The sequence below is a fragment of the Equus asinus genome, chromosome 2 (genome assembly GCF_041296235.1).
Source record: "Equus asinus isolate D_3611 breed Donkey chromosome 2, EquAss-T2T_v2, whole genome shotgun sequence".
Lineage (NCBI taxonomy): Eukaryota > Metazoa > Chordata > Mammalia > Perissodactyla > Equidae > Equus > Equus asinus.
Genome location: NC_091791.1, coordinates 95,228,547 through 95,299,498, shown reverse-complemented (window position 1 = coordinate 95,299,498; position 70,952 = coordinate 95,228,547). Strand labels below are relative to the sequence as shown.

Here is a 70,952-nt window from a genome sequence, read left to right as displayed (position 1 = left end):
AGCCGCCTTCGAGCCGTCTCCTGTGTCCCCAACCATTTTATTTTTCAGCATCTTCTTACTTTCTGGGACAACAAAATGTTCCAGGCTTATTGGACTTTTCCTGCCCCAACCTTGGAAGTAGCCACGTCTCCAGGGAGCCCTGATTCCTCTTGAGTAGGGAAGGCTGCTGGAAGCGAGTTCTCTGTGCGCCGGGTGCCCCTTGCCCCTCAGGTGTTTTTGCTCTTGGAACTTTGCGGTGGAAAGAGCTGGGAAGTTTTTTTTTCTGTATTCGCATCTATCTGTCTTTTCTCCCTTAAACTGAAAACTGCATCCAGAAAATGCTAAGACTAGATCTGAGCCTTTATTATTCACTTTATTATTAGCTCTTTTGAAGTTAAAACATGTCAACTTTGGGAATGTGGAGTTGTTCAGGAACAGTCTGGTGCTGGGCCATCTGACATCACAATCTTCCACTGCCTTCGCGAATATTTATTTTTTTTTAAGATTTAAGACTTTTTTTTCCTTTTTCTCCCCAAAACCCCCCAGTACATAGTTGTGTGTTCTTAGTTGTGGGTCTTTCTTGTTGTGGCATGTGGGATGCTGCCTCAGCGTGGCTTGATGGGCAGTGCCATGTTCCCGCCCAGGATTCGAACCAACGAAACGCTGGGCTACCTGCAGCGGAGCACGTGAGCTTAACCACTCGGCCATGGGGTCAGCCCCAAGCCTTGGCTAATATTTATTAAACACTTACTCGGTGGCAGGCTGAGTGCTTTACATGTGTTTATCATCTTTTTTAATCTTCATGGTTATGAGATACATACTTTTGTTGCTCTGTTCCGCAGATGAGAAAACCGAGGCTCAGAGAAACTGAGTGACTTGCTGAAGATCACACAGCTAGTAGATGGCAGACCCAGACCCGGAACTTGGTCTGTCTGATCCTGGGGTCTACGTGCACAATGCTGCCCCCACTGCCTCTCCTTTCTTACGGTCCAGCTGGGGCTGTGTTGCCTCCAGCTCTTAAAATCTGATTAACGGTAAATCCAGGCACGTGGACCCAACCTAAAGTAGTTTCTTGCTTAAGCCATAGAGAGGAGAACGTGGTAGCGGTACCAGCAGAGCCCCAGCCGGCAGCAGCCGCAGTGGCACCATTTCCCTCCCTCCCCTCCCCAGGCCTCCCAGCCGTCCCCTGTGAAACGCAGAGGACTGCCTCATCTATGTCATAGGCGACTGGGGTTCCACCCTCACAATGGCACAGCTCACAGCTTGCTAGGTGCTCAGAGCCCCTCTCGGGACCTCCTGCCTGCTGGTATTTCCACCCTCCTCTAGGGTAGAAGTGTGTGGGTAGGTGGAGGCCTCAGCCACCCTTTACCACCAATGTTTCAAGCTGTTCTGAGGCCTGATGACCCCCAGGACCTGTCGTCTCACCTAGTACAGCTGAAGAGCTTCAGAAAAAAGTCTGTTTAAACATACGAGCTATTCGCAGGTATGTGTTTATTGGTTCTTTTGGGAAGGGTGGGATCCAGAAGCATCTCATATTTATCCTGAAATGAATCTGAGTTGGTTAGAACCTGTCTATTTTTTAAATCAGGTTAAGTTTGTAAAACAGCGTGACTGTGTTTTGATGTCCCCCAGGCCCACAAGGATGGAAACCAACTACCTGAAGAGGTGCCTCGGAGACTGCCTGGCCCAGGCACTTGCCGAGGTGGCAAAGGTTCGGCCCAGCGACCCCATAGAGTACCTGGCACACTGGCTTTATCATTACAGGAAAACCGCTAAGGCCAGAGAAGAGGTGTGTCTGTGCGCCGGTCAGCCTAGGGAGCGCTTTCCAGCTTTCCCAGAGTGACTTGAAATCCAAGGCGGGATTCCAGAGCCGGCCCGTAGAGTTTCCTGGTTTATTCCACTTGTGAGGCTTGCTTAGGTCCAGATATCCCAGAGGGCCGGGAGGCTGGGGGCTGAAGAGGGCATCCCACTGAGAGGAATTGTGGACTTGGTGGGTTTGGAGCTCCAGTAGGCTGACGCTAGTTACAGGAGCGAAGTCAGGAGGTGGAAGGGCCCAGGCCCTGAGGTCTGTCCCAGTGAGGGATGAGCTTCCCAGGGGCTCACCTGATTCCACTGGGTCCCATCACCCCAGGAGAGGCAGGAGGAGATCCAGCTAAAGGCAGAATGTGGTAATAGCCTCGGAGAAACAGAAGTAACGGAAATGCTAACGCAAGAAGAGTGTCAGATTCCACAGAGGGGTGAAAAGTATATGAGGTAGGGAAGGAACTCAGCCCTGGGCACACGCGCGTGATGGGCCCTAGGACATGCCTGAGTCAGCCGGCTGCAGAGTGGAGTGCAGGGGGCTCTGGTGGCCTACTTTTTCCTCCATGTTTATGTGTTTGTGTGTAAACTGATCTTATTCACAGTCCTTGTCAATGAAAAAAGAAAATGTTTAAAGGCCATTCCATTTTAGATTTTAGGAAATACCATAGATGCTAATGATTAACAAAATCCAATTTTTTTAAAATCTAATATGTCACTTGGATCAAATATATTTTCATAGATGATCCTTTGAGCTCTTTTCAAAATTATTCAATATTTTTCAGAAACCGAATATGGTTATCAATATATACTTCAGGTATATTATTTTATTTGTTGTATATTATGTAAGTATTTTATTTATTATATACTATTTATGTATGTATCAAGCCACAGAGGCCTGCTGTGTGGTACTGTGATAGTGGTCGTGAATTATTCAATTGGAAAGAACTGTGTATTCATTAGTGTGACAAACATATCTTTTATCTCCCGCAATTTTTGCTACAATCTTCTGAAAAACGTCTCATGTCTCATTTTGTGCTTTCTATGAAGTACGTGCTACCCGGATAGGGAATTCACTTGTTGGGCTTGTTGTCTGACATCTTTTTGACTATCACTATACCCCGTGCATTAAGATTTTTAATGCAGCCTTGCCCAATTCACCAGCTTTTGCTAGTTTCCACAGCCAACTTTGGTGAAGACATGAAAATATTAAGCTTATGTACATATATACTAATATCCTCAGCTTTCTTCATAATTAATAGATTTGTCTTTTGAGTCTGGATGTTTTATAAGTAAATCTAAAGAAAGAGAGTTTCATACCGCTGTTTGACAATAATCTAAAGGAACTCCCCTCAGGAATAATTCATTCTTTGCACAGTTGTTGGAGATGGTAGAGGCGAGCTCATTAAGCAGAAGTTGTCATAGCTCGCTACCCACTCGTCCTTTTCTAACACCTGCTTCACTGTTAGTGGAAATTAAATATATAAGGCAGGGAGAGACTCCCAAACCTCCACCCTGATTTATGGTGCCTTTATTAAAGAAAGTTCTGCTCACATCGGTGTTTTGAATTGTCCTTTTGTACTGCACTCAGGTTTTACCCCCGGCAGCAGTATTCCTTAGCAGGACTCAGACGGGTAGAAGGCGTGCTGTTCTTCTTCCCAGTGTGAGACAAAGGCAGTTGTAAGGGAAGATGGGAAACCGGAGCCAGCATGATACCTGGACCCTGTGCAAGTTCTCAGTTTTAGGAAAGAGTTCACATGCACGTTGTGGTGATGGAAATTGATTCCCTTTGTTATAAGGAAATAAAGAGAACCCAACAGTGACCTAAAACAAAGCTGAATTTGTTGCTGACCTGCCAGGGGAGAGCCGCGTCATTCAAGAGCACGCTGCTCTCCTAGCACAGATTGAAAGGGCTGGGTGAGGGCAAAGAGGTGGGGGTACATCCAATAAGACGCAGTCCTAAGTTCCGATTTCTTGTCGGCTACAGGTGAATTGCAGACTAGCCCTTGCTATTGGTCACTGCCAGACTCGTTCCACTAGTGCTGTAAACCCTGCTCTCGAATGGGGTTGCATAAGATCTCACCAAGGCTGCTGATTCAGCTGATGGGCTCGCATGCGCAATCCCAGAGCTTTGCAAGATTTTCTGTAATATTTTAAAGCCATCCTTGCTTGCTTAAACCTTAGAAAGTCTTTGAATGCACCCAGATTGAATACTACTGGTCCAGTGGATGTGTCAAAAGAGGAGTAGAAAGAGAGCACTGTGTGTGGCAGAGAGCATATCCAGTTATAGGAAGCAAAAGAGATTCACGGAGCAGGTGGCGGTTGAGTCAGACCCAGAAGAAAGCTAACAAAAGGTGCCCTGGTGTTGGTTTCTCGTCGTTGAGCAGAGGCAGCTTTGACTAAGGAAACCATAGTTCAGTTTCTAAGTCTGAAAGCAATCCCTTTGTTTACAAAGATCAGAGCCGTACAGAAATGCATTTTTACAGAATCGAAACATAGATCTGCTGCATAGACTCGAAACACTTTGAAGGTAGAAGGGTCTTGGAGACCGTGTGGACATGTACGTCACAGGGTGCTCTCAGTGCCCCACAGGGTCCACTGTAGAATGGACTTTGGGACTTGAGGGCAAAGATGGCAGTAGAGGTGACCAGCAGAGCTTAAGCACCAAAGATTCCAACCTCCACTGGGACTGCGATTCCACAGATATCAGACTGCTTGGTATCATCTCATAGGTCCCTGAGGCTGTCTTCATTTTTTGTCTTTTTTCCTCTGTGCTTCAGTCTGGGTAATTTCTATCACTCTGTCGTCAAGTTTACTGACCCTGTCTCCTGCACTGTCCAATGTCTTATTTAGGGATTCAGTTTATTTTTTCATTTCAAATATTGTACCTTTCAATTCTACAATTTCTATCTGGTTCCTTTCTGTAATTTCCATTATTCTCTGCTGATCTGCCCTATCTTTTCACTCACTATGTCCATTTTTCTTCTTTAAACTGTTAAAAATATTTATAATAGCTATTTTAAGTCCTCGTCTGCCAATTTCATCATCTTTGTCATTTTGGGGTCTCTTTGTATTAAATACTTTTCTCCAGATTATGGTTTACATTTTCCTACTTCTTCATGTCTGGTAATTACTATTTATATGCTGAACATTATAGATGATGCTTCGTAAGAATCTAGGTTCTGTTGTTTTTCTAAGGCGTTGAGTTTTGTTTTGGCAGACAGTTACGTTCTTGGCGCATCATCTCCATCCTATCAGGTTTTTGTTTTATGCTTTACTAGATCGGATCTGTTTCAGTTCTGTTCTTAGTCTTGGGCGTGAAAATGGCAATATCGTGTCCTTCTCGAGTGTGTTTTAGTCTCTGCTAATGACTTTTTCTGTTTAGTCCCTGATTTCTGTGGCTAGTCCCACAAAGAAGACCGTCTTCCTGCAGGAGAGCACAAAGCCCCTTGCGAAGGAGGCTTTGAAGCAGGCATCCCTGCCGGGCGCTTCCAGGGTGGTTCCGGGAGAGCCTCAGCAGACTTCAGAGCCATCTGGCTAGACTGACTGGAACGTCCAAACTCCACAAGAGACAAATTACGAGGCTTTTGAGGATGAAGTTGCTCCCTAATGTATTCTGGCTCCAAGTCTCCCTCGTATGTTATCGAAAGATGGATGATTCTAATAATGCTTCTCTCAAAGCCGCAAACTGAGATGCAGCCGCTAGAAGGGTTCCCACCTGGAGATGGTAACTGTGTGGATTACAGCAAGATTTGAGAGGAAAGAGGTTTCTGCAGGGGCTCACCGGCCCAAGTTCAGCTGATAGAGGCATGAAGACTCCCTAATCATGTGAAGATTTGGACTAGTTATACGATAAGATAAACTAATAATAAGGATTTAAAATAAGTAACCAAATGGATGAGACTTTTTCCTCTTGTTTTATCATTTTTTTTGGAGACCAGACCATGAAAACATGTCCAGCTCATGTGTTCACGTCTTGACTTTAGCTAAACTTTGCACTCAGACCCTCCACAGTGTTCACACACGTCCTGGCGTGGACCTGTGTCACTGACAACAGCTGTTTTCAAACAGCTCCAGTGACAGTAAAACTCAAAGGTTTGAATTTTTTTTTCAATTATTCTCTATCTATATTCATTTAGATATCATCTGTATGCTGATGGCTTCAGATTTATATCTTTAATCAAGATTCCCTTGAGTGAGGGAGGGGCAAAATGGTTGAAGGGGGTCAAAAGGTACAAACTTCCAGTTATAAAATAAATAAATCACTATCGTTAATGATACCGTATTGCATATTTGAAAGTTGCTAAGAGTAAATCTTAAAAGTTCTCATCAGAAGAAAAAAAATTCTGTATGTATGGTGACAGATGTTAACTAGACTTATTGTGGTGATCATTTCGCAATATATACAAATATCAAATCATGATGTTGTACAACTGAAACTATGTCAATTATACCTCAATAAAAAAGATTCCCTTGAACTTGACTGTCTGATTGACATCTGTATTTGGTTGACCAATGGATATCTCAAACTTAGTTTATCCAAATGGAATCCCTGATCTTCCCTCCATTCTGCTATTTGCTCAGGTCAAAACTCTTGGTGTCATCCTCAACTCCACTTTCTTTCTGGTCACCCTCCATCTGGTCTGTTGGGTTTCTATTTAAAATAAAGCCAGAATTCAACCACTTGGATGCCCAAGCCACACTCATATTTTGCCTAGATTGTTACGCTAGCCTGTTGACTGGTCTCCCTTTGTCTACCCTTGGCCATCTTGAGTCTGTCCTCAACACGAAAGCCAGGATGATCTTGGTGAAACGTAAGTCAGATCATGTCTAATGAGCAGCCTCCTGTCCCAGTCACAGAAACGTTCAAGGCCCTTGCTATGACCTACCAGATCTGTAAGACCTGATTCCCCATCGCCTTTCTACTCTCTGTTTGTTCTCTCCATTCCAGCCACACTGACCCCTTTTGTTCTTCAAACATGCCAGGCATGGTCCCACCTCAGAACTTTTGCTTTCTCTTCTCTCTGCTTGGAATTCTTCCGTCTCCCCACACCCCTTGATTTCTGCAGATTCTCTCTTCCCTCAGGTCTTTGCTCAAAAGTTGCCTTTTCAGTGAACCCTTTTCTGGCCATCCTATCTATACTTCCTATATCTATATATGTCTATATATCTATATATATACATCCTATGTGTATGCCACCCACATTTCATACTTTCTTCCATCAGTGTCCCTCAGTAGAATGTGAGCTCCCTGAAGGCAGAGATTTTATCTGTTTACTTTGGTACCTTGGTTTAGTTTCGCACCTAAAATGGTGCCCAGCACACAAGAAGTATGCAATAAATATTTGCCAAATAAGTGAATGAATGAATTGAACTCTTACAAGGGCTGGCAATTCATAGCAGACATGTGAAAATGGCAAGCTGCCCGGTTTTGATTGGCACAAGGATGAGTTTGCAGTTCTGCACGCTGACCCCTTCCTCCAGTCCAGGACTGGCCACACGATATGCAGGGCCCAGGACAAAATGAAAATGTGGGCTTCCTTGTTCAAAATTATGTTTTTCATTATGATGATAGCAGAGCATTAAATAAGTGTGCTGCCCTTCCAAATGCAGGCCCTGTGCAGCTGCACAGGACACACACTCATGAGGCCATCCCTGCTCCTGCCAGAGCTGCTGCCACATGGAGTATCTACTGGGGCCTTGTCTTCCCCAACCATAAGGTCAGAACTTAGGACAGGCAACTCAAAGCTCAAACCACTACAGACTCAAGCGTGGGTGCGGTCTCCCCTGGCCTTCCACAGCACACACACATCATCCAAGGTGGCCACAGGCAGGCCTACACGTGCCAAGCTTAAGGAAAATGCTCAGAACTTTGGAAGCCACTGCTCCTGCGGTGTCCCTTCTTTGTCTCATGGGTGTGAGTGGCTAACACAGGTAAGAGGTGGGAGTGGGCTTTCCTCAGAGACCCCCAGAGTGAAAGGAGTCCCAGCCACCATTCATGGACATTACGGTCTGAACAGGCTGCTGTAGGCCAGCCTAGTAACCTAACATCATTCAGAATGGTGTTTCTACAGAAAACGCTTTCTTGTTGCAGGACAAGAGAGGTGGAGCATATTATAGACAATGATTCCTTTTAATGTTGGGCATCGCCTGAGTAGAGTTTCAGAGTCTCTCCATTTAGCCAATACATGCTATGTAAGAAATAATTCAAAAGTAAAGTCAGAGAATTTGGTCACTAAATAGGATGAAGAGGGTGGAGGCAGGGGAAATCCAAGATGGTGGCGAAATTTCTTGTTTGAGTGACATGGGTGGATGGTGGTGGCTTTTCTTGCAGTAAAGACACAGGAGGAAGGACAGGTGTGGTCATTGCTAAGGATTTAGTGCCAGTAAAAGGGACTGACATGAAGGCGCCACAAGGGAGGGCAGTCCTGAGCCACTGGCCCTTCCTTTGAGCCCCAAGAAAGTCCAAAGGCCCCAGCCCAGCCCTGGCTTTTCCGCAAGATGCCAGAGAAGGGGGTGAGATTTGCTCTCCATCATCTGAAGGGGCTTCAGAAGGTCTGAATTTCAACCCTGAAAATGGCAGTGTTCATTTCCAAGTTCAACTGTGTTAAATATTTGACATCCTGTGGGAGGTACTCTTGGATATTAGAAGATAATAACATAATGCTTAGCTTGTAAAACCATCATTTCATTTATCTTCCAGAAGCAAATTTACCTTTGCAGCTATGGTTTAAAACCAATACTAAAATGGATATACACTGCCTGGTCGTTGGACAAGGCCACCTCGGGATTAGAATGCTATTACAAATGTTCCTTAAAGTGATTTTCAATCTCTGCCTCCCATGAGAGAGCAGGCCCCCTGTGGGACTGGCAATCACTGTCAGGGGCCAGCGTCCACTCCTCCAGTCCACAAGGATCCAGGGACATTCTCAGTCCACCCAGGACGTAGAAGAGACCCAAGAACTTAGAATCCCTTCTTACTTTCTAATGATGCTTCAGCTGAAAATGTGTAACATCATAAACATCATGTCTTCTTTAAAATTATAAAATTGGATTTGAGATATGAAAGGGACGTGGAAACCCAACAGTGTGGTAATATCAGTGAAAATGTGGGCTGTTTTAAAGTACATCTAAAAATCACATTAATGCTGTGCTCTCCTCTTCCGTTTTTCGGAGTGATCTGGGCACGAGCTCATTTGGCTAGTGCGTAGTGTTGATGAGTTCAGCCAAGTCAAGTAAATTCTTGTGTGGGACAAACACCAGTTGACTCAGTGGGGATCTGAGATAGCATAGAGGATGAGCAGGGAAACTTCATCATCAAAGGGCCATCGAGTGATGGGGGAAAAGTCAACTGAGAGCCATCAAGGTAAAATCATCTTAATTTTGTGTTTTGATAAATAGCAAAAATGGAAGAAAATGCCTAAATCATTTGCAGTAGTGATTGATAACAGAGGTGAACAGAATCAAGTGATGGCTCTTTCAGATGACCCCTCCCATCCTGGGGAAAATCCTGCCGTGATGACCTGCAGTCACTGACACACTTTAACCAGTTCCTCTGGAATGGCAGGACAGAGAAAGGATTAAGGATCCTATGCTCTACAATTGAACATAGAAGGTGGAATGTATTAGTTTTCTATTGCCGTGTAACAAATTACCACAAACTAGTAGCTTAAAACAGCACCCATTTACTGTTCTGTAGGCCCAGGCATGACTCAACCAGGTTCTCTGCTGGCGGGCTCACGCGCTCACAGGCCGCAGGCAGGTGCTGGCCGGGGCCACAGTCTCATTAGAGGCTCAAGGTTCTTTTTCAAGCTCATTGGTTGTTAGCAGAATTCACTTCCTGCCTCTGCGGAAGCCTGGTGTTTCCCCAAGCCCCTACCTTCCCAGCAGCTCGCCCGCCCAGAATTCTTCCGGCCTCCAACTGCTGCTCCCAGATCATTACTTGCCACCTCATTTTTAGCTGCTTCCCTTGAAACACAGGCCATCCCATGAAATAACTCTCCACCTCTGATGACTCTTAATATTAACGCAGTTGTATTTGCTTACATGCTTTATTAACTTTTTAAATTTGGACTGCTGTATTGCTGTAGTTATTACGTAATTGTCCAAAGGTCTTTGAGAAAGTGGAGTTCAAAACTAAAACTGTGCATGATAAATGACACTAGTGCCCATGCAGATGAAGGGTGAAAGAAGAGTGTTAGGCTGAAATGCAGTCACTTGTATTTTTCTAAGGTTTCCTTTCATGGCTTCTATCCACTCACTGTACGGATCCCATTGGAGGACCCTGTGAGGGAAAGGTCTGTTTAACTTCTTGGCTATTGTCTTATTCTATCCCGTGCTCAGATGTACAACCCCACGGCCAGGTTTTGGTCTCTCAGTCTTGTTCTCCACTAAATGGAAGCAGCTCTCTTTAGAAAGAAGGTTCCTTCCAGGTGCAGGAGAGCAGAAGATGAATCTGAGACATCGTGTCAGAGGTCAACGATGCTTTCAGAGGCCCCTGGGTGAGAAGCCACCCTGGAAAGAGAGGCTACTGGTGACCCCATGGTGACACTGGAGCTCAATAAAAATCAGTGAATATAATTAATCAGAACTGTCTGAGCCTGTGTCATGCTGACACTCAGAAAGAATAAACCGTAAATACTGGAGCAGCACTTCTCCAGCTTCAATGTGTACGCAAATCACCCAGGGGGCTTGTTAAATGGCTGGCTGACCCCGGCCCACTGGCTCTGGGATGGGCCCAGAGTTGCTGCATTTCTAACATGCAGACTCTCCTTGGTGCCCAAGCTGCTAATCCAAAGACCACACTTTGAAGAGCACAGTGCTACAGCAGTTTCTCAACCTTAGCACTGTTGACATTTTGGATATCCTTTGTTGTGGTGAACTGTCCATATGTTGTAAGATGGTTAGCAGCGTCTGTGGCCTCTACTCACTAGATACAGTAGAACACACACACACACAGTCGTAACAACCAAAAATGTCTCCAGACCTTACCAAGATCCCCTGGGGGTAGGGTGACCAACTGTCCCAACTTACCTGGGACTGGGGGGGTTTCCAGGATACAGACTTTCAGAGCTAAAATCAGGAAAGTCCTGGGCACACTAAGACCGCTGGTCACCCTACCTAAGGGACAAACTAGCTTGCATTTGAGAACCACTGCAAATCTTCTAACATGGGTTAATTAGTAGCCATGTTCTTTTATTTAAAAATGGTGGTGTGCCGCCCCCGTGGCTTAGTGGTTAAGATCGTGCACTCTGCTTCAGCGGCCTGGGGTGTTGCTGGTTTGGATCCTGGGCACAGACATGGCACCGCTCATCAGGCCATGCTGAGGTGGCGTCCCACATAGCAGAACCAGAAGGACTCACAACTAGATTATACAACTATGTGCTGGGGGGATTTGGGGAGAAGAAAAAGAAAAAAGATGGGCAGCAGGTGTTAGCTCAGGTGCCAATCTTTAAATAAATAAATAAAAATGGTGGAGTGGGGTTGGGAGGAACAAACTGTTTGCTGGGAAAGAAATGTGAAATACTGTGATGCGTATAATTGATTCCTCACTGACTTCAGAGTGTTACTGTAGCAACGGAAATGTGATTTGTTTTGTTTTCTACCTGAGATGTAAGAACATTTTATTTTAAAAACATAAGTTGAAAAGAGATTAGACCTACTGCATTACTGGTTAAAAAGTATGAAATCTTAGGTCAGGGATGGGTTATAGGAACAGACTTCAGTCATGGATTATAAGAATAGGGCCTCAGGCCTGGACGTACCAGGGAGGGTGCGGTGGCCGCACACCAAGAGGGTGTGAAAGATTCGTTACTTTCATGATGAGGCATTCAGGGAAGAACAGGAGAGCTTCCCAAGCGGGTTTGGAAATGGCTGAGAGAGCAAGGAAAGGAGAGCGGCTTGGGGTTTGTGTTGCGGCTGTGGGTGGGCCCAGGTAGGAGCTACTGTCCCCAGGAAGGGGCTGGCATGGTTTGAAACTGCCGCCGTGCCAAAGCTGGGAGCAGCTGAGCTTTCCAGCTTGCCTGGATGTGGGGCACCAGGGGAAGAGGGAGAGTAGAAGCCTCAGATGTGTCAGCAGTCAAACATCGAAACACAGAGTCAGGTTCCATTACAGAGGAGAAACGTGGGAAACTTGGAGTGGCCTGGACCAGCTCAGTCTTCAGTACATCGCTCCAGGTGTGTGCTGAGGTCTCCACTTCCAACTGGCACCTGGTGGGAAGACTTTCCAGAGTGGCTGGAAAAAGCCAGGGGACCCAAAACCCCACAAGCAGAAGCAAAGGGAGCTTTGCAGAGGGCCCAGGGGGACCCCTGGCCGATGAGGTGGTGTCTGCAGCGCCCCATGGGAAAGCGAAGTTCGGGATGCTTGTCCTCTCCCTGGGAGCTGTCGTCTCTGGGATGTCACAGTCCATGTGAGGTGAGTGGTAACCTTTCCTTCTTTAAGGGACTCCAGACTTTTACCTTTGTCCCATTATTTGGCCCCACTGTTTGATCATACCACAGAGCAGTGATAATTGGGTCAATCCCTACTAACGTTCTTTACACTGTTTCCAGGGTGGGCTTTGTGGCTGTTGCTGTTTTATTCCTAAAATATTGTTACAATGAACTTTCTTGCACCTGTATCCTAGCAAATCTCCGCTGATATATCTATGAATTTACTAGTGAAAAGATTTTTGCATTTTGTGAGCAAAAGAGATGAACAGATATTTCACCAAAGATTATACAGATGTCAAATAAGCACATGAAAATATACTCAGCATTAGGCATTAGGGAAATGCAAATTAAAATCACAATGATACATCACTACATGCCTGTCAGAATGACTAAAGTTGAAAAAACAACACCATCAAATGCCGGCAAGGATGAGGAGAAACTGGATCACTCATACTTTGCTGGTGGGAACGTGAAATGGTACAGTTACTCTGGAAAATAGTTTGGCAGTTTCTTATAAAACTAAACATGCAATTGCCACACAACTCATTAATTGTACACTTGAGCACTTATCCTAGAGAAATTAAAACTTATGTTCACACACATGTGTTCACACACATTGGGGAAGGAAGTCTCCTATAAATAGGCAATAAAGAGGATTCTTATGGTGATGTAACAGTTTCATATTTTGATTGTGATGGTGGATACAGAAACCTACACATCTGAAATAAATTGCTTAGAGTTAAACACACACACGTACACAAGTAAGCGCAAGTAAACAGGAGAAACTGAATCAGATTGGTGGACAGTATCAATGTCAATATCACAGTTGTTCTAGAGTTGTTGCCATTTGGAGAAACTAGGTACAGGGACGCCTCTGAGCGGGTGGGAGATGGGAGGATGGGAGGTGGCCGCTGTCAGCTCCTGTCCTGACCTGGCTTCATTCGAGCTGTGCCTGATGGGCGTGCAGGTCTGGAAGCCGCTCGCCTCTCTTCGTGGTGAGCCAATGGAAGCATCCGTGTCCTGCAGCACGGTCCACCGTCTGCCGGGGACGCTGCATCCAGGCCTGTCTGCAGGGCCACGTCTTGGGTGGCTGGCAGGTTCTCTTGCTCGCCCCATGGAAATTTTTGGAACCTGATGTTGGTGCCGAGGTGTAAATCAGATGGGCAAACTGGTGCAGCCGCTATGGAAAACAGTATGAGATTTCTCAAAAAATTAAAAATAGAATTATCATATGACCCAGCCATCCCACTACTGGCTATTTATCCAAGGAACATGAGATCAACAATTCAAAGAGACTTATGCACCCCTCTGTTCATTGCAGCATTGTTCACAATAGCCAAGACATAGAAAAAACCCAAGTGTCCATCAACTGATGAATGGATAAAGATACATATGTAATAGAATACTACTCAACCATAAAAAAGACAAAATCGTCCCATTTGCAACAACATGGATGGACCTTGAGGGTATTATGTTAAGCAAAATACGCCAGACAGAGAAAGACAAACACCATATGATTTCACTCATATGCAGAAGATGATAAACAAACACAAGGACAAAGAGAACGTATTCATAGTTACCAGAGGGGAAGGGGGGGTAGGGGTGGGCATAAGGGGTAAAGGGGCACATTTATATGGCCATGGACAAATAATAATGTACAACTGAAATTTCACAATCTTATAAACTATTATGACCTCAGTAAAAAAAAGAAAGAAAGGAACAGAGTTAAAAAGCATTATCTTAGTTTTCGATGATAATATCTGACTTATGTTGGGTGTTTAATACGTGCCAGGCACTGTGCTAAGTGCTTAATAACAATATGTCGTTTAATTCTCCCAACACTCCATGAGTGGGCACTTTAACAATCCCTGTGTTATGGATGAGGAAACAACTAAGGGTCAGAGGCTAATTGCCGGCCCAAGGTCAGAGGGTCAGGGGGCAGTACTCAGGTCTGTCTGTCAGGAGCACACATACTTGACTGCCCGGCTGTGCTGCAGAACACGGTCTGATTAAGGAATCTTCATCCTTTGTCCATGGACATTTTGTTCCAAGTCAACTACAGTCTTTTTCTTACCTCTTAGATGAAATTAAATCTTTAAAGAGCTTTCAAATGATCATTGTTATCCAGAAGCATTTAAGCTCACTCATGCATATTTTATCGCCTTGATTATCAGCCCAAACCAACCGATGCTCTAAGCATTTACGGTCACAAACAGGATGCTTTACAAGTTCACGTCAGATCATTTAGAGACACTGTTGTAACCACATAAGTGAGAAGGTCCATAAATTACGGTTCTTCCCAGTGACGGAGTAATAGTCCAGTGAAAGCATTCTTTTGAATAATTAGTACTGAGTGATATCATTCTACGTAAAAATTTTAAATATTTTTCAAAGGTTGAATAATATCCTATGGGAAATAAATCCCCCTTTTCAATCTTTAGAAAGGGAACAAGAAGTATGATCTTTGGGGAGCAAATACAAAAACTGTGATGTCACAACCAGGTATTTTCAGATGCGAGAATGAAATGGCTAAATCAACTAAAAATATGGCTAGAAGAAGATGCTTGTCAGCCAGGAAAGACTGGTGAGTGGTTTTCCTGGTAGGATTAAAATTTACCGTTTGTATGAAGACAATTCAGTGTCTGAGCCAGCAGTTCCTCAAAGATGGCTCACGGCTGAGTCATGTTGCTCGTCTCATGCTAGTCAAGGAAGGCTCTCTGGGTCTTTCTGCTTTCATGTTTGAGTTCTATCAAGAAGAAATTCACAAAACAAAAAGTAAGAGACTTCCTTCAACAAAAGGCAAGTCCAAATGTCACAGAGGGCAGAGTCCCCGGAGGTGCCCCCAGGAAGGAGACCTTCGGAAGCCCTGGTCAGAGTCATGCTGATGCTAGATTGGGTTTCTTGTGTCTACCATCGCCTAGAGTCAAGATCAAAAGATACCTATTCCAAAGAAATTATTAGAAAAGAAAAAATTCTTCAGTTGCTGTTGTCAAAAAGGATGACCTTCAGGAATAAAATGACAGGATCCAAAGATACCATTGTCTGAAAATACCACACTTGTAGATAAGTTTAGCCAAAGTGAAACGGAATAATAAAAAATATTAGGAGAAACACAGTTCACAGATAGGGCTTGTTGGTGCAAAAATTGCTCCACAAGAGGTGCCAGAAAAGAAAACACCCACACATCATGCCAAGAAGGGAGAAAATGATGAGGAATCATTGCCCCTAAGATGAAACCTGTGGCTATTTTCAGCCAGGCTACAATTATCCACCCCCCACCCCCACAAACACACAAAGTCACCACTGAGGACATATTCCAGGACCGTCATGGGCCAGAATGAAGAACCTCCAGACCATTTGTCTGCAGAAACTAAGCATGTAGATGACACTAGCTGAGGAGAGACCTTAAAAGCACCCATGAATAATGGCCAATAGAAAGCAATTTAGTGAGAAAAGTTAGCCAGGAAGAAATTCCTCAATATTCATCACTGTCACCATCAGTGCATGAAATCAGTGTTTACGAGACTCCTCAAAAATCAGCTGCAGAAAAAAGAAATTCCCTGAATAAAATTAGCTACAAAGTAAGCATCCCGGGAGGGTCCCTTGGAGGCCTGAGATCCCTGGATGAAGATATTCAAGATGAGGCCCTTCAAAAAGCAATGTTTCAAAATATATATATATTTAGCTCATTAAAAAAAAAAAAAGATGATTGAGGCACATTTTCTCAAGTGACATCAATGGATATCTTACCAACAGACACATGTGACTGGGCTGCAATTCCCCAAGCTGCTCCTTCAGCGGGGTACCATGTCAAAAAGAGTTTGACCAAGACAAGATTCCTCACAGGTCTATTCAGGAGCATTTGAGTCAAACTGACAGAGAAATCCCGAGCAAAATTCCTCCCAAATTCTGGTCTGGAAAGGAGACTTTCCAGTTCTACACTTAGAACATAAATACTGGAAAAAACCAAAATGGCCTTAGAAGGAGAAGTTCCCACCAGTTGGATGGACCAAAACAGAAGATGCTCGGAAAATTCATACAGAAAAATACTGCCCAAAGATCAAAATGTTTGGACCAAAATCTCAGAAGAAGCTGACTCTGAAGAAAGGTTTGTTGACTCAATGAGAAATGATAAAATTAAGCAAATCTTGAAATCAGGAGGAATTAAACCAATGTAGAAGGGCAAGCCCCAGGGCAGAGTTTCTTAGGATTACTCTTCAGGAGTAGCCAGGCCTACCAAACAGATTCTGCAAGGTAATATTCCTAGGAACAAGCCTTGAGGCACATTCGTATCCAGACCCAGATGCCTTCAAAACAAAAGATCTAAAGAATCATCATTGTCATGGGTAAAGCTACTAAATAAAGAAGCCTAAAAGAAAGAACAAATTTCTCAGCAAATGTCACCACAAATAACAGTGTATGAGTCTAGTCAAATACTGCCATCTAGAGATAAAGAGAAGATTCATCAGGATAGAAATCTTCCAAGCAATTCTATAGGAGAGGAACAAGCAACCAGGGCAACGCTCCACAGCAAATGCTGTAAGAAAATCCATGGGGAGGACCCAGATCAGTGAAGCTCCCTGGCAAACGCTACCCAAAGGAGGAAAATCTTTAGGGAAAGAGAGCCAAGACAAAACGAATTAGGAACGAGGAGTATTTGGAGCAAGGCTGAGCTGACACTGAGCTCCCCACCGCCATCTGCTGGAGCCCATGAGAAGAAGTGTCCTGCATTTCTCCCCTGCAGAATCTACCTCTCCCGAGGAAGCGTCCATGATCTCAATTCATCTCTTCAGGAAAAACAGATCACCACGGTGAAGTAAGCCCAGGCCAGTATCCCCACAGATGTCGTCTTGTAGCAGGAGCTCTGTGGTCGGTGTCAGCCAGGCTAAAGCTTGAGAGGACGTCTTCCTTCAGTATTCTATCACTCATCCTAGCCACGAAGGCGTGAAGATTTTCTCCACTTCAAGTTTAGTTTACTTACCTTTAGTGCTTCAAAAATAATCTTTTCAAAAGTTTTCACATGCTATAACTCTAGTTTAAGATTAACAAAGACGATACGACTCGGCAGACAAAAATTAAGGTCATGGCATCCAGGGATGAGGTCAGTGAGGGTGACGTTACCCGAACGATGGTTCCCAAAGACTTTCTTTAAAAAGGAACGAAGTTTCCAAAGTATTTCCTCCTTCAGAGACAAGTTGGCAGCTGAGAGGGGATATTGGCCAATTGCATCTCCAGGAGAGGTGGCTGTGGGAGGGGAAGCCAGTGAACAGACACCACTGAGAAGAGATGAAGAATCCCGCCACGCTTCTCAAGTAAGTTCCATCATGAGAGACAACTTCCTGGGAGCTGTTAACCAAAGCTGAGTGGCTCCTGATGGCCTCCAGTCAAGGTCAAATTCCTTCCTGAGAGGGGTTATTTTATAAGTAACTATAATTTTTCCACAACGGTTAAGTGGTATTCCCTAGACATGAGTGATGATGGTGAAATTATCTAAGAAGCTATTTCTCAACAGATTATCAACCAAAAATATAACAAAATGTCAGGTCTGGAGAAGCGTGAAATACTTGAGATACTCAAGGAGAAAAAGCACATGTTCACATGGGCACCTGATGGATAAATGAGAGTGTAGCCCCTTAGCTCAGTGGAGAATGGAGACAAAACAAAAGTAAAGAATCGATAATAAGACTGGTCAGTTTCTTCTTGGTTTCCCCCTCAAGTGAGTTGTCATTTAATTGGACATCCAGCGGCATGACATAATGGTTAAGGGCATGAATCCCGCCTCGGTGAGACCTGGGTGCAAGTCCATGAGCAGGTCACTCGACCTCTCCGCGCCCCAGATGCGTGCCTCCCCCAAAGTTGACACCAATGAGCTTTACTGTGTGAAGTTGTTTTGGGATTCCCACAAGGCGATATATATAAATGCTCAATAAGTGGTAGCTGTTTGCCGTGTTTCCCCAGGTCAATACCGGCCTTCGGAAACTGTTACATTGAGTGATTGCCCATATTATAGCGGTCTTATTCCACCTGCTAGTGCAGCTAATTCTCTAGATTACCTTTGTCGTTGCTGATGGATATTTCCTGTGAGCCCACGCAGGACGCAGGCAGTGTCTGTCCCTCTCCATGAACGTGCTCCCCAGCCTCTGCTCTCTGAGGAGTGGTTTGACGTGCCCGCCACTGAGCAGTCCCTGCTCCCTCCCACCTCACAGCCCTGCTGTAGCTCGGCTCACCCTTGGAGGGCTGGAGCGTCACCTTGCTCCCCAGGGGCAGAGCCCTGAGGCTACGTACGAGGCATTCTGGTAGAAGTAGAGAAAAGAACCTCTTGCCACTTTGTGCCACCCGTTTTCACTTGGCCTTGAAAGCAGGTGGTCGCTGCCCCGTCTCCAAGAATTCTCTTTGGAAAGACATCTTTCAGCTCCTGTCTGCAGCCCCTCTGCTCCCACAAAGGAAGGAGGTGTGAGAAAGGGCTTTTTAATTTATCAAGATGTATAAAGATACATGTACAAAGTTGTTCATCGAAATACGTCTATAATAATGAAAAACCCAAAGCAATCAGAATGTCCACCAACAGGGGGAGTGTGGTTCGGCTAAACGAGTATATCATCTCGGTATGTCTATGTGTATTAATGTGTATTAATGTGTGTTTGTGTGTGTGAGTGTGTGAGATGGAGAGAGAGAGAGGTGGGAGAGAGAAGACGGATTTGAAAGGATGCTTTAAAAACGTCAAGTTCTTCTACCTTATTCCAAAACTATTTTATTAGACTCAGAATTTGTATGACTGACAAGAAAGCTCTCCTTTCGGTGTTTCTTTTCTGCAGCCAAAGAAATGCTCTTCCAACACCCAAAGAAAGGGAGAAAGGAGGAAAAGACCAGACAGGATGGGAGCCCACTGAGCCCGGCCTTGACTGCCACCCCCACCACAGGGGGCAGACTCAGAGACAAGGGGCAGGTGTGCAAGGGAGGGGCCCCCGGTTTCCTGATTCTCCAAGTCCTTCCTGCCTGCCCTCCCCCTAAGGGCTTTGTTTTAAGTCCCCGGCAGCAGGCCTCCAGAATCTTGTGGGCTTCTCGCCCAGGATCCAATCTGCTTGGCCTCTAACCTCTTCGGAAAACAAAGATATGAGCATTTCCTGAACAACCTCACAGACCGAAAACACACCCACAGAGACTGACAACAATTTTGAGAGCGGATTACAGAAAGGGTACTTAGAGTCGGTATTTAATGTCCTGTGTATTTCAGATAGATAGGTAGATAGAGCAAAAGGCGTTCCTGGAACTCATCATGGAAACGTTCCAATACGACTATTATGCAGCCATTAGGAGCAATAATGTAGAAAGATTACGTGTTGACATAGCAAATGTATTATCTCAGAGCGTGTGTGTCTGTGTGTGTGTGTGTGTCTATGCATAAAGAAATATATAGAAAGACGGTCATTCGAGTGATGGAATACTGCTGAATTTTTATTTTGTTATACTTTTCTGTATCATTTAAACGTCTCTGTAACGATCATGAATCCTTTACAAAATTAAAAAGAAATGAATCTATTTTTTCATTTTGGAGAAATAACATTTATTTTTTAATATGAAAATTTATCCATATGAGTCCGAGCAGCTCAACATCTTTATTTTAAACAACTTGAAAGGCACCTGCGTAGTTTGGGCTCTCACTGTGACTGCTAGAGGGCACACTGCATCCCCGGTCCTCGGGTCTCAGCAGGACTCTCCTGCACCAGCCTGAAGGATGGGATGGGAGCGAAGCGAACGCTTCTGGTTACTTTCTCCACCAGTCCTTGCTCCAGGGGGAAAACTGACTCTCTGGTGTCGAGACGGCTGGGTCCCTCTTCCCTGCCACACTAACGACATTGAACGTCCCCCTGTCTGGTTTTCCCCCTTGGTCTCTGGGACCTGTCGGGACGTGTCGGAGCTCAGCAGGTCTCATTCCGTTTCAGCTTCTCCACCTGCGATTTGGTGGGAAAGTCAGACTCACGGAGGGAGATCCGTGACACTGCCACGTTCTCCAGTCTAGCTGGTTACCTCTCTACACATAATCCTAAATAATCTATTCCTCCGCTGGAATGCAAGAAGAACCAACCGAGATGACTCTTTTGTCACGACACTGACCCTCAGATGATTATTATAACTGCCTGTGTAAGTGCTGTTATCCGTTGCTCACGGCTGTTATTGGGATCAGTAGTACAACCACCACTAGCCCCTAACTCTCCCCTACCAGGCACAGTCCCTCAGGTAGCTCGTGCTCCAGAAGGCAGTCTCCGCGTCCTCCCTCCGTGAGCATCCATCTCCACCGTCCACTCCCCTGTGATGCTTCAGTGAGTTAATTCCCATGAGGCACAGAGCAGGGCGCCTGGGATAGGAAATCCCGCAGAACGTCCCCGCCTGCTGCCCTTGGTGGTGGGGGTGGTTGTTACCCTAGACCCATGTGATTCTAAACCTGCAGTTTGTGGATGCCCCCCGTTCCCCACCATCTCCACCATTTCTTTCCGTTAACACAAAGCCCCACACTGTGATTCCTCTCACAGCCACGTGGTGTCACCAGCACTTCACCGTCGTTCGTCTGAAATGGCTGATTAACCATTACCAGAGGCCTTTCCTGGGGACTCTGATGGGGACCACGTGGCTGCTCACGCAAAGGGCGAGGCCACACAGAGAGATCCTTCCACAACTGCAGAAGGTTTCCTTTTCGTGTTTGTTTTCATGCAAGTTTACTTAGCCCTTAATTTTGTGTAAAATACTCCTGCATTAGCCTCCCTATTTCTCATTAATTGTGCTAAGAACATACGTGTAGACCAAGGGACAGCTTGAAAACAATAATCTGTTGTTTACTGAGCACCTGTCATGAGCAGGCACTGTCCTCCAGCCTCAGTGAGCTGAGGCCAACTATGAAGGTGAAGCTAGAGAAACAGCAGAGGCCACAGGGCAGATCAGATCATCTTGTCCAGGCCAGGAGCTCGGCAACTTGGCAGCCTCAACCTGGGTCTGGACGTGACAGCCCCCAAATGGACAACCCACATCGACATGCTGGGCCAGGCTGTCTGGGTGAAGCCCAAGGCTAGCATGACTGATTTCAAGTGTGAGATGGAAATTTTGCAAATGCAGTGTTGTGTCTATGTGTGTTTCTCTTGGCCATCCACACATCTGAAAAGAGATTTTCACATACTGAGGTATGTGGAGTAACTGTTTGGGTTCAACACTAATTCGGCTTGAACTAAAGGAGCCTGACTTATGGACTATCGAACATACATCGTCTATCTGCTTTAACCATTAAAGAATGAATTCTCTTAAGATGAGCATGCAGACTTCCCCTCCTATACCCTATTGGTAATGCTGAACAAATTTTGGGTTTTTTTTTGAGGAAGATTAGCCCTGAGCTAACTACTGCCAATCCTCCTCTTTTTGCTGAGGAAGACTGGTCCTAGCTAACATCCATGCCCATCCTCCTCTACTTTATATGTGGGATGCCTACCACAACGTGGTGTTTGCCAAGCGGTGCCATGTCCACACCCAGAATCCAGGCTGGCCAACCCCAGGCCACCGAAGCAGAACGTGTGAACTTAACCACTGTGCCACCAGGCCAGCTCCCGAACAAATTGTTTAACAGCAACATGAGACAGTGGAAACTCATTCAGCTCCGAAGAGAAGGGACGCCAGCTCCTCCAGCTGTAAGGCAACTGAGAACCTAGTGGGGGTGTCTGGGGTTGAGCCTCAAGACACACAGTGGTCCCACAGGGAATTCCATCGTGATCATTCACTTTAAGTAATCGACACCTTGTCCAGGGACACACATGAGGATTTGTTGTCCATGAGCCCCAGGGTAGTTTTAGGCTGCCAGCAGGAGAAACCAGCAAACATGAGAGTGTTCACGATCTTTTTAGGGAGTAACACTCACAAGCAGCACACTTGTGACCCACTACGCAGTCCTTAGAAATTATTCAGACTTTATAGTAAAACAAAACTAAAAGAAAATGGGAAGTCACTCTTCTAAAAGCTAACCAGTCCTAGAACAGGCAACTTCCTCCTGGAACTCTGACTGGTTCGTGTACAGTATGTATGAAGCGGATATTTGCGAGTCCCTAACAGAATGGGGATGAGTGTAAATGGTCTGATCTTTGGATCAAGATGACCTGGGATAATTAAAGTTACAGTGGCCACTTTGGGGCTCCTTTGAGCCTGCATTGGCCAGAAGAAGGAACATTCCAATTAGATAAGATCATTTAAGAAGTGCACTTAATAGTCATGGCTGCCTTGGAAGGAGGGCCCAACATGAGCCCCTCCAAGGGTTAATGAGACTCTGAGAGATTTTCTGGGAAATGCCTACCCTTAAACATCAAGCGGAAACTCAAATTAAAAAACTAAAGCTGCTGTTTAACACTGTCAGGAATAGTTACTGTTTGTCCTGGCTGAAACTTGACAAGGTATCTGAAAGGATTTAGTAACTTATGATCAGAAATTTCACTAAATTGGAAGCTGATATTTAAAGCCTGATAGGAATTTTTTTAGGCCGTCTTCCCTGAATTAAGATAAAGCTGTGTACCAGAGGGAAAGAAGCAAATTAAGGATAATGTAATTGGATGGGTGTAACTTTGATAAGTAACTAACCTCTCTGTTTATCTCAAAAGCTTGCGACCTCTCCGGGAGCTATTATCCAGACCATGCCAGATTCCTAAGACTGAAAGAAAAAAAGGGAGGGAGAGAAGTTTCTGGAGATGCAGACTGCTATGAAAGCACTCTTGCCGAAAAAGATAAGGGAAATTTTAAAGACAGAGGCTATAAAATCTTCATTGCATCTGTCTGTGTGTTTATGTGTGTCTATGTACATGTTATATATGTGATTTTTCTACCTCTGGATGGTACAATTTCTAAAGGAGCTCTATTTAATTGGCTTAAAGCAAGCACTCATATATACATAATAGAAACCCACCCACATGCCTTTCAAGTTAACATGATATAGGATGATCTTTGGTAAATGAAATCTTATTTAAGTTTGTTGGTTTGATTGAAGTAATCATGTCTTCAAACTTATCAGCACTGGATATGATGCAGACATACAGGCTTCATTCTACTTGGGTTTATTAGTCAAACATACTCATGTTATTTCTGTTACAAAATTTGTCAGCAAAATAATAGCTTAGAATGATAGCTGATTTTGTCTAATGTCCCATGAAGTTTTTGTAGGCAGTCTAAACATAATTATTAGAAACAAACTAAATAGATTTGAAAGGATAAAAGTTTTGGGTGAAATTTCAGCAATAATTAAGTATTATGGTGTATGTACTTAAAATAACTTCAAAACATTTCAGTGACTTGGAACCTTAGAGTTTTGTTAAATTAAGTTAAATGATAGAAATTGAGTGCGTATCTAGGTCATTTCCATATAAGATAAAATATTATACATTAATTACTAAACATAGATTTATTTACTTTTGGCTTTTTATAAATAATTTTATTTTTGTGTTTTTTTGTCTTTGTTTTTTAAAGATTGGCCCTGAGCTAACATCTGTTAGCCAATCTTTTATTTCCTTCTTCTCCCAAAAGCCCCCCAGTACATAGATGTATATTCTAGTTGTAGGTCCTTCCAGTTCTTCTATGTGGGATGACGCCTCAGCATGGCTTGATGAATGGGGCTAGGACCTGCCCAGGATCTGAAATGGCAAAACCCTGGGCCACTGAAGTGGAGCACATGAAATTAACAACTCAGCCATGGGGCTGGCCCCTACCTTTGGCTTCTTATTACGGACGAACTAGGAAAATAATTGGATATATTAATAAATATGTTTTGTGCCATGCTGAGAAATTTTATGAGGAAGCACAAGTTTCTAGAAAGTATTTGTGGGTCTGCCACTTCACAAGATGCTAATAAAAAAAATTGAAAAACATCTCTGTATACAAGGAAAGTAAGATGTATGTTTGGAGGTTTTTGTTTGTTTTGTTAAGAAAGGCAAAGTTGTCCTGAAGTGCTAGGAAAGAGGAAAAGCATAGTACAAAATCTGAATGTAAAAAGAAAATCATCGAAGCCTCATGAAAAAGGAAGCTTAAGAAAAGAGTTTTATGCATGGTCAAGCTGGCTAAGATTGGAATAAATTTAATTAACTAAATGAGTTCTAATATCAAAAGAGAGCTGGTGCAAAATTAGAATTTGATATTCTTTCTCTTAAAAAGACAGTTTCCTGGGACTTCTTGGGGAATTGGTTCCCTCTTCCTATAATGACAGAGATATCAAACTAATTAGGTTTCTTGGGTGTGTTAAATTCCTTGGGAAGCATTGTCAAGTAAATGATGATACACATTCTTAGGTTATATTGTGTAGATAAATATTCCTCATTATCTTAATCCTCCTACTACCTTGATCACAGCACCACAGGAGGGAAATGACCATGAGGGCACTTTATTATCTATTTTATTATTTATTTACAGATGGGTCCTCCTTACAAGGTAAGCAGGGGTATTACCAGTCTGGATATCCTGTCCAGCCTTGAGAATGTCCACTGCTCTCTGTGGACCCTGATAACCCAGTGAAAGATTTCCCTCTGCAGGCTCAAGAAATCACCATGGAGAGATGGTGTCAAGATGGTGGTGGAGGCGGACTCTGAACTCACCTCCTCCCACAGACACAACAAATATACAACTACTCTTGGAACAATTACCCCTAAGAGAGAACTGAAAACTGGATAAAAAGAACCCTGGCAACAAGGGACAGTGCTGACTGAGGTGGAAGAGGCAGAAATTCAATTCTGGAGAGAAAAAAGCCACCTTTGTGAGCCATGGAGCTTCACAGCTGGCCAGGAGCAATCTTAAGGTTTGCAGCCTTCCCTGAAGGAGCAGGGGATCTGAGCAGGGGCACGTTTCCACAATAAGCAACTTTTGGACCAAGAACAACTGAGATGAGGGCCACAACATCTGGCTTTGCTGTCTATTAACTACAGCAGGGAATACCCCCAGAAAAGCTATTGGACATAAGGGGGAAAAAAGCCAGCTCTTAAAGGGCCCACATACAAATTCACCCATTTCAGAAAGAAACCTAAACTCACCAGAAAGAAAGGTGCACAGTCCTTTGGTGAAAAGAGACTCACCTGGTAGGTCCTGGTGCATGTCAGTGAGAAGTGAGACCTCCCCAGTGACTGAGACATTGGGGGCAGCCATTATTGTGACCTAGAACAGGTGTACTGACACAGACGTTGGCAGATGCCATTGGAGTTCTTCCCCTGGCCTCTTAGCCCAGGGGTCTTCCCTGTCCACTAGAGCACCAATGTAATCCAGCTCAGCCAAGGCAGGCAGCCCATTCTAGGGACTGGCCCCACCCAACAGCAAGCCCTCAGGCAATGTGTGCGCCCACATAGGTGAGGGCCTAGAACCTCTGCAACCAGGGCGTGGGTCTGCACTGGTGGGGCAGGGTATGTGTGAGGGGCAGGCCTATATTGGTGGAGTGCTTAGGGCCTCTGCAGTGGTGTGACAGGGTCTACTTCAGTGGGTCAGGATGCATGCACAGGGCAGGACTGTGTTGACAGTGTGTGTGGCCCTGTGGGTGGTGGGGTCTGTCAGCTGCAGAAGACATGAGCTTCTTAAACAGCCACATAGGGGATCAGCTCCACCTTCCAAAATCTGAAAAAATTGGGTGCTCCGTGGCTGGGGCTGGCCCCACTCAGCTGCACTCCTGAGAGAGCTGACAACAGCCTTGCAGGCCAGAGGCCCACAGCAATGGTAAGCCCCTGAACCTAGCAACCAGCGACACTGGGGACCTCCTCACTTAATAGAAAAACTGCAACAGGAATGTGCTATTAGACCTTGAGAGCAACTGTGCTGGGGCTCCTCCTCCCAATAAATTGACTGAAGGGTCCATAGCAGCCACACACAGGTGAGCATTATAACCAGCTGGGCAGGGGGACAGCCTTGCCTCCCTGGGTACCTACAGTAAGAGCAATCCTGCCACAACAGAAGAACACATGTAACCCACAGAGGGGACACTCCTGAAACATTTGGAACTGATGACAAGAGGGAAGCACACTGCTGGGCCTCATAAGTCATCTCTTACCTAAGGCCACCTCTCCAAGATCAGGAGATACAGCCTACTTATCTAAAGATTAGATATAAGCACAGAGAAAGACAAATGAGGAGGCAAAGGAATATGTTCCAAGCAAGGGAACTGGACAAAACCCTGGAAAAATAACTAAATGAAGCAGAAATAAACCATCTACCTGACAAAGAGTTCAAACAAAAAGTCATAAGGATGCTCACTGATCTTGGGAGAAGAATGGAGGAACTCAGTGAGAACAAAAAATTGGAAAACATAAAAAAGAACCAGTGAGAAATGAAGAATATAGTACTGGAAAGGAAAACTTCACTAGAGGGACTCAATAGCAGAGTAGATGATACAGAAGAACGGATCAGCAAGCTGGAGAAAAGACTAGAGGAAATCACCCAAGGTGAAGACATAGAAGAAAAAAGAATTAAAAAGAATGAGAATGATCTAAGGGACCTCTGGGACAACACCAAGCACACTAACATCCATGTTATAGGTGTCCCACAAGAAGACAGAGAGAAAGGGGCAGAGAATCTATTTGAAGAAATAGTAGCTGAAAACTTTCCTAACCTAAGGAAGGAAACAGACATCCAGGTATAGGAAACACAGAGAGCTCCAAACAAGATAAACCCAAAGAGGCCCACACCAAGACACAGTATAATTAAAAGGGAAGACGTAACCATAATGAGAGAATCCTAAAAGCTGCAAGAAAAGGCAACAAGTTACAGAAAAAGGAAACCCCATAAAGTTATCATCTGACTTCTCAGCAGAAACCTTACAGGCTAGAAGGAAGTGGCATGATATATTTAAAGTGCTGAAAGGGAAAAGCTTACACCCAAGAATACTTTACACAGCAAGATTATCATTCAGAATGGAAGGAGAGATAGACTTTCCCAGACAAGCAAAAACTAAAGAAGTTTATTACCAAGAAACCAGCTTTACAAGAAATGCTAAGGGCACTTATTTGAGGTGAAAAGAGAAGACCACAAGTAGGGATAAGAATCATCAGCAAAAAATCATCAGCAAAAAAAAAAAAGCAATAAAATCATGGGTAAAGGCAAAAATACACTAAAGGTAGCAGATCAACCACCTATGAAGCTAATATGAAGGTCAAAAGACAAAACTACTAAATTTAACTATTTCAATGATAAGAGTGTAACAGATACACATACACAAAAAAAGACGTTAGATATGATATCAAAAACATAAAATGTAGGGGGAGGGGAGTAAAAGAGTAGAGCTTTTGGAAAGAGGTCAAACTAAAGAGAACATCAACTTAATATAGGTTGCTATATAAGTAGGTTATTATATATGAACCTCATGGTAATCACAAACTGGAAAACTATAATGAATACGCTAGAAATTAAGAGAAAGGGACACAAAGATAATACTAAAGAAACCCATCAAACCACAAGGGAAGAGAGAAAGAAAAGAAAAAAGGAAAGAGAAGAATTACTAAAACATCAGAAAAAAGGTAACAAAATGGCAATAAGTACATACTTATCAATAGCGACTTTAAAAGTGAATGGACTGTGGCTGGCCCCGTGGCCAAGTAGTTAAGTTCGTGCACTCCGCTGCTGGCGGCCCAGTGTTTCGTTGGTTCGAATCCTGGGCACGGACACAGCACTGCTCATCAAACCACGCTGAGGCAGCGTCCCACATGCCACAACTAGAAGGACCCACAACGAAGAATATACAACTATGTACTGGGGGGCTTTGGAGAGAAAAAGGAAAAAAATAAAATCTTTAAAAAAAAAAACCAATCATATAAAAAAAATGTGCCTATTTCAAAAAAAAAGGTGAATGGACTGTATGCTCCAATCAAAAGGCACAGTGTGACCAATTGGATAAAAAACAAGACCCATATATGTGCTGCATACAAGAGACACACTTCAGACCTAAAGACACTCACAAACTAAAAGTGAAGGGATGGAAAAAGATACTCCATGCAAATGGCAATGAAAAGAAAGCTGGGGTAGCAATACTTATATCAGACAAAAGAGACTTTAAAAAAAAAACTGTAACAAGAGACAAAGAAGGGCACTACATAATGATAAAAGGAGCAACCCAACAAGATGATATAACACTTGTAACTATCTATGCACCCAGCATAGGAGCACCTAAATATGTGAAGCAATTATTAACAGACATAAGAGGAGAAATAGACAGTAACACAATAATAGTAGGGGACTTTAACACTCCACTTACACCAATGGACAGATTATCCAATCAGAAGATCAATAAGGAAACACTGGCCTTAAAGGACACATTTCACCAGATAGACTTAGTGGATATATACAGAACATTCCATACAAAAACCACAGAATACACATTCTTTTCAAATGCACATGGAACATTCTCCAGGATTGATCACATATTAGGCCACAAAACAAGTCTCAATACATTTAAGAAGATTGAAATAATACCAATCATCTTTTCTGACCACCAAGGTATGAAACTAGAAATCAACTACAGGAAGAAAATCAGAAAAGCCACAAAAATGTGAAGATTGAACAAAATGCTACTGAACAATGATTGGGTCAATGAAGAAATCAAAGGAGAAATCAAAAGATACCTGGAGACAAATGAAAATGAAAATACGGCAAGCCAAAATCTGTGGGATACAGAAAAAGTGGCTCTAAGAGGGAAGTTTATAGCAATTCAGGCCTACCTCAACAAAGAAGAAAAATCCAAAATAAACAATCTAAGAGTGCACCTAAAGGAAATGGAAGAAGAACAAATGAAATCCAAAATCAATAGAAGGAAGAAAATAATAAAAATAAGAGCAGAAATAAATGAAATAGAGACTACAAAACAATAGAAAAAAATCAATGAAACTAAGATCTGATTCTTTGAAAAGATAAACACAATTAGCAAACCTTTAGCTAGACTCACCAAGAAAAAAAGGGCGAAGGCTCAAATAAATAAAATCAGAAATGAAAGAGGAGAAATTACAACAGACACCTCAGAAATGCAGAATATTATAAGAGAATACTATGAAAAGCTATAAACTGGATAATCTAGAAGACATGGATAAATTCTTAGAATTATACAACCTTCCACAACCTAATCAAGAAGAAATAGACAATCTGAATAGAGCAATCACCAGTAAGGAGATTGAAACAGTAATCAAAAACCTCCAAAAAGGTAAAAGTCCAGGACCAGACAGCTTCTTTGGTAAAGTCTACCAAACATTCAAAGAAGACTTAAATACCTATCCTTCTCAAACTCTTCCAAAAAACCAAAGAGGAGGGGAAGCTTCCTAACTCATTCTACAAAGCCAACATTATCCTGATACCAAAACCAGGCAAGGACAACACATAAAAGGAAAATTATACACTGATATCACTGATGAACATCAATGCAAAAATCCTCAACAAAATACTAGCAAATCAAACACAACAATACATTAAAAAGATCATACACCATGATCAAGTGGGATTTATTCCAGGGTTGCAGAGACGGTTCAACATCTGCATATCAATCAATGTGATACACCACATTAACAAAATGAGGAATACAAATCACATGATCATCTCAATAGATTCAGAGAAGGCTCTTGACAAGATATACAATCCATTTATGATAACAACTCTGAATAAAATGGGTATAGAAGGAAAGTACCTCAACATAATAAAGGTCATATTTGACAAGCCCACAGCCAATTTCATTCTCTATGGAGAAAAACTGAAAGCTATCCCTTTAAGAACAGGAACCAGACAAAGATGCCCACTTTCACCACTCTTATTTAATGTAGTATTGGAAGTCCTAGCCAGAGTAATGAGGAAAACAAAAGGAATTAAACATATCCAAATTGGAAAGGAAGAGGTGAAACTGTCACTATTTGCAGATGACACAATTTTATATATAGAAAACTCTAAAGAATCCACCAAAACACTTTTAGAAATAATAAATGAATACGGTAAAGTTGCAGGACGCAAAATCAGCATTAAAAAATCTGTTGCATTTCTATACACTAACAATGAAGTAGCAGACAGACAAATTAAGAATACAATCCCATTTACAATAGCAACAAAAAGAATAAAATATCTAGGAATAAACTTAACCAAAGAGGTGAAAGATCTGTACACTGAAAACTATAAGACATTGTTGAAAGAAATTGAAGAAACAAACAAATGGAAAGATATTTCATGCTCTCGAACTGGAAGAATTAACATACTTAAAATGTCCATACTTCCTAAAGCAATCTACAGATTCAATGCAATCCTTATCAAAGTTCCAAAGACATTTTTCACAGAAATAGAACAAAGAATCCTAAAATCTATATGGAACAAAAAAGACCCCACAGGAATCCTGAGAAAAAAGAACAAAGTTTGAGGTATCACACTCCCTGATTTCAAAATGTACTACAAAGCTAGAGTGATCCAAACAGTATGGGACTGGCACAGAAACAGACACACAGATCAATGGAACAGAATTGAGAGCCCAGAAATAAACCCACACATCTATGGACAGCTAGTATTCGACAAAGGAGCCAAGAGCATACAATGGAGAAAGTAAAGTCTCTTCAACAAATGGTGTTGGGAAAACTGGACAGCCACATGCAAAAGAATGAAAGTAGACCATTATCTTACACCATATACAAAAATTAACTCAAAATGGATTAAAGACGTGTATGTAAGACCTGAAACCATGACACTTCTACAAGAAAACAGGCAGTACACTCTTTGACACCAGTCTTAGCAGCATAGTTTTAAGTACGGTTTCTGACTGAGCAAGGGAAACAGCAGAAAAAATGAACAAATGGGACTACATCAAACTAAAATCTGCACAGTAAAGGAAACCATCAACAAAATGAAAACACAACCTAACAATTGGGAGAAGATATTTGCAAACCACCTATCTGATACGGGGTTAATACCCAAAATATACAAAGAATTCATACATCTCAACAACAAAAAAACTAACAATCCAATTAAAAAATAGCAAAAGATCTGAACAGAGATTTCTCCAAAGAAGATATACAAATGGCCAACAGGCACATGAAAAGTTGTTCAGCATTATTAACCATCAGGAGAATGAAAATCAAAACTACAATGAGATATCACCTCACTCTGGTCAGAAGGGCTATAATTAACAAGACAGGAAACAAGTGCTGGAGAGGATGTGGAGAGAAGGGAACCCTCGTACACTGCTGGTGGGAGTGCAAACTGGTGCAGCCACTATGGAAAACAGTATGGAGATTCCTCAGACAATTAATGATAGATCTACCATATGATCCAGCTATTTCACTGCTGGGTATTTATCCAAAGAACTTGAAAACACAAATGCATAAAGATACATGCATCCACATGTTCATGGCAGCATTATTCACAATAGCCAAGACTTGGAAGCAACCTAGGTGCCCATCAAAGGATGAATGGATAAAGAAGATGTGGTATATATACACAATGGAATACTACTCAGCCATAAAAAAGGATGAAATCTGGCCATTTGTGACAACATTAATGGACTATGAGCTTATTACGCTAAGCAAAATAAGTCAGAAGGAGAAAGTCAAATACCGTATGATCTCACTTATAAGTAGAAGATAAAATCAACAACAAAGACATAGAGACAGAGATTGGACTGGTGGTTACCAGAAGGGAAGGGGGGAGGGAGGGGAGTGAAAGGGGTGATTAGGCACATGTGTGTGGTGATGGATTTTAATTAGTCTTTGGGTTGTGAACATGATGTAATCTACACTAAAATCAAAATATAATGATGTACACTCAAAATTCATATAATGTTATTAGCCAGTGTTATTGCAATAAAAAAAATAAATCAAAAACAAAATAAAAAATAAAACATTAATTAAATTCCTAAAAAAAAAAAATCACCATGGAAGAAGAGAAACAACTATGGCAACAGAAAGGGGGAATTATTTGATACCACCATGAAGATGTGGTTCAGGCTTGATAACCAATTATAGTGCCTGTTGGAGCACAATTACCACTTCTCCAGCATATGCATCAATTAACCCCCTGGGTACATGAAAAAAATGATTTTATGGGGAAAACAATATTTTTGGAAATTTCTCCCACATTGGTTCATAAAGCATACGCTCATTATACTGTATGTACTAAATATAATCCTGGGAAAACACTTCATGAGTTGCAAGGTCACTTTCCCCTTCCTAAGGGACCCTTTGATGTATAGCAATTGAACTTTGTTCAAGTGCCATCATCTCAAGGAGGTAACTGTCTTAGTAATTATCTGTGTGTTCTCATATTGGGTTGAGGCCTTTCCTTGCAGAAGAGTGATGGCTCTAGCAGTAGGTAAATTATTGGAAAGGATAATTCCTGTTTGGGGAATTCCTACTAGTTATTCAGTGAAGCTGGGAAATCATTCCACCAGGCAAATAATTAAATCTATTTGTGACATTTGGCCAATAATGCAACATTTTAACTAATAGCACAATCAAAACTCAATTGGCAAAACTTTCAGAAGCATTTAGTCTCTCGTGACCAAACGCCTTTCCACTAGTACTCCTCAATCTTAGATCTACACCTTTTGGTAAACATCAGCTGTCTCCTCTTGAAATAATAACAGATGACCTTGCAACTAGATGAGGAAATGTATGAACCAGCTTTTCCTAAGGGAGGTATGTTATGTTGTTGTCAGCGGCTCGTTGAGTTGCGTAAAAGAAATGAAATGTTGGTAGCTGCTTCCTTTCACAGAGAGCTCCCAGGGGACAAAGACCTTAAGGATCATGGACTACAACCTGCAGATTTTGCTTATTGGAACAGGCGTCAAAGATTCTCTGCAGCCCCACTGGAAAGAACCATAACAGGTACTTTTAACCAATCCATGAGCTGCAAAATTAAAGGACACAGACTCACAGATTCACATTTCTCATTAAAAAAGGCTCCTCCACCTGAGTGGATTTCCACTCCTGTTTCTGACACCTGACTTCAACTGACCAAGACGAATGCCTCTAAACCTGGATGAGAAGATGGCCTCCGTTGTAGATAGCTGTCCCAAGACTCCAGACCAGGCCTGTATTCCCAACCTTACATCTCCTCATTCAGACCCTGTAATGCTTAAACCATATAGCCATTTTATAATTGTTCTATTTAAGGTTTTCAGAATACTATCCTACTTAAAGAAAGTGATTGATTTGGAACAAACTGGTCTTGAAGGCCAGTCATCTCTTGCGTGGCTCCCAGTGGAACTCACTGGTTATGCAGAAGAAACCTCTGGCCTGGACTACTGCCCAAATGGCTAGGAGGCTGCACCCTGGGCTTCCCTTGGATGTAGGAAAGGATTGGCCCTGAGCTAACATCTGTTGCCAATCTTCCTCTCCTTAAGACCAGATGGATTCGTTCGGTATTCCACTGGTATGACCGCCTGGTGGCTATGTTTGTTCCTTCTTTGGGATTGGAAGATGCCACATCACATATAGGAACCCTGACTAAATTTGCTCAACAAGCCCTAATGATAGTCAAGCAGGAAAAGCCTTATGAAGCCATTCTACATCCAGTCTTGATTTGTTTGGTTGGCCCCCTTCAAGTATTGGTTCCCTTTTTTGATGCGAATTGAAGTTCCTATTTCTATTACTCCTTGGAATTCTTTTATTAGTCGTAACATTTAAACTCATTACTATTTTCTTCACTCGGTGTCGTCAGACTGGCATACAGGCTGGAGCAAGGATTGCTCAGTGACTTGAGATGGTCAATCAATCTCACAGCACTCTGTGAATTTCCTTTTCTGATTAAGACTATGCCTAAGAACTCATTTTTAAACTAACAATTTCAAGTATTGAATTATCTGTTCTATAATTGTTGGCAACAATGTAACCATAGGAAGTCATGTAAAAGCACATGTAAATATTTACCTGATAATCTAAAAATAATTTACAATTTACTTAACCCCACTTAATGTTTCCCCACTTAACATATACTTCTATGCTTGTCCACTGTATCTGATTATTTCCCCCCAACATGGATAACTGGGCAAATCAATGAAATAAAAGCTTAGCACCAAGGGGCATGATGGACCCAGGGCAGTCAGCAACCATTCCAGCACCAGGAGACAATATTTCGATCATCAGTGCTTTCTTTTGGAAGATTATTGATCAAAAGGAGAGAATGACAAGAGATTTTCATATACTGAGGTATGTAGGGTAAGTATTTGGATTCAAAACCGGTTTGGCTTGAACTAAAGAAGTCTGATTTATGGCCTATCAAACATACATTATATATCTGCTTAACCATTAAAGAATGAACTCTCTCAAGATGAGAATGCAAACTTCCCCTCCTATGCCCTATCGGTAACATGGTAACACCCGGATTAGTCCCTTTCCCGACATCAGGGTCATGTTGACCTGCGAATTTACAACTGAATACCTCTTTGAAACTCTGATGAATACGTATCCTGGGTGTGTTGAATGTATGTTCTTCTTCTAAGAAGATATAAGACTGTACTGAAAGCCACACTTCTCCCGAACACCTTCTAAGGCCTTCCCGGCGTATAATCCTCATTCTGGCACAAGTACAGCTTGCCTTCCATCTCTTATCTACAGAATGGTTGTTGGTTGTTTTGTGTTGACGTGTCTATCCAATTTTGTGGAGGTGAATTATAACCCCAGCTCTATCTTTCTTGCTCTGTGACCTTGGCCAAGTCACTTCGCCTCTCTAAGCCTCCAATTCTCCTTTTGAAGAGGATAGGAATGTTTTCTGTGCAGAACTGCTGTGAGGATTATCTGAGATAATGTATGAGAAGCACTTAGCATCGGGCCCGACAGATCAGGAGCAGATAGTAGTTGGTAGTTATTGTCTTCACTATTATAACCATTAAGTACCGAGCAGGAGCCACATACCAGGCTTGGCTCTGCCCAAGACAGAGAAATTGGTCCAACATAATCTTTGCCCTGAGGAGCTTCTAATCCAATATGGGAGCAAGTCATACAGCAAATAATAATCACTCAAGGCTGACGGGAATGTGCCGAGAGAGGAAGCACAAGTCCTACGAGAGTCCAGGGCAGGAGTTGCTGTGAAGGTGGGAAAGGAGAAATAGCCTGCACCTGAGGATCCAGACACAGGCTGGGGATGGAGAGACAGAGATCAGGCCCGTAGACCCGAGATGGCGCAGAGGGAAGCCAACCCCACCAGCTACTGGGTGAGTCAGAACACACCTTGCAGCCTGCCAAGAGGCCCATGCAAATCCTCCAGAATGCCTCCTTCTTCTCCAGCGCTTGTGGTAGCTGACGAGCTGGGCCATAAAGGCACCTTCCTGACGTCTCACAGACCTTCTGTGAAGAGAAGAACTGTGAGATCTGCTCAGACAACTTTGTAAGGTGCCCGGAGAAAGACTAAGCACCTTTCTCAGTCCTGGAGCCTCCTGTAGCCGCCCCTGACATAGGAAGGGTTAATAATCACTGGAAAAAGCTTGCCAACAAACTGTGACCCGGAGGTGAGAAGGCCGGTTAGCCAATGACTGGTAAGACCCCCTGGGGGGGCAACCTAAGCCAGGAGGCAGCCGCCCGGGGGACACAGATGGAGAAACGATATCGATATTGGGAGCAAGAGGGACCATTGCCTAAGAGACCTTGCCTGCTCTGAGATAAAAATATAGGAGCACAGCAACAACATGATAATATCAAAACAGAGGCCAAGGGAGGGCTCCTTGAGAAATCACTAAGAATTCTTGGCATTCGCTAATTACTTCATCCAGAACACCTGTGTATGTTTACCAGCTGTAAGCTATGTATATATTGAAACGCTGGTTATAATAAACTCAGAGTGGCCATCAGCCCTCTCCGCATCTATCCTGATGTGTACATTGGATTGCGACACCGACACCTCCTGCATTCCTTGGCCACCCCTGAGATCACATTCAGCAAGACCTGTCTGTAGCATAGTGACAAATAAAAATGGCAAGTAATAGGATATATTGGAATATATGAGGAAGCCATTTGGTGTAAACCTAATTCGGCCTGACCTTGTCTTTCCAAAAGGGCCTGACCGAGGCCGTTGAGCACGCATTGTATATCTGCTTTAGAGATTCCCTATGGCAAGAGCAAAGGTCCTTGAGATAAAGGTACAACTTCCCTCCCCCTCCCAACATTGGCATCTCCTTAAGGATTAAGGATCTTTCCTTAGGCTAGAAACTGATTGCTGCGCTCACCTGTGACCGCCCAGCTCAAGATAATAGACTTGCTTCCTGCTACACCCACCAAGATAGCAGACTCACTACCTGCTGTGTCCATCAAGCGGTGTGCCGACAGGGCAATCTTGTGACTATTGTGGGAGGGACATTTCAATCATATGTGAAACACCCTCTTTGAGGGTATATAACCACCCTGTGTAACCCAATTCTTTGGAGTGCTCTGTTCCTTTGTGGAAAGACTCTCCCCGTTTATAATCCTAAGATTTAAGCTCAGAGTAAACTCACCCAAATTTTCATTTATAGATTGGTTATGGATTATTTTCGTCAACAATAGTTTCTTCACAGCTATGTTATAGCCCAGAGCTATATGGATCAACCTTAAGTGCAGATACTTTCCTGTGGGGAAGATCAGTGAAGGCTTCAAGAAGGGAGTGGCATCGACCTGGGCCTCTGTGGGATGTGGGGGAGATGCTCTAGGAAGGGAGAAGAGTGAAGTCAGACAGAGGCAGAGGTTCGAATGCAGAGACCATGTCTAGATCTGGTAAATGACCCTATTCTGCTGGAGCAGAGGGCACCTGTGCTATTGACAATAGCTCCAGTTTCTGAGGTCCTGGGTTCTGGGCTAAGGTCTGGAATGCATTATCTCATCAAATGCTCACCCATTAGAACACTGTTTTCTCTGTTTTCTTTAGGAAAGGTTTAGCGAGATAAGTGACCAAGGTTACAGAGATAAAGCTTGTTAAAGCTGGAATTCAACCCTGACCCCCAGTCCACACTCAAGTCATTGTGCAACATTAGCTTCCAACGAGATATGATTGGAAAATACGTTCGGGTGGGGACAGAGAGGGCACTGAATACCTAGCAAAGAGCATTGCATTCAGTGACACTAAAGCTGTGCAGTGAAAGCATTTTGGAGGCTTCCAAGCTTGCCATGGCGTCTCCTCAGGCCCGAGCAGAAAGGTGCATGCAGACCCAAGCTAAAAAACAACCTAACTTGGAGGCCAGAGAAACCCTGATTTGAGATAGGGCCATGTCTGCTGGGAGTGTGACTCTAGACCCAGGGCACAGCAGAGATCTCCCAGGTGCAGGCTGTGGCCACTCTGCCATTCTCCAGCAACGCTCTGGGCTTCAGTCAGCTTCAGGACCAGAGGCGGCATTTGACTTGTTTCCATATGTCAGTGCAAAATAACAAACAACCATTCTGTAGATAAGAGAGATAGGGTCAGCTGTACTTGTGCCAGAGTGAGGGTTATAACCCGGGAAGGCCTTTTCCAGAAGGGAAGAAAGCGTGCCAGAGAAGCATGGCTTTCGGTACAGTCTTAAATCTCCTTAGAACAAAGAACATACATTAAGCATGCCCAGGATACATATTCATCAGAGATTCAAAGAGGTCTTCAGTTGCAAATTCTCAGGTCAACACCACCCTGATGTCAGGAAAGGGACTAAGCCAGGCCTTACCGATAGGGCGTAGGAGGGGAAGTCTGCATTCTTATCCAGAGAGAGTTCATTCTTTAATGGTTAACGCAGATGTACAATGTATGTTTGATGGGTCATAAGTCAGGTTTCTTTAGTTCAATCCGAATCAGTTTTGAACCCAAATAGTTACCCCACATACCTCAATAGGTGAAAATCTCTTGTCACAGTTATATATATTTATGCCCAGCGAAAATGAGCAGCCCAGGAGGCTATGAGAAGGAGGAGAGTGAGGCTAATGAGAATTTAGTGCCTCACGGGGCCTCTCCCCACTGCCCTGGCTTTTCTTGGGAGCACCGTAGGGCCTTGGGCTCCTCCGTTCCCCAATGGAGGAGGAGGGGAAACTCAACTCATAGAGGAAAGTTTCAATGGATCAGCCAGGTTTCACTACAGAGGATTTTGTGATTAGTAATTTAAGCCACTTCTGCACCCCAACCAGCAGGCACACCTATGCTTAAAAATTAATCATCTAACGCACGCCCACCACCCCACTGAGTCATTGTGTTACCGCCCAGGGGGGGTCATCTGCTCGCCGCAAGACACCCCAATAGCAAGGAGGCAAGATGGTAGGTAGGAAAGGAATTTATTACAGCTTGCTAGCAAGAGGGAAGATGACGGGCTCGTGTGCGAAAGAACCACTTTACAGAACAAAGACTACAGGCCAGTTATACAAGGGGCTGGTCTCTGGGTGGGGGCTCCATCTGATCTCTGGGTGGGGGCAGCCATCTGGTGACAGTTCCTGATAGTCCTTTGTTTTACTAGATATGCATCAGAGCCCAGAGCAATGCTCTATACTCTGATCTTTCAGTTGTCGTTGGTGATGGCTGTCAGCATAGGCTCTCTGCCCGGGGGTCATCACATTCCTAAGGAACTCAGAAGAACATAAGTTATCAACTTATAGCAGCTGGGAAGGGCCATAAAATCTACAGAGCCTGTCTGGGTTGGTTAATCAGAGGTCATTCAAAGTTACAATATGGTTTCTTTTCTACAGCATGGCTTCCCTTATGTCAGCCTTGTGTTGGTTCAGCATCAGGGCTTGAAAAGCATCCAGTGGTGAGTCGGGTCACCTTGAATAAATAAACAACGATCTTGGGTGGATCTCTGTGCCATCTGTAAAATAGGAGGACAGACCCGGTGATCCTGAAGAGCGTTCAGAGTTTGTTTTATTAGGTTTTTTATTTTCTATTGTGGTAAAAAAAAATGCATAACATAAAATTTACCATCTTAACTACTTTTGAGTGTACAGTTCAATGGTGTTAAGTACACTCGCATTGTTGCACAACAGATCTCCAGAGATTTTCCGTCTCCCAAAACTGAAACTGCAAACCCATGAATGAACAGCTCCCCATCGGCACCCGCCTGCCCCGTGGTAACCTCCACTTCACTTTCTGTTTCTGTGAGTTTGACTCCTTTAGATGCCGCGTAGAAGTGGAATCTTACGGCATTTGTCTTTTCGTGACTGGCTTATTTCACTGAGTATAATGTTTTCAAGGTTCATCCACCTTGTAGCATGACAGGCTTTTCCTCCATTCTAAGACTGAATAATATGCCAGTGTACATATCGACCACATTTTGTTTACCCAGTCTCCAGCTGATGGACTTTTGGGCTGCTTCTAGGTTGTTGTGAATAATGTTGCTATGAACATGGTGGTGGAAATATCTTTTCAAGACCCTGCTTGCCTCTCAGGTTTAAGATGAAATGAGTTTGTTTGCATGTTTTATTATCGCTTTATTTTAAAAAACATGAGCCTCTCAAAGAGTGAACAAATTGAAACGAACACTTCAGAGGCTGCAGGGCGACATTCATTTTGTGAAGTTTGGAAACTCAAAGCTAAGATTTTGACACTCATCAAATTCCTAAAGCTGCACCACCAGAAGGAGCTGGAACAGTCCTAAATATGTGCCTTGCAGAGATAATGGGAATCTATTAATATAAATCATTTACTGGATGAGGCATCCATTGACTTGTTAGGAAACATGGGAGATTAGCTGCCAGGTGTGCAGAAAAACATCCTTCAAATCCAGTCATGATACGGTCGCCCCAGGAAAAACATTTAGAATCCATACATTTTCCTTTGAAAGAAAGGTTCGCTTTTCTCTCCTGGGTAGCATGTTTGAGAGGTCTGGCCAAGGCTGAGGCTTGCAGGCATGTTCCCAAATATCGGAAACTGCCCCTCCAGCACAGTGACTCAGTAGGGTGGTGGGTGTGCATTAGATGATTAATTTTTGAGCATAGGTGTGCCTGCTGGTTGGGGTGCAGAAGCGACTTAAATCACTAATCACAAAATCCTCTATAGAGAAAACTGTGGTGGAACCTGGCTGATCCATTGAAACTTTGTCTCTGAGGCCATTTCCACAATCAGAATTCCTCTCTCAGGGTGGTGTGGGGAGAACCAAGCCATTCTTCTTAATAACAGCTTCGATGCCCTCGTTTGGGAGTGTGGAAATGATGAGCAGTCTCTACCCTTGATATCCTAGACCAGTGGGGGAGGCAGAGAAAAGTGGGGAGTGTGGAAATAGAGGTAGGAGCTTCCATTCTAACCATGGGAGCCAAGAAGAGGGGAACTCACTCAGGCAGAGTGTGAACAATAGATCACACAGATAATATTTGACCTGGGCACTGAAGGATGAGGAGGAGTTTTACAGGCAGAAAAGCCTAAGGAAGGGCAGTGGAGAATAGCATGTGTGCAAAGATATCTTGATGTTTGGAAATGGGTAAGAATGGCAGTATGGCGGTATAACAGCGAGTGCGTGAGGTTGAGACTTGTGAAGTCCTCTTAGTGAAATGTGAATACTCCAGAACAGCACCACAGTGCCCCCAGGGACCCCTGCCAGGAGCCCTGGGCAGATCTAATCCCAATCCTCGTCTCCCTGGTACCCATAGTGTCTGACCAGAGAGAAGCCACAGGTTTTGCTGTGGGCCTGAGTGCCAGAACCAGAGATAGAGACTGGCATTACTTCATGGGTGGCACAGGCACCACTTTCATGGCAACTTGGGGCGAGGGGGCATTCAATCACCAAAGAGGAGACCTTGCCGTCTTTGAGCCCCACCCTTTGGGTGGGGCTGAGGTGAGTGTGGAGAATGTCCACCCCTCAGCTCCTTCCTGCAGCAGCCCTGGCCACCCCAGCCCCTGACCTGAAGCTCATCAAGATCATTGGGATGCAGAAGCAGCATCCACTGGCTCCAACCAGGTCCCTGGGTGGCCTGCCAGGGTGCCAGCAGAGGGAAGCTGTTGATCCTTTGAGCTCTCAGCCAGAGAACATCCTACAAGACAACTGGAGACTGGGAGGAGCCTTTTGTCTTCCCTCAGAAGGACTGGCTGATGGTAGCATGTCATTGTCCAAAGCACATTATCTGTGGTTCGGGAGACAAAACTTTTTATTTTCTCAACCAAGGCTCTTCTGTCTGGGACACATGCTATGCTGAACGGGACGCTAGGAAAACAGACAAAAATTTAGATGGTGTTAGGCAAACCTAGACTCTCTGTAGCCTGCTCCTGCCTCCAAACATCTTTCAATGAAACCGAGAGTCTCTCGGGAGAGCCTCTAATGAGTGAAGCAGCCTGTGTCGCAAGGCGGATTTCTCTTTGCCTGGGAGCCCTGAGTGTCTCTCCAGCTTCAATTCAAGTGGAGATGATTTTTAAAATAACAATTAATAATTAAGTGAGAGAGATGCAGAGCTGGGAAGACTACAGAGATCTCCCAGAGCAGGTGGTGGGTACCCAAGATGTGGAGGGTGAGGACACTTTTATTTTTTAACATGGTAGCTATTTTCTTTTTAATTACCTTGCTTTAAAGATGCCAACGTGAGTCTACATGTTGAAAAGTAAATCTTCCTCTCATCTCTTACCCCTGCACCCCCTCCTCCCCAAAATGTAACCATTGCTATTAATTTGCAGGGTTTCCTTCTAGACCTTGTTCTGTGCACGTACAATGTCAGCGTGTGCTGATATAGACGTACACATGCTCAGACGTCGACGCAGAGAGACAGGATGAGAACTGGTTACAGTCACATCTGACGTCAGCTGTTCCTTCCCGTTCATGGGGAGCAGAGAATCAGAAGAGCTAGCTCCCGGGAACAGAGAGGGAGGAGTACAAGCTTTCTGTCTGCCGCTGAAAGCATTGCAGCAGCCCCTCGGGAAGGAGACACAAGCCAATGCTTGGGGGAAAAGAGGCTGGAGGAGCTAGGTTCATGGGGACGATGAAATGTCTAAGACAGAGAGATAGGATTATGGGCGCCCCACCTGGTGGAGGGCCTGAGCCCTCTCCGTCGCCAGATTGCTGCAGCACCTGTGTAGAGACTGGACCATATGCACTAAAGCACCGAGAGTGGCTTCAGGGCCTAAGGGCAAGTGTGTCGTCAGTGGAGGGAACCCCAGGGGTGACTGACAATACAAATATTGATGGGGATGGAGCACCTGAAACTCTCACGGTGGGAACGAAAATGATAGTCACTTTGGAAAACAGTTGCAGAGTGTCTTATAAAGTTAAACATGCACTTATCACATGACCGCTCCTAGGTATTGATCCAAGAGAAACACAACGTATATCCAAACAAAGGTGTATACAGATGTTCTCAGCAGCTTTATTCAGAATTGGTAAAAAACTACAAATAAGCCCAATGCGTCCATCAACTGGTGAATGGATAGACGCATTTTGGCATCTCTATACAATGGAAGACTTGTCAGTGGTGAGAATGACTGATGCACAGAGCAGCATGGATAAATCTCAGACGCGTGATTCTAAGTGAAAGAAGCCAGACACAAAACACTACACACTACATGAGTCCATTTACATGAGATTCTGGAAAAAGCAACACTCCAGTGATACAAAGCAGATCAGGCTTCCTGGGGTTAGGGGCCTGGGAAAGGGATCGACCCCAAAGGGGCATGAGAGAACTATTAGGGGAAATGGAAATGTTCTGTATGGTGACTTTGGTGTTGGTAATACATGACTGTATACATTTGTCACAGCTCTTCAAACTGAACACTTAAAATTGGTGGCTTTTACCTCAGCTATAAATTAACCAAAAATGATAGTTTATTAAAGCTGACAAAACATTCTTTAATTCAAGCAAAAACGGTGAGAAGGAAATTGATACCAGGATTGAGAAATGGGCTGTTGCTATAGTTCAAGCAGAGTTTTTTAGAAAATCATTAGGGAACAACTTTAAATAAATACATCTTAAAACGTAGTTGAAATGGACAACGTTTTAGGAAAAATATAATTTAATAAACTGAATCCATAGGAAAATTCTTAGCTGGTTTTACTCTGCTAGCATAGCCCAGATGCCCCCAAACCCATCAAGGACAGTGAGGGGTCTGAGGGAGCACAGTCCACAAGACTACTCACTTCTGACACCAACTGCAAGTTCAGAGCCCTGAGGTTTGAGACCGCCCCGAGGTTTGGGGGAACCCATAGGCCTTGCTGAAAGCTGTTATCTCACAGTTACAGTTCATTACAGGGAAAGGAAACAGACGAAATCAGCTGAGGGGAGAAGCGCGTAGGGCAGAGCACAAGAAAGAGCCACACTCCAAGCTTTCGGTTGTCCTCCAGCTGTGGAGTCAGGAACAGTGACTTCTCCAGCAGCGATGTGTGACAACACGCACAGGGCGTTAGCAACCAGAGAAGCTCACCCCGGCCCCAGTGTCCAGAGTCTCTGTTGCGGCTCCATCACAAAAACCCGCTTGGCTGCCCATGTGGCTGATCTCAGTCTCCCCACCGGAAGGCCCGTTGTCGGCGCGGCTCAAAGCCCCCACCCCATCACATTGTTTCCATCTGGCTATACCAACTTGTTAAGTCAAGCAAAAGAAGTGAGAAGGAAATGGATGCCAGGGTTCAGAAATGGGATGTAACTATAGATAAAGTAGAGTTTTTAGAAAATACCACCACGGTGGTGCAGCGGTTAAGTTAGCACATTCCGCTTTGGCAGCCTGGGGTTTGCTGGTTTGAATCCCGGTGAGGACATGGCATAGCTTGTCAAGCCGTGCTGTGGTAGGTATCCCACATATAAAGTGGAGGAAGATGGGCACGGATGTTAGCTCAGGGCCAGTCATCCTCAGCAAAAAGAGGAATATTGGCAGCAGATGTTAGCTCAGGGCTAATCTTCCTCAAAAAAAAAAAAAAAAAAACAGAAAAGAAAAGAAAATACCACAGGGCCAGCCTCGTGACTGTGTGGTTAAGTTCGTGTGATCTGCTTCAGCAGCCCAGGGTTTCGCTGGTTTGGATCCTGGGAGCAGACATGGCACTGCTCATCAGGCCATGCTGAGGCGGCGTCCCACACAGCACAACCAGAGGGACCCACGATTAGAATCTACAACTCTGCACTGGGGAGCTTTTGGGAGAAGAAGAAGGAGAAGAAAAACAAAAGATTGGCAACAGATGTTAGCTCAGGTGCCAATCTTTAAAAAAAAAAAAGAAAATACCATATTAATTTGAATTACAATGACTTTATGGTATATTTTGATATTTGGCAAGGCAAATTTTGCCTCAGTGTTCTTTCACTTAACTTTCATAACTTCTTTCAGACATTTATGTTTCCTTATAAAATTTGAATTCTGTATTAGTTAAGTTGCATTCAGTTACAAGTACACATTGTTATACTCCATGAGTTGAGTTTAATTGCTGTATAAAAATCTTCTGAAAGATTACATTATGATTTAGCACTGAAATGAAAAAGTTATTGTGAATGCAGAAATTCATGGAAACAGTAGTGGAACATAAATTCGTTAATAGTAAAGAAAATTTTATGATCAGAATGATTTCATTTTCCTATTTTTCTTGCAAAGCAACAATCAAAAGGTTTATAGAACTAAGAAAGCAAGCTATCCCCCCACCCACCCCCACACACAAAGTCTCTTCTGTTTTGTTACTAAGATACATGGAAAAGGATTGTAATCCAATGGAAAATTTGCCAAATCTGTTGAAATACATAAAAGAAATTCCAAAGCAGTGAGAGTTTGGTGTCATCAATTCATGTATTTTGAAGGACTATCATTAAGACGCCAAACATTTATTTGTCAAAACTCCTGCTGACTTTGAGCAATGGAGCACTCCTTAAGAAATGTGCAACACCCTATTCCTAATGGCTCAAGGAACAGCGTGTGACAAACGCAGACGTCAGTGACTCTGAGTCCAAAAGTGACAGAGTGGGACTTGGGATGTGAAGTTGTCTTAGGAACACCTTAACATGTTTGCTTCACTTATATTTTTCTTTTTAAGTGTGCGCACAACCATGTAGGAGATGGGAACTGACTCAGATTTGGACCATCAGAGGGCAGCCGCAGCCTGGCCACAGCAACTGGCCCCTTGGGTGAGGCTCGGGGTTTCCTTGCTCCTTGGTCTAACTGCCCTCTCCTCACGCTGGGTCTTGAAAGCCATCCTAGGACCACAAGAGGAACCAGCCGACACATCGATAAGACAGCAGAGAAGCAAAAGAACGTGGATCATTGATGACGTTATTGGACTGCAGGGTCACCTCAAGGCAGTTTGAGTTGGGTTTTCTCTTCCCTACAAGACAAAGCTCCCTAACTGAATGGGGCTCAGTAAATGTTCATTGATAGAACAAGTGATGAGCAAGGACACTCAAGGCAGCACTACTTCCCCGACCAGGGGACAGAAGGATCCCACCATCCAGCCCCCAGTCAGTCACTGATTTAACTGGTGAATCGCTGGTCCTGTCTATGGAGGGCTCCAGCAAGAAGACCCTAAAGCCTTTGCTCTGAGGCACACTGTGGAAGTTAAGCATCTTTAAAGACTTTTAAAAAATAAGAAAGAGTGGAATTCAGGAAGATATTTGGAGCTGATCTGTGCGCATCCGTTTCTGTGCCTCATACACATTTCGACATCCTGGTCTGACTTTCAGGTATCACAGAGCAGGAATCCAGGCCTGAGACCATGAAGCCCAGCACCCATTTTATTTGATTTATTTATTTTTTTAAGATTGACACCAGGGCAACAACTGTTGCCAATCTTTTTTCTGCTTTACCTCCCCAAATCCCCCCTGTACAAAGTTGTATATCTTAGTTGCAGGTCCTTCTAGTTGTGGGATGTGGGACACGGCCTCAACGTGGCCTGACGAGTGGTGCCATGTCTGCGCTCAGGATCCGAACCCTGGGCCGCCCCAGCAGAGCGCACGAACTTAACCACTTGGCCACAGAGCTGGCCCCCCCAGCACCCATTTTAGTTTATTTTCACGTCGATGTTAGTTGTTTCTGGAACCATTCTCACTGAGCCCAGACACACTGCAGGACCATCAGCTTAAAAAATGATGTTCTGCTGGTGGCGTGGATGACAGCTGAGTGAGCCGACGAAGCCGGCTGAGTCTAGACGTGGCTGGGACCCCGAAAGAATCCCATCTTTACCCACATCTGCCTCCTGCCAGCAACATTTTCTGCCCACCCTATGGGATCTGTGAAGGACGGAAAAGTTTCCAGCTCCTGTCAAGAGAGTGACAATGACCAAGTTATCTGAGTTGTCACAAAGCTCCTAGTCGACCTTAATTTCTACTCCCTGAAATTCAAAATCTAGGTTATTCTCTGTTTTCACAACACTAGAATTACTTTTCTCTTTACAACTTGGCAGGCTGGAGTTTTTGTTTGTAATCCTTGAGCTTTGTGAGTGAGTTTTCCTGTGCCTGCTTGCCCGTAACTTACTCCACCGGCCTGGTGTCTGCTTTTTAATGAGTTCAGCTTGTGCCTTCTTGGACAAACGGGGAGTGCGAGTAGGGTGTTAATTAGCTATCAGATCTAGCCCGGCTTTTGAAGTCCAGCGCTTTAGAATGTTACAGAAGTGTTCACGTCATCATGGCTTTTTGCATTTCCTAATTATACCACAGCTGGATCCTCAGGGAGCTTGCCACTCCAGGATCCTGCTATCCCTGACCCCTGAATGGTTCCGTCATTAATGGTCAGCCTCTGGGGACCTACAGCCAAAGGAAACGGCTTCCTGTTTTGTTCTAAGCGGCGCTTTTGTCCTGCAACTTTCCACACAGTTCACCAAACATCCTACTTCAGGATGAAAAGAATGAACCTTACAGGCAGGAGCAAGACAGATGCTCTGGGGGTAAACTGACTTCTTGTGACTGTACCCACATTGTACCAAATTACACCAAGTATTTTCGGGCCTTTCAATCAAATACCTACCCTTGCAAGAAGCCTGCATGATCACTCAAATAGATCCTCTCATCCTCAGTCTTGATCCACCCTCCCTTTCACACTTCCCAAGGACACCTCTGCGCTGGCCCTGGGCCAGGCTCCGGGGTCCCCGAGGTGAAGCGAAGGGACTCATAGCTGGTTACCAGACCTCCTGACTAGGCTCTACCGGTCCACAAATTTACAAGGACCCCGGAGTCCGAGGGGAGGTCAGGAGGGTCAATCAGGGGAGCCTCTGGACTCTGTACACCAGTAGGGCTCTCCCAGGTGCAGTGGGAGAGGGCACTGCAGGCAGATGGCCACCACTGACCAGCGGGCTGTCAGGCCTGCTTTGCGGCTTCATTCCCGCTGCCCTGTGGCTGATCAGACTGTGTTCCAGTGATATTTTAAGTGTTGTATCGCGCATCAGCCCTTCCTCCCTCTGAAAAGGTGTTTTCCCAATCGCCCACTTTTATAACACAGTGCGGACAGCTAACATCTGAGGAGTCAATGAGCGACCGAATGAACGGATGAACCAGCGTGGTCAAAGCAGACCAGGCTGATTCAAGACATTTGCAGGCAGGCAGCATCCCGGAGCGGCGCTCCAAGCTACCACTCGCCACCCTCTGCCCCAGGGCCAGCATTGTGGTGTGAAAGCGTGGGATGGGGTCAGAGGTTAGCGATTCTGAATTTGCTTCTAAAGCTTGAAGGGACACTTCTCGGCATGCGTCGATCCTAAAGATCCCCCCTCTCTACTCCCCAAAACACCAAGCCATCAGGAAACTGCGCAAAAACTAGCTGAGGGCTAAAAGTGGCGGCCCTCGGCTCCAGGACAGGTGCCTCCGGATCCACGGAGGGCATCGGAGCCTCCTTGCTCTGGAAGGAGCCAGGGGTAAATTTCCATCACCCGCGAAGGACAGAGCAGAGAGCGCGCGACGAGCACACAACACGCACAGTCCCCGCGGCCGGAGGACGCCGGCGCATGCGCGGCGGACACCGCGTCTCCCCGGGCGGGCGGGCAGGCGGCGGGCACGATGTCTGCGCAGGCGCAGCGGGCCGGCAGGCACAGCGTTTGCGCAGGCGCGGCGGGCGGCGGGCACAGCGCGCCTGGGTAGGCGCGGCCGCCTGGCCCGGGCGGGTAGGGTCGGGCGGGAGCCCCGGGGTCGGCAAGGGAGGCGGCGGCACGAGACGCGGGGGCGCGCGCCGGGGTGCCCGCGGCAGGTGAGGTCTTTGGGCAGGGCGGGCGCGGGAGGAGCGGCAGTCGGTGCCGCAGTGCGCCACTCCGGCGGGCCGGGAGGCGGCGACCGCTGCACCTGCACCTGCGGCCCCGCCCCCGGCGCGGGCGGCGGGAAGACCCGGCGAGCGGGGTGTGGACCGGGCGGGCCCGCGCTGGTCCCCGCGCTGGGGAGAATGCTGGCCCCGACCCGCCGGCATCATAGGGTCAGAGTTCGGAGCTGAGGGCCCTGCCCTGGCGCGTGCATCCCGTGGGGCCGGGGGCTGCGGGAGGTCCCGCCCTCGGCCGGTGCTGGCAGAGGGTCGCGTGTTTTATGGGGCCGCGATCGCTTCTGTTCTTGAGCATCTTCAGCGTCCCGGAGGCGCCTGTTCGCCTCCGTCCCCCGAAGGGCACAGGCTCTGGACAAAACTGAAGGGACCCCAGCTGTACAGTGCGAGACTGAGCTAAAGTCTGGGGAGGAAAAGACGAACGCGGCACCCATCAGACAGTATGTCCTCGAGGTTGTGGCAGGGGCCGGAGATGAAGGAGGTGGAGGGCCCCTGACCAGGGCTATGGGGCACAGCACCCAGGGTGTCCAGACGTCAGGCTGGGGTCCAGTCCCTGCTGACTCTGGGCCTCTTTTCCTTACCAGGCCATGCTGTTTCTACAGGCCAGTTACCTAGACCTCAATTATGTTTTTGTTTTTTTATTTTAATGTATTTTCCTTTGAGCTTGACAGATTGATTAAAACAAGAAAATAATTACTGAGGGTTTATTTTGAGAAGCGTTGTCGGGAGCCAGCTTGTGTGGTCTTGGATGCTCTGCCCCAGCCCAGTCCTGGAGGCTGAGAATTGGGATTCAGAATGCGAACCTGACTCTTCGAGCATACCCGGTCATCAGAACCCCTCCATTTCGTGTACAGACAACATTTAGGGGCCATCCTTGACTAATCCAGAAATGAGTAAGAATTCTTCCTCATATTTATGTCACTCTTTGTACGGTGGCTTACGAAGCACCACCTAGACGGTGAATCCTGATTCTTAGAACTCTGTAGAAGGTAATTCCGGAATCATTGTCGTTCTGCTGATGCAAACACAGTGCCGTGTCCAGGTTCCTACAGCTTCTGGGAATTTGAGTTTGATTTTAGCTGTTCTTGGTGTGACCCTTCCCAGTCACCCTCCTTCCTAAGGGCGTCCCATTGAGAAGAGACCTCATGCATTGGTCCTGAGGGGTTTGGAAGGCATTTCTGATGCCTGTCTTATCTGCTTCTGTCGATTAAATGGTGAGGACTGGAGTTCTGGGGCTCGAAGCCCTGGGCGCTGACAGCGTCCCAGAAATAGGGCAGCTCTCATGCCAGCTGCGTGCCTGCCTCTTGGTGAAATACTGAGCAGGGAGACATGCCAAGTCTCCCTCTGCTGGGGCTTGTGTGGCAAGAACTGTCTGGAGGCATTGGAAGGGAACCTCTCAGCTCCCCTCTGAGCTCAGTGGCCTCTGACACGGGAAGGTTACAACCGGGCAGTGCCCTTTGCCTTCTCTGGTGCTGCTGGTGGGGAAGGCAGTGTTTCTTGGCCGGCTGCAGGAGGGGCAGCGCACAGGATGCCTTGTGGAGGGGGCCTGAGACACGTCAGGGTTCCCTCCAGAGCTGGAACTTCCATCCCGGAGGCAGGCCTGCAGTGACACAGCGGGAGAAGTTGTTCACAGTGTTTCGTGTCCTTTGTCCTGATGTCCTGCCCTCATAAGAGAATGGGTGGGCCCCGCAGAGAAGAGAAAAATGATGCTGCCTTGCAATTCTGCTGTCCTTTGCTGCCTTTCGCATTGCTCTTCTCTTATGTCTTTCCTGACAACCCTTCAAAGTGCCATTGTTTGTAAGCAGGGGTCCTTGAGGTTCAGAGGGATGAGGCAAAGAAGGAGAGCCCAGGTTTTTCGTCCTGCAGCCCAGTGTCTTTCATGGTATTGCCCTACCTTCCCGTGACACTTGTAGAACTTGATAAAGCAGATGCCCTCAGCGCAGGCAGGAGGCTGTGTAAGGGAGCGGCAGGATGGCCAGGTGTTTGGGGGGCTCTGTAGCTTCAGGATAACAGATCAGAGGAAAGGCCTCTCCCAGCCCCCACACTCCTCACCCTTGGCAGTGTCTCCTGGTTGCCCAGGAGCTGATAGTGTCCTCTTTTTTTTTTTTTTTGAGGAAGATTAGCCCTGAGCTAACATCCCCGTCATCCATCATCCTCTTTTTGCTGAAGAAGACTGGCCCTGAGCTAACATCGTGCCCATCCTCCTCTACTTTATATGTGGGACGCCCACCACAGCATGGCTGTGCCATGTCTGCACCCAGGATCCAAACCGGTGAACCCTGGGCCTCCCAAGCAGAACATGCACACTTAAGTGCTGCGCCACTGGGCCGGCCCCTGATTGTGTCCTCTTGTTCTGCTTTCAGCATCTGTTCAGAACTTTGTGAAACTTTGTGAATTAGATAGCAGGACGGGGTGGGGGGGGGGGGCCAGAGCTGGGCAGTCACCCCAAGGAGCAGAACAGGAAGTTGGAGACTGAGGCAAGTGGGGGAGAGCTCCTTGCAGGTGGCTGTTTCCACGGTCCTTGATGACAAGGGTGGGTGGGAGCTTGTGGGGTCCTGGGGGCCTGGGTCACCAGGCTGCTGAACTGGTGTTTGCAAGCCTGTGTCTTTATCAGCTGGAATGGACAGGAGCTTGTTACCTTAGGGAGGAGAGGTGCAGAATGGCTTCTTGGCTGAGAACGGGTAGTGTGGCCTTAAGAAAACACTTGGCTTTGGATTGTAAACTGCTCGCAAAGCTCTGGGCTGGGAAGGGCGGGTGCTCTAGCCGCCAGTGTTGCCAGGCTCTGCGCAGGAATGGCTTTGCTCTTAGCCTTCCTCAGGCCCGGGAGCTGACTTCAGGACCCATGGGCCCCGCTCCCTGAGCCCGGGCCCCCACACTGTTCCGGCCTCAGCAGGAGTGTTCAATGCAGAATTAATAGCCGTGGACTGGGGTTGGGAGACCCAGACCAGAGTCCTAGCACAGCCACTGAGCAACACCCCCCCCAATGTGACCTGGGACTAGCTAGCCCCTTCTCTGGGCTTTGGTTTCCTCACTTACTCAGAGAGGGACGGGCTGAATTAGAGCTCTGAGAGAAGGAAGGGGAACAGAGGAGAGCAGAGAAGGGAAATGAAGCATCCTTTCCAGCCGCTTCACTGTGGGCTGCAGGGCAGGGAGGCCCACTTGCACTCTTAGCTTCCTCTGTCTCCCTCAACACCCCTGTCCTTCCTTCTGCCTCAGGCTAGCTCATTCTGAGCAGGGAGGGTTCCCCGGGTGGGGCAGGGCAGGGCAGGTGTCCCCTGGCCATTTAGGATATGATGCTGTCTCTACTTGTTTCAGGCATGAATTAACCCACCCAGTGCTGAAATTTTGTTTCATTAAGACTCTATTAGTTCCTGCGGGAGGCAGCTTCCTGAACAGGTAGGAGTTTGGCCTGGGGAGGTGGGGAGTCAGATGTGCACGCCCAGCAGGAGAGCAACAGCAGGAGAGCAACAGCGGCTGGTGCCCCCACGGCTCTCTGGTGGTCGTGACCCTGCAGTTGCAACCATGTGGTCCTTCAGAGCCTTTGGATGTCAGAACTGAGACAGCCTCCTAGATTTTCTCGTTCCTGCCTCTGTCTGTACAGGTGGGGAGATGCAGGCCCAGGGTCCTCGGGGCTTAGGTCAGATTGCCATGCAGTGGAGCTAGGACCCAACGCAAGGCCACCTAAGCCCCAGACAGGAGTGCGTGCTTTAAGCTCAGACCAGCCAGACTAGTCCAGAATTACCTTGTGTGCTGATCTGAAATTGAGTGGCTACAAATTAGTTCCAGCTCTCCTTCACTGTGGCATTCCAAGAGTACAATTCAGGTCATTTCATTAGATGTTTGATGACTACCAGTTACCGAGATTGGTGTCAGTGTTACTGAACCAGGGTCGTTCTGCCCGCCGCACCGTTATGCCAATCACCAGGATGACATGTTGGCAGAGAGAGAGGGTTTAATTACAAGGTGGCCCAGCGAGGATGCGGGAGAATCAGTCTCACGTCCGCCTCCCAGAAAATGGGGGCCTGGGGATGTTTATGGGGTAGGGGGCAAGATGGTCTGAGCTGTGGGAGTAGATGATTGGAGGTGAGGAGAGGTGAGGGAATTGATGATCTGCGCACGCGTAGGCAAGCTTCACCTCTTCATAGGACGCATGTTCACAAAATGGCAGCATGAGCATGAGCTGATGGAGTTTTTGCCCCTTGACGTCGGAAAGGTCACTTGTCGAGCATCTGCGCAGGCCTAGTTGATGGGTGCGTGGTCTCAGCCGGCCTGAACTGGACAGGGGGTCTCTCCTTGAAAAACCACTCTTAATTCCTCTGTTGATAAGACAGGGTTGGTGGAACTGGTGCTGGAGGGCCCATGGTTGCATTAAGTGCTAGAAATGCAGGGCTGAATAAGACAGCAGCCTCTGCCCTCAGACTGCTCTGCCGTATTGTGGAGACAGACGTGTAAATAATGAAAACACACTAAGTGCACTTGCTTGTGCAAGGGGCATAGGTGTGTGTGCGTTTGCACATGCATGCACACTCTGTGATCAGAGGTGAGGGGCAGTCAGTGGCTGGGGCTTCCAGGAAAGGCTGTGGAAGGAAGTGTTAGCCATGCTGGGCCTTTACCCAGTTGGCGTGAGTGGGGAGGGCATTCTGGGTAAAGGAAACAACATGAGCAACTGTGCGGAGGCCTCACCAGAGCACTATCGTCCTTGCACGTGGAGGGTCCGCGAGGAGGCTGAAGCAGCCAGGGACGAGGCCAGAAAGGTGGACCCAAGCTAGGCTGTGAGGGGCCTGTCCGTGTGCTGCGGGGTCGTCGTCATAAGCTGCGTGGGCCTACCTCGAGCTGCGCCAGGCCCAGTCCTGGGCTTGCGGCCACAGGGCAGGCGCACAGTCCCGGGGCCTGGGGTGGACCGCAGAAGCGATGGGTGGCACGCTCAACCCGTGGGACGGACAGAACTTCCTGAGTGAGTGGATGTGGGCGCTGAGGGAGGGAGAATAGAATGTGGCGCACGCAGTTTATGGCCTGAGCGCTTGGCTGGATGCCCTGTCATCCACGGAGCTGGAGAGTTTGGATGAGCTGCGACAGAGACCACGGGCCAGGCAGTTACAGGAGGTTACCAGACAAGCACAATAAAATGCAGATTAAAGTCCTTGCCTTTGGTATTGATTAAGAGTTTCTAGAGAGAAAGTCATCTGCTTTCTTCTTCCTGGTGCAGAGAGGGAGGCACCTTTACAGATAGAGATTTACCTTACAAGTGTAAATGTGTCCTAACAAAGGGCAAGTTCCGTTCCTCAGAGCCTCCTTCCCTGTCCCAGTTTATCAAAAGCAATCAGCCTCAAATAATCCTGATGCCAAAGAGACATATCTTGGGGTGGCCAATTTCAGGTCCCCACAGAAGCATTGACTCAGGAAGGGCAGGGGGAGCCGGGAAGCCAGTCCCATCCTGAGCTGGTGGGCAAAGCGCTGGAAGCAGGTGAGGTCGCCCAGGAAGGGCGTGTGGGTTGAGGGGAGCACTGATGTGGCAGGAGGAGAAGGGAGGCAGAGGGAGGTAAAGGATAGACGGCAGGTGGGGGTCCTCGGGGGTGGCAGCTGACTTCCTGGGTGTGGGGTGAAGACCAGGGCCAGGGAGCAGGCTGCAGGAGCAGCCATGGGGAAAGGGACGTCTTCCTTTGATTAGGGTGCAACTCCGCTTCGGCAGTCTGCACAGGGTAGCGAGAGGGGTAACTGTTGCCATCTGCATGACTGCAAATGACTCACCCTTTGCTCAGCTTTTCGAAGGGCCAGGGGCCTTGGCAGCTCTCCCTTTTGATGTTTTCTGAGATTGGCTGTTGCAGCTGAAGGAGCCCCAGGGTTTCTGGGTGGCCCGGTGCTGCCTGTGGACAGTGGACGGCCATGGGCGGGGCCCTGCCGCCCCGCCTCCAGCCACCCTGCTTGCTCTGATTCTGGCTCCTCTGGGCCAGCCTCTTTGTCAGCAGGAGCAGGAGTGTGGTCGCTGTGGATGGTGAGTGCCTGTCCCAGGTTTGAGCTGCCAGGTCGGGAAGGAGGGACCACATGTGGGGCAGGGGAGGTGCCTCCCGAAGCTCCGGGCTGCAGGAAGGAACAGTCTGGAAATGGAAATGAGGAGGAACCCAGAGTGTGCAGACTCCAGCTTGAGCTGTGGGATGGAGTTGCATGATGTCACTGGGGGGCTTGGGGAGCCTCAGCGTCTGCCTCGTCCATCCCCCTCCTTTCGGAGTTGAGGGAGATGAGGCTGGGGAGGGATCGACCCATCATGGCCTCAGGAGTGCAGCTGGGTCTCCCCCTCACCCCACACCCTTCCCAGCCCAGGGCTGCCTCTCTGAGCTGCCACAGCTGTTTGCGTGTGGTCTAATCATGCCACAGCCCTTGGGCGGCTGGGAGAGGAGCCGGCCGCTGAGCCCCACAGCGGGGAACTGAATAAGGTCTGGTCGGTCGCTGTGTCAGGTGGGGCTGGCCCTTCTGTAAACAGCCTTGCTATTATCTTTCAGAGAACCTGACCCTTTCCTGAGCGGAAGTGGGAGAGAAGGGGAGGAAGAGAAGGGGCAACTGTCGTATGGTAAATTTCTTTCAGGGTAAACATGGTTTGGCTATATGGGATGGCTGAGAAAATAAGTGGGCCTTTTTAAATTATCTTCAAGACAAAGGGGATCATGCCGCTTGACCTCCAGAACCCCACAAATGGATGAGTGGGGAGACAATGTCTGATGTGGAAGGACCACAGGCTTTGGAGCCTTGGGGATCTGGGTCGGGGGCGCAGTACTGATGCTACTCTGTGACCCAGCGCAAGGGTCTGAGCGTCTCTGAATTCTGGGATTGTTGGCCATAAAACAGGATCCCCTCTGCCTCACAAGACTATTGAGTGAATGCAATTAGGCCGAGCATGTCGCGTGATGCTAAGTGAATGCTGGTTTTCCTGGCCTCCCTCTCCCTGCAGTCGGGAGCCTTCGAGGCCCCTTGAAAATGCATCGTCCCTCAGCTGTTCAGGCTCCTCGCCGCCTCCCTGTGCTTGTGGCTGGGAATCGCTGCGATTCAGGATTCAGAGCGGCAGTGGCTGCGAGAAGGGCCAGGGTGAGGGTGGCTTTGTCGCTCAGGGGGCTTGGCTGTGGGGCTGGACCTGCACACGCTCTAGGTGTGTCCAGAAGTCAGTTTGCGGCTGCGAGAAGCCGGCGGGAGCAGGTGTTGGTGTGGAGGCCTGACGCCCAGCTGCAGGGCAGTCGTGCTTCACATCCTGGGGCTGCGGGGTCTGAGGACCAGGCACACGCTCCCCAAGGGGTGACCCTGCTCACACTTGCTGGGTCACAGCCAGAGTCGGGGTGGGGTGGGCAGCGATGCTCCTGGGGGCTCTGCAGCCCAGTCGTGTACTCCAGCTCTTGGGCTTGACGTGCAGAGAGGGGGGCCTTTGGGACAGGGTCGCCCGCGTTCTGGGTGCCTTCGCCCCCAGCCAGCCTGCTGTTTCCGAGGCTTGTTCCGCCCAGGCCTGGCCCAGCTCTTCCATCCTGCCCCCGAGTCCCGCCTGCTCCAGAGCCCTTTCTTCTGGATGCTTCTGTGGCTGCCTGGACCGGACGTCCCTGGCTCTCACCCCACGTTTGTGCCTGGGCCGAGCTGCCTCGCCGTCCTGCTTGAATTTCTCTCGTCCGTGTGCTGGGCCTGGTTCTCCTTGAGGATGATGCGTCGTTCGGTTTTACGTCCTCCTCACTTGGATTTATTGAACAGGGCAGGGCTGATGAGGGTTTGGAAATAGACGGAATGGCAGGTTGGGTCCGCTTCCCTCATGCTCTTGAGCAAACATGCTACACGATCATCGTGGACGGGCAGCGGGGGAGGGAGTCTGCCTGCCTCCGGAGCAGCGGTGGCGAGTTGGGAGGGCGTGGAGCTGACTGCGCTCCACGGGGACCCCCTGGACTTCCTGAATGGCTCCCAGGAATTGAAGCCCTTCTGTGGGGGGGTGGGCCAGCCTCTGCACACTGACTCAGAGACGTTATCAGATCTGTCATCAGGGCCCAGGCCCTGGGCTCCTGAGTCAGACATCTGGGGCCACCTAGGGAGGGCGCAAAGGCGCAGAGGTTGGCCCGGCTCTGGGGAGCCTGCTGTTCACAGCAGGTGTGTGGGAGCTGCTGTTTTCCTTCTCATTGTTCTCTGAACTTTAACCTGGTAATGTGTAACTCGTCCATGGAAAGAATTGCAAGCCGGCCTGTGGAGGCGGCCTCCCAGCTCTTTCGGTCCTCTGTGTGTCCTCACTTCCATCATTCATGTTTACAGAGAGCCCACGTTGTACCCAGCAGGCACTGCGCCAGGCCAGGAGATTCAGAGATAAACTGAGGCACAGAGTCAGGGCAGAGAGCACTGGCAGAGAGGTCCACGTCAGAGTGTCGGGCACATCAGAGGGTGTGGGGATGCACAGGGCCCAGGACTGAGGTGGGGTGCGTGAACGCCTCTTGGCGGTGGGAGTGGGGCTAGGCAGAGCGTCCAGGAGGACTTCTGGAGGAGGCGTCTGAGTCTTGAAGAATAAGATGGGCGAGGTCGGGCCTTCCAGGCAGAGGCGTGGAGCGCTGCTCAGGTGTGACAGGCATCGCTGCCCTCCCACCGCGCGCCAGGGAGCGGAGCTGGCCTCGAGGGGGGCCTGGCGCTCCCAGGCCTGTGCTTTGTTCTGTGGCTTATGACCAGCCGAGCACAAAGTCCTGAATTCTTTCCTCTGAGACAATGCTTCTCAAACCTTAATGTGCGTCTGTGTCGCCTGCGATCTGATTAAAGTGGAGTTTATGATATCTTAGTTCTGGAGTAAGGCTCGAGAGTCTGCATTTCTGCATGAGGCCAGGGCCGCCAGCCTGTGAGACTCATGGTGAGTTAGGGAGCTTATAAGATGGAACTTTCCCCTCCCAGCACATCAGAGACACCACCCCCCCACACACACACACATACGCACTGGCCTCCCCTCTTTCTTCTCTCGTCCAGCGTACATGTGCCAAATTCCTCTGTCTTAAGTGCTGTTTTCATTTGCTCGTTCCCGCCCCCCACCCTTGCCTGGAAGTTCCCTTTTATTTCTTAACTCAAATCTGAACTTCCCAGACGGCCGAAACACTGGCCTCCCCTCCTCTTCCCAAGGTCATCACCACCAGGTTGCTCCCAGCCCTGCCTCGTGGGGTGGATCCCACACGGGCCCTGCCTTGGCAGTAACTGCAGATTCCCAGGCCTCCGCTTAATCCTTTGGAGAAATGCTCTCCCCGGCCACGTCCTGCGAGGGAGAGGTGTGTCTGTGGTGAGGTGGGTCAGGTTACGTGGGACACACACACAGACACCCCAACCCCAGGCCTGTACCCGGTGATCTCAGCGCTCAGGATCAGGCTGCTACTTAGGGAGGAAGCCTCCAGTATAAGTCAGATCCTAGGATGGCGAGGGGGCAAACGGAAAGATGGGCATTGTAAGCAGTTGGCAGGTGAGGGCAGGCCGGACGGGCTCCTGCTGCTGTGCGGTGGTGGGCTGCTTCTCACCTGGAGGAAGCCTGGTGAGACTCCTGGACGGGAGCTGGGAACGAGGCTGGACTTTCTGGTCCTGCCTGGAACTGCGATTCAGTTGCTGAGCTCCCGCCCTGTGTAGGCATCTCTCGCCCAGCTTGCGGCCGACCCCAGTGTCCGGCTGTTTCTCAGCACACTCTCCCAGTCTCTACTCCCGCTCGTTTGACAGACATCCCGGAGGTTCTGGTCATGGGAGGAAACTGTCACCCTGGCGTTTGACGGCGGCCACTCTGTTAACTTTACGATGTAACAGGTGGCGGATATTTACAGATTTGCTGTTTTGTTGACTCTGGTTTTATGTATTGCAGCCGTTTGGGTTTTTTTTTTGGCTCTGTTTTCACTCTGAGCCTGGTTTGCTTGTGTAATGAGTGAAACATAAAGTGATTCTCCCCGGGGACAAATGTGCTGAGATTTCCTGCCTCCCAGGAGTGGGGACGCCCTGCAGGGCACCGGCTGGCGCTGCGTGAACAGGACACAGTGTCTGTTTCCCAGAGAGTCACAGACTAATGGGGAGGAAGGATGGGGTCACAGAACAATGGGACTGGTGTTCTGAGCATCCTCTGGTCACGAGGAGAAAGCTGCCCGTCCCCGGGGAGCTGGTGGCTGAGACACCGAGTCCGTGAAGGAAAACGGGCATCGAGTGAGGGGGCTGAGGAGTCGCTGCCCCCAGGGGACGCAGCTCATGCAGAGGAGCACCCCAGAGCTGGGGCCGCTGCCTTCCGAGGGTGCGGGAGGGGGCGGCAGGAGCAGTGTCTGTGAGGGCTGCCTTTTCTCAGTGAGCGCCCTGCCCTCATCCAGCCCCAGCCCTGCCTTGCTCTGGCCTCTTGGTTAGCCGATCCCAGATGTTAGATTCCAGCCCTCTCAGGAGCAGTAATGTCTTCCTCCTTCCTCTCAATCTCCAGAAATGTTTTTCCTCCAGGATCCGAGTCTCTTCACCATGGGGATGTGGTCCATTGGTGTGGGGGCCCTGGGGGCCGCTGCCCTGGCCCTGTTCCTGGCCAACACAGACATGTTCCTGCCCAAGTCCCAGAAGGCAGCCCTGGAGTACCTGGAGGACACAGACCTGAAGACCCTGGAGAAGGGTGAGCAGCCACCCCGCTGGTCCCGGTACTTTTCCAGAGCGCCGGGCTCAGGCTTACTTATGTTTTTCTTTTTAAAATAGCTCTCCCTTTTTTTTTTCAATTGAAAAGACAATATAACAATGTTAGGAAAAATGTAATAACGCTTTTTAAATCTCTGATAATTCCATTGCCCTTGAATGGTTTTTATTTTTGCACAATTCTTTCCTTGCGTGTGCATGGCCATATGCGGGTGTGACCTTGGTGCCCGTGATATTAATCAAAAGAAGCGTTTTTCACTTTCTGTTGTTGTCTCTCTGCTTGGAACAATAACTGCGCCATAATATTTAGTCATACTGCCGTTTGCTTAACTGAACCTTCCAGAGTGTTCTGAGCAATTCTGGGCCCCTGGATCTTCAAATAAAGGAGCTCCCAAGTTGGATAAGTTTGGGAAACACTGTATACCCAATTCTGCGTCCCGATGCTCAGCACACAGTTGTGCTCGTGGCATGAGGCATCTGGCTCGGTCCTGGGTGCGCAGGGTCAGCCACTCCTGTGGGGCAGCCGCAGCACAGGAGGAAGCCCAGGCCACCCTGGCCACCCTGTTAGGACGGACCACGTGTCCGCCTCTTCTTGAGGAGGTGCCTGGAGTCCCAGCTGGAGGCCGACAGCTGCACATCTCGTGTGGTCAGCCTGTTGCCCCACTGTGTGCCCTTGGCATGGGGTTTGGAGCCAGGAGACTTGGGTCATGCCCCTGGCCTGGGTACAGTGGGCATGAGTCTGGTGCAAGTTGGGGCTCACTGACCAGGCGGTCTCCAAGTGGGGTCCTCAGAGGGAGCCCGCCATTATCTGTTCAGGACACGGGGAAGCCCGTCGAGAAAGGCAGGGTCTATGACTGCAGCTTTAGGACGTCAGCCACCCTCGTGAGGGACTCAGAAGCCCTGCCAAGGGAGGGCCCTGTTGAGCTGCATTCACCCAGGGTTTCCCAGACTCACCTGTTTACAGATGCCCCTCCCCCCCTTTTTTTCCACATCGCATCCCGCAGGGACGTGGCTTCCCCGGAGAATTGCTGAAGTAGTCACACTCCCTGAGCCCTCGCTGGCTCTGTGTTGCTGGACACTGGCGAGCACTGGTGCATCCATCTTTCCATACTCGCTGCAGCCCAGGGTGCAGCTGCCAGACATGTGCATTACACACGAGGAAACTGAGGCTCAGGGAGGCCTGCATGCCCAAGGTCGCACAGCTGGATGTGGACTCGGTCTGACGGTGGAGCCGGCTTGAGCTCCCGTGCTGGACTGCCCCTCGGCATTTCCTTGTTGGGCGTCTTCTGCCCTCCGCTGTGAATAATATTGCAGTTAACATATTTAAAAAAATTTTTTTTTAAAGTTTCTGTTGACCTTCTTCCTTTGAATGCTCTTTAAAGAGTTGGTGTTTTCTTGGCCAAAGTGCAACATCGCTTTCAGACGTTGGCCGTGTACCTGCCCTGCAGGGTTGTCACAAGGCCTATTGACACCAGCAGCAAAGGAATTGGCCGCTTTTCCAGAAATGTTCCAGTTTGGGTTTTTCCAAGTTTGCAAGTAGATTGGATGGGGGTGGGGCCTTTGGGGAGACCCTGGGACCTCCCGCTGTTTGTTTCCCTCTGCAGGATTGATACCACCTGTCTGGGTTTCCTGTTTGCTTTTCCCTCGTGGGAAATGCCTGTCCAGGTCCCCAGCTAGGCCTGCTGCCGTTTACGAGCTGCTTAGCGGCTTCTCTGGGCTGGCCTGGGAGGAAATGCTACTGAATTCGCTTCTCTTCCCCTCAGAACCGAGGACTTTCAAAGCCAAGGAGCTCTGGGAAAAGAATGGAGCTGTGATCATGGCCGTGCGGAGGCCGGGCTGCTTCCTCTGTCGGGAGGTGAGTGCGTTTGAGGGTCTGTGCAGAGGGAGGAGTCCTAGCGAGTGGGGCCTGCTGCGTTTCCAGCCAGGACAAGCACCTGTGGGCCCACCTCAGCCCTTGGTCAACACAGGCCCAGTGTCTGTTCTTTGCTCTAGGTATTTCTATTAACTTCCCCTCTGTTTCTGTTGGTTTAACAGCTCACCGTAGCCTGGGGTGGGCAGCATGCCTGACTTTCCTCTGGGACTCCCAAGGCCGCTCCCTCTTGTGGTTCTATCCGCATTCTGGACCGTCTTCCCATTTAATCAGGGATGGGGACCAGGTCTGATTCCATGTCCTGATGCTCGGCACAGGGTTGTGCTCGTGGGATGAGGCGTCTGGCTTGGTCCTGGGCACGTAGGGTCAGCCTCCCCCATGGGGCAGCCGCAGCACAGGAGGAAGCCCAGGCCGCCCTGTTAGGATGGACCCGCCTGTCCGCCTCTTCTTGAGGAGGTGCCTGGAGTCCCAGCTGGAGGCCGACAGCCGCACATCTCCTGTGGTCGGCCTGTTGCCCCACTGTGCGCCCTCGGCATGGGTCCTGGAGCCGGGAGACTTGGGTCATGCCCCGGGCCTGGGTGCAGTAGGCATGAGTCTGGTGTGAGTTGGGGCTCACTGACCTCGCGTCTCCCTCTGAGGAGCCTGTCATCGTCTGTTCAGACCGGAGGAAGCCTGTCAGAGGAAGGCAGGGTCCAGCCTGTCACCTCACAGATAGGTAAACCGAGGACAAGAGTGGTTTGGTGACCTATCTGTGGTCATACGGTTGGTTGGTGGCAGAAGCCCTGGGTTCTGAGATCACCGCCTTGCCTTGGGGAGAGCTGGGAATGACCCTCTTCTCGCTCCTGAGACAGCGTTGCTTCCCCAGTCAGTCTCGGCCTCGGCCCCGCCCGAGGGTCCTCCTTGCTCCTCCGGTCGTCCTCCCCACTGTGGGGTGCCTCCCCTCAGCCCTGCAGGTCTCCCTGGCTGTGCAGTTGGGCTGGACACTTAGACCACGTGATGCCCTGCTGTTCCTCCCACCTGGGGCTCTCGCGCCTGTTGCCCAGTGGCTCCCCACCCCATCCCTGGAAAAGACGGCTTCTTGGTGTCATTCTTGTTCTACAGAGGAGGAAACTGAGGTACAGAGGCTGTGACAAAGTCCCGCTGCCGTCGGGACGTGCGTTGATTTCCTGTTGCTGCCATGGGGACTGCCCCACCACGGCTGTAGACAGTGCAGATTTGCCATCGGACAGCTGTGGCGGTCAGGCTTCTGCACGGGGCTGAACTGGAGGTGGCAGGAGGACTGCGATCCTTCTTCAGCTCTGGGCTGAATAATTTCTGTGTCTTCCCAGCGTCGGCCTTCGGCATTCCTCGGCTCTCAGCCCCTTCCTCCGTTTTTAAGCCAGCAGTGGCCCCTCGAGTCTTTCTCACAGCTCGTCGCTCTGGCCCTGACTCTTCTGCTTTCCTCTTCCACGTTTGAGGACCCTTGTGATTTTACGTGGGGACCATCCAGATAGCACAGGATAATCTTCCTTAGGATCAGCTGACTGGCAGCCTCAATTTTATCTGCTGCCTTAGTTCCCCCTTGCCGTGTGACAAAACATACTCATGGGTTCCTGGAATTAGGATGTGGACATCCTTCGAGGGTGTTATTCTGCCTCCCCCAAGAGGGGAAGTTTAAACTCGGGCCTTTGGGTTGCAAATCTGTGAAGCCTCCGAATGCCGACATGGAAGCCTGGGTGACTTGATTTCTCCAGGCCAGTTAAACCCCAGAGTGGCCAAGAGCAATGGCTCAGATTACGACCTGTTTTCACGTGCTCTGATCTCTATCCTAGCAGAGCATTTTGTGGAAACTTGTGTTTCTAGAAGGATGGTTGGATGGCAGTCAGAGTTATTTTGAGTGACCGTGGCAGGAGGTGTGTGACTCAGTTTCCACTTCACGGCTTTGCACAGCAGCACACCCAGAGCAAAGGGCCCAGGAAGAGCGAGGAAAACCTTTCGTGTCACACACAGCTGGTCTGAGACCACATCAGACCTGTGGTCCTCTCTGCTCTGGGGCAAAGTTTGTGCCTCTCTGAAGCTCTTGGTATCCTGCTTCCTTAGCTGTTCTTGTTGTGGTTCTAGAAAATAAATGAAAAATTCAGTGTAGTTGCTGCCATAAAGCAACGTAGCTGTTTTGGAGGTGAGGCGGGTACATTTTAAAGGATCTGATTATGACACCAAATGTGAAAAAGGAATTTGTTCTTCACGTCAAAGCTGCAGCGTGACGCGTGCGGTTGTGTTTATCCGTCCAGCACGCAGGCCGTGTGAGTCAGGAGTGTCTCTGCTTGTCAGCTCAGCTGCATCTTCCCCGTTGTCCACCTTCGCCTTCACGGCTTCCCGCCTGGTGTCTAGTGCTGTGTGCCAGGCCCTGAGGGACCCAAGAGCTGGGAGACGCAGTGTCTGACTTTGAGACACTTAGTGGTGTCTTCATGGTGACACACAGTACAGGACAAGTCACCAGGCAGGAAGGATTAGATACGCTTGAGAATTGGGACCTTGCTCCGGGCTGGACTAGCCAGCGAGAGCTCTTAGAACAAGATCCCTTTCTAGAGGGCAGGGTTTGAGCTGGAGAAAGGGGGGGTTATTGGCGGTCGGTGGGGAGCCAGTCGGCAAAGGTGTGGAAGCGGCCGTCCTCATGGCTGGGTGGGGTTTGTTAGGTGGGCCCCCTGCAGCTTTGCTCCGTGCAGGGGAGGGGCGTTGTGGCCAGGAGGGCAGACAGACAGTGTTTGGGTGCCATCTCTTAGTTACCGGATGCTCCCCAGGCCGTGGTTGGGACGCCTGTAACAGGAATCTAGCCTCTCCTTCCTGCCGTGGAGGAGACTAGAACCTGGGCTGATGTCCTCATGCCCTGCTGGGGCAGCCTTGCACCGGGCAGCCCAGGCCTTAATCGCTGCTGGCGTTCTGCTGCCTCTTTCTTCCGCACTCAGTGCCGGCCCCACCCTGGGCCCATGGGGAAGAGGTGGTGTTGGCTGAGAACGCTAGGCACTCCTGTGCCTGAACTGCCCTGTCTTTGCAGGAGGCCATGGACCTGTCGCTGCTGAAGCCCAAGCTGGACGAGCTGGGCGTCCCCCTCTATGCCGTGGTCAAGGAGCAGCTCAGTACGGAGGTGGAGGACTTCCAGCCCTACTTCAAAGGAGAAATCTTCCTGGATGAGAAGGTGCGAGCGCCGTGAGCCTATGGGGCACGGGCTGGCGGGTGTCGCATGCAGGTGTGGGAAGTCAGTGGCCCAGGCTGCGTGCGTGTGGCCTAGAGCTGGAGGCTGGCCCCGCTTTCGGCCGCCCTGGGCTTGCAGGGGCTTTGCCAGCCCTCTGCGCAGAGCTGTTTTCTCAGTTATCGCTTGAGCCCTGCGTGCACTGGGACTGGGAACGGGAGCCCAGGAAATGCAGTTGGCCCTTGGCATCCACGGATTCAGCCACTGTGGACGGAGAGGCCTGCGGTTGCGGCTGCACTGAACCTGTACCGACTTTTTTTTCTTGTCATTGTTCCCTAAACAATACACTATAACAACTATTTATACTGTGTCAGTATTATAAGTCATCGAGAGATGATTTAAAATTCACGGGAGGGTGTGGGTCGGTTATACGCAGACACTCAGCCATTTTAAGAGTCTGGAGCATCCACAGACTGGGTTATTCTCGGCTGTCCTGGCACCACTGCCCCGCAGATGCTGAGGGATGCCTGTGCCTGAAACCCCATTGGGTTCCCCCACCGCAAGCCCCCATCCCTTGATCCATTGCAGCCACGTGTCTTCCCCCTCTCCTGTCACCTCTGCAGCATGTGGCGCTGTCGTCATCCTAACGGGCAAGAACCCTGGGCATGTGTAGCACGCGGTTAGAGTCCGAGCTGGAGTCTGTTCCCGAGCTCGGGCCTCGAGTTGGGAACCTGGCCAGGCTCCCTGTGTCCCCAGGCAGCTGAGGGTGCCCTCGGTGGAGCCGTGTGTGTCGGGTGGAGAAGGACATGAACCAGCGGCTCTGGGTCTTTGTGTTGAACTCCCTGCTGGCCCTTTCCTCCTCGGGGAGGCAGGCCTTCAGCCTGCTCATCGGGACCTGTCTGTCTTACTCCTGCAGAAAAAGTTCTACGGTCCCCAGAGGCGGAAGATGATGTTGTTAGGGTTCGTCCGTCTGGGCGTCTGGCGTAACTTCTTCCGGGCCTGGGACAGCGGCTTCTCTGGGAACCTGGAAGGTGAAGGCTTCATCCTCGGTGGAGTTTTTGTGGTGGGGTCAGGAAGGCAGGTGAGTCCCTGGTGTCCACTTCTGTGTCTGTGGGTGTCTGTGTCTGTGAGTGCGAGACCCCATATCGGGGTTTCCCAGCCTTCCTTCCAGAAAGCCAGAGAACATGGGGAAGGGGAATCATCCTTTACAAATCTGCTCTCTTGACGCCTCACACGTGAGTCTCCTCACTCATCACAATCGTGTCATGAGACAGTCTGAGAGCTTTGCAGGTGAGTAACCTGGGAGGAGGGCGGGTGAGGGACTGCCTCAGGGAGCACAGCTCATCAGTGGCACCACTAGGCCCGTACCCAGGTTCCTAATCTCAAGTTTTCTGTGCTCGAACGAAAGCACGGTTTCTGTTCTGTCAAGAATTTACTCCCTTGCCGTGGTCCTAGGTCATCACCATGGACAGTAGAGTGAAGAGGAGAGAAGAAATGGAAACAGGCGCAGTCGGGGGAGGTGGCAAGAGGTGGGGGAGGTGGCGAGAGGTGGGGGAGGTGGTACGTGTGCTCTCCCTGAAGCGAGGGGCGTCTCAGACCTCTGTGGGCGGCTGTGTGGGGCGCTGGAGCTGAGGGTGCAGAGTCAGCACAGGGCTCTCAGGCTCTGTGGGCCCAGGGGCAGGTGGTTGATGCTCCTTGTCAGACTCCAGGCAGGCGGTAGCCGTGGTGACGCCCCTGCTGGAGGCAGTGCTGGCCGGTGCCGGCTGGACACAGAGCAGGGATGCGGTCAAGTGGATGTGGGCTCGAGGGCAGGGCAGGAGGACCTGGAGATGGGTGGCCTGACCTCTGGGCCTGTCTCTGCCAACCTTGGGATGACATTGACACCTTGCTGGGTAGGTCTCACTGCCAAGGTTGATCGTTGCATGCTTTTCCCAGTCTGGGAGGAATAAAAGCTAGTGGGAATAGAAATCCTGCAACTTTAAGCTTCACTTCTGATCTCTTCTTTTTAAATCTTAGTAACTGCTATTGCTTGTGTGTATTGAATCTGGCATGAATTAGTGTCTGATTTAACATAAACCCCTGCCAACTTGCTGGTAGATCTATCAGAACGTCTTAGGATAATGGCTGCCAGGAGCCCCTGCCTTGTTCCAGGTGCTCGTATGCGTGATCTCGTCTCCCTCACAGCCAGTCTGGGGTGTTAGGTGTTTTTATTCCCATCTCCCTGGAAGGAAATGGGCCCAGAGATAGGAAATAACTCAGCCAAGGATACACCGCCAGCAAGTGGTGCAGTGGAAATGAGCCTCAGGACTCAGATCCGACCTCTCCCAGCGACCCTGCCCCTCCCCTGCCTGGAAACTCGCTCGGAGGTGGCTCCCGAGAGGCCTCCCAGATGCCCTGGCCCTGGGGTCCCTCAGCCTCTTCCCGTGCTGGCACTCTCCCCCCTACCTGCTCCCCTCAGCCTCTGGGCAGGGTTGGCCCACTGGCCAGCCTTCTCTTGCCTGGTGACTCACCGGGTGCTCACAGGCTCCCAGGCCTGCCTGGCATGCTCTCTGTGTTGCTAGGTGTGGTGTTTGGCTCTGTTGGTGCCCCCTGGAGCTCCCGCCTTCCTCCTTCCTGGTGGAAGGGTGACGGGCTGGTGGGCTTCAGGGAACAAGGAAGGCTCCGTGTTTCTTGGGGGCAGAGTTTTTGCAGTCCCTCTGTGCCAGGTGCCACTCGGTGGGGTTTCCTTCGTAATAGTAATAGTAATAGTAATCTCTGAAGCACCATTCCTTTAAAAAAGAAAGGCGTTTTCAACATGGAAAATGTGAAAATGGGACGGTAGAAGGTGGGCAGAGCCGGCCTCTCCTCTCAGCCACCGTGGACAGCCCGTCAGGTCAGAGCTGGGCCCGGAGGCCTTCGACTTGGTTTTTAGAAGATGGTGTCTTATTAACCTAGGTGTTCTCCCATTTAACAGTATGTTGTGAACATTCCCGTGTCCCTGTCTGTCCCCTCAGTATGTTTGACGTCTGTGCCCCGCTTTACTAGGCAGGTGAATACAGTTTCCTGATGTGCCTCCCTGTGGTTGCCGCAGCGTGGTGGGGCTGCTGGCTTTTCTTAAAGTCTTTATACGTAATGGTACACGAACATGTGTATAGATGTTTACTTTTTTAATTTAAGATGCGTTCCTAGATGTCATGGTCAAAGAACTCTCTAGCAAGGATTCCTTGAGGCTGATCGCAAACCCATCATCCCGTCTGTTTTACCTCTTTAGAGTGTGTGGGGTTCCAGTGTCCTAGTGTGCTTCCACGCTCTGTTACCTGCGAAGCTTTCTTGGCCCCCTTACACGTTAGTCCCTCCTCACTTCCTGCTCCCGAAGGGCTGCTTGTGCCGTCCAGATACCGTGAAGGCAGCGTCCGCCTTCCCGAGCAGAGCCAGGGCTGAGTCGGGTCTCTGCTCCCCGCCGCCTGGGCGCGGGCTTGACGGTCGCTGCCACCCAGGCCTGTTTCCTGAACCAGCAACTCGGGATGAAGACGGTGTCCCCTCTTGTTTCCTTTTAGGGCATTCTCCTCGAGCACCGAGAAAAAGAATTTGGAGACAAAGTAAACGTGGATTCTGTTCTGGAAGCCGCCAGGAAGATCAAACCGCAGACTTTGGCCTCTGAGGAAAAGTGATTGTGTCAAACGGCCCAGCTCAGGGATAACCCAGGGGCACTCGGCTGTGTTCATGGGGTGCGTCATCTTCCCACTCGAGTCCCCGAAGAGTTAGAAACCCACTCACACCGCATTCTCAGTATAGATCATTAACGTGTTTAGTGCTGTAGTCTGTTGAGGCCCAGCAAGGCCAGGCCTCCCAAACAAGGTGATAAAATCTAAGAAACCGATGGAGGCTATTTCAGCTGAAATCTGGACAATAGGAGGCCTAAAGTTGGACTGCTGCACCTCATTACAGCGTCTATGGTGTTTGGATGCTGTTATTGAAATGATTTTTATTTTCGTGTTTTCAGAGATCTAGGAAAATTTGATGATTGACTGGAAGAATAAGGATATAAGGTTTTGGGTCTGTTTTCTGTTGATGACTTGCTATGTAATGTTCAAGTGATATATAAAGGAATTGTGCTGCTGAGGGCTTGGTGACAGTAAATTCTAAAGTGAAATCTGTTTTTTCTTTGTCTTCCATTCTAACCTCAGAGGGTTGCTTTTCTAGAAGAAATGATCATCTCTGGCTCTGATAAACTTATGCATCAGAAATTGTCATACAAGTTGTTCTGATAAAACTAACAATAAAAATATTTACCATAAGGACGTCTGAATTTGAATCACTGGTGCCAAAGGCATTGAACCTGAAAGATCAGTGTTCTCCGGGGGTCAGGGGTCAGGGGGTAGTTCCTGTAGTTCTGATGATCTGAGGGGTTTGCAGATGAGCAGAATTCATCCTGTCACTCGTGTTAGTGATTTTGCCGTCTCTCCTGCAGGAGTGACTTGGGGATTTAAAATGGGTAGCTGCTTTCCTGCTGGTGTTCTTTTAGCCTGATGTGGGAATGAGGAGGAGAAGGGACCGAGAGGCTGGGATGGAATTTAATTCGTTGATTTGTTACGTTTGAAATTTTGTCACGTGAGTGAGTCTGACGTCAGCAACAACTGGAAGGGAGATCTGCCCTCGGGAGTCTGTGCCCAGTACCAGGTCGCCCTGGATAGGAAGGCGGGGATGGGAGCACAGAGAAGGGGGCCCAGGGGACCAGAGCAGCCAGCAGGAGGGGTGTCAGCGTTTACCCGGGAAGGCGAGAACGGAGACTGAGGTTGGAGGGGAAGCTGGGAGAGCGTCGGCAGTAAGTGTGCAGAGCGAGTAGGGGCAGCTGGTCCAGGACCAAGACCGGGCCTGGTGGCTGCGTGGCGTGTGCAGGGCCCCCGAGGGGATGGGCTTCTGCAGACTTGAACAGGCTCCGTCCAGTGTCTCATCCCCCTGTAGCTGTGGGATAACTCAGATGAGAATTCTGCGGGGCCTGGAAGGTACTTGACTTTAAAAAGATTCTCTGGCAATTAAAGAAGAGTAGAGCCCGCGGGACGTTGCAGCAATGGATGCGTAAAGAGAAACCTTAACCGTGGTCTCTGTCACCAGCTGTCTTACTCTTGGTCCTCGTGTGCAGGGGTCTCGTCTCTTGGGTTAGCGTGGCATTGTGGGAAGAGCCCCGGTCTGAGCCAGGAGGCGAGTTCAAGTTCTAGTTTAACGGTGTGACTCAGCCAAGCTCGGACCCTCAGCGCTCTCGCTGGTGAAATGGGCATCACAGTTCCTGTCTCACGTTCAGGGCTGTTGATTAGAAGTCGCTGAGGGAACGATAAACATTATAAAACAGCGCTTCGCAAAGTTTCATCCACACGCTCGTCCCCTAAGGGTGTTGTTAAGATGGAAACAGTTAAAGAGAAGCCAGACACGAGTTAAAGGCAGGAAAGACAGACTTTATTTGTTAACTGCTGCAGTCGGGGAGAGGCCTCAGTATTGCACGGAGCTCAGGGCACAGGCAGTTGGAATTTTAAAGGGAGAATGAAGGGATAGGGAGCAAGGACAAGCAGGGGCTTGAGCAGAGTCAGAGAAGTGGAAGTTACAGGGCGGGTGGGCCGTAGCGGGAATTGGTCCATGTGGTTAGGCTCTGTGTGTCTGCTAACGGGCTACCTTCTCAAGTTACCCTCCCACAGAGATGGGGAGATAGACCCCTGTCTGTCATGATGGTGACATCTCAAAGGGATGGCCCCCTGGTCCTTGAGAAAGACCCTCCTGGTTTCAGAAGCGTCTACATCTCGAAGGGACAGAGAAAGGATTTACACATGCAAATATTTTTAAGTAAATGCTTTAAGGAAAGGGAGCTCAGAGGCCTGTGGTCAGGTGTTCAGCTGTTCAGCTGGAAGAAACGGTCAGTTCTTTTGGCAGCCTGGAGCTTTGCCAGGCGGGAACTCAAAGGGGCTGGTTTGTCCCAGGGAACCAGCCTTGAGCTGCTGGAAACTATGCCAGTGTTTGCTCAAGTCTCCTGGTGTCGGGGGTGGACAGAATGACTTGTGCTGTAAAGTTTAACAGTTTTCAAGCCTGGGTGGGGCCAGAGTTACTGCATTTCTACCCACTGCCTGGTGATCATTAGGTTCTACTGGGCGGTGGCTCACACTTCGAGAAGCAAGAATGTAAAAAGCCCTACAAATCCAAGACGTTAACATCTGTGGGCTTTGGGCTTGAAGCTTCAGCAGCCTTTGAAAAGCATCAGCAGGTTCGCTTTTCTTTATTTGATAAACAAATTGAGAGTCCATATGAATGCAAATGACCAAGACGATGCAAGGAAGAACTTGCTGGAAAGTTGATGGTTCTCAATTTGGATTCACAGGAGAGCCACCTGGGGGAGGTTTAAAAAATTCTGATGCCCAGTCCACACCCCCTGGCCCCTTAGATCAGAATCTCCAGGATTGGACCTAGGCCACTTTATTTCTTAAAGCTCCTGGGTGATTCCAACACGTGGCCAAAGTTGAGAACCATCCTAAGAGAACTCTGTCAAGATTGGAAGGCCAGCACTCACACCTTTAGGAGGACTTACCTAGAACCAGGTTGTTCTGATAATCTCTGAAGAGTTCTGGAAAATAGTCTGTAGGTGTATGAAAGATGACATGAGTGGGGCCATATTAAAATGGAGCCAGAGGGCCTGCCTGGTGGGGTAGTGGTTAAGTTCACACGCTCCGCTTGGGCAGTCCGGGGTTCACCAGTTCGGATCCCGGGTGCGGACCTACACACTGCTCATCAAGCCATGCTGTGGCAGGCGTCCCACATATAAAATAGAGGAAGACGGGCACAAATGTTAGCTCAGGGCCAGTCTTCCTCACACACACCCACCCACAAATGGAGCCAGAGTAGCCTTTTCAGAGGAATTGCCTTGCACATCTTATTTTCCTTACCTTCCAACTGGACCAAACCACCAATATTCCAAGTAGTCGGTAAGGACAAGAATATCGTGTGTGTAAGGACTGGACTTTGCTGATGACCAAATGGCTAACCAATCAATGAAGTACAAACCCAGCCTCACCTCATCTAACACCAATGAACTCTTCTTTA

At 48.0% G+C, this 70,952-nt stretch overlaps 2 protein-coding genes across 13 annotated transcripts in view; both read left to right on the top strand.

The window, feature by feature from the left end:
• Positions 1-6,257, top strand: part of DYDC2 (DPY30 domain containing 2) — a 14,399-nt gene extending 8,142 nt beyond the window's left edge. Inside the window, 5 exon segments of the mRNA XM_070494055.1 lie at positions 822-1,462; positions 1,612-1,768; positions 2,111-2,225; positions 4,344-4,351; positions 5,165-6,257. Coding sequence (XP_070350156.1) covers positions 1,622-1,768; positions 2,111-2,225; positions 4,344-4,351; positions 5,165-5,389 — 495 coding nt within the window. The 5' untranslated portion in view covers positions 822-1,462; positions 1,612-1,621 and the 3' untranslated portion in view covers positions 5,390-6,257.
• Positions 6,258-47,879: 41,622 nt separating this feature from the next.
• PRXL2A (peroxiredoxin like 2A) lies at positions 47,880-68,167 on the top strand. 12 transcript variants are annotated; one of them, XM_014855746.3, is made up of 7 exons: positions 54,035-54,223; positions 54,729-54,796; positions 58,672-58,834; positions 60,615-60,706; positions 63,756-63,896; positions 64,807-64,971; positions 67,427-68,167. In XM_014855746.3, exons 2-7 carry the CDS (start codon positions 54,794-54,796, stop codon positions 67,538-67,540), a joined length of 678 nt encoding a protein of 225 aa, XP_014711232.1. In that variant the 5' UTR covers positions 54,035-54,223; positions 54,729-54,793; the 3' UTR covers positions 67,541-68,167. The 12 variants fall into 12 exon arrangements, with proteins under 12 accessions (XP_070350087.1, XP_070350098.1, XP_044616148.1 ...); XM_014855745.3 differs by having other exon boundaries at positions 54,045-54,223; positions 58,655-58,834; XM_070493986.1 differs by lacking the exons at positions 54,035-54,223; positions 54,729-54,796 and adding an exon at positions 47,880-48,061.
• The last annotated feature ends 2,785 nt before the right edge of the window (positions 68,168-70,952 follow it).

Excerpts from the sequence above, each read along its gene's own strand:
- PRXL2A (XM_070493986.1), top strand. The coding sequence starts at position 47,933 with ATGCGCGGCGGACACCGCGTCTCCCCGGGCGGGCGGGCAGGCGGCGGG. Across the intron at positions 58,835-60,614 it reads CCTGAAGACCCTGGAGAAGG|AACCGAGGACTTTCAAAGCC; the intron begins GTGAGCAGCCAC and ends TCTTCCCCTCAG. Across the intron at positions 64,972-67,426 it reads TGGTGGGGTCAGGAAGGCAG|GGCATTCTCCTCGAGCACCG; the intron begins GTGAGTCCCTGG and ends GTTTCCTTTTAG.